At 50.2% G+C, this 52,975-nt stretch overlaps 5 protein-coding genes and 1 pseudogene across 6 annotated transcripts; 1 reads left to right on the top strand and 5 right to left on the bottom strand.

Annotated features, from left to right (window-relative positions):
• Positions 1 to 241: 241 nt before the first annotated feature.
• DDT (D-dopachrome tautomerase) lies at positions 242 to 1,616 on the bottom strand. Its single transcript, XM_016204247.2, has 3 exons — positions 1,437 to 1,616; positions 924 to 1,099; positions 242 to 503 (listed from the first exon to the last, which is right to left on the bottom strand). The coding sequence occupies exons 1-3, from the start codon at positions 1,542 to 1,544 to the stop codon at positions 431 to 433; spliced, it is 357 nt and encodes a 118-aa protein (XP_016059733.2). The 5' UTR covers positions 1,545 to 1,616; the 3' UTR covers positions 242 to 430.
• A 1,115-nt stretch (positions 1,617 to 2,731) lies between these two features.
• LOC107530526 (glutathione S-transferase theta-3-like) lies at positions 2,732 to 8,986 on the bottom strand. Of its 2 annotated transcripts, none has more exons than XM_087828596.1 (5): positions 8,815 to 8,986; positions 6,846 to 6,933; positions 6,136 to 6,325; positions 4,251 to 4,427; positions 2,732 to 3,919 (listed from the first exon to the last, which is right to left on the bottom strand). In XM_087828596.1, the coding sequence occupies exons 1-5, from the start codon at positions 8,924 to 8,926 to the stop codon at positions 3,725 to 3,727; spliced, it is 762 nt and encodes a 253-aa protein (XP_087684722.1). In that variant the 5' UTR covers positions 8,927 to 8,986; the 3' UTR covers positions 2,732 to 3,724. The 2 variants fall into 2 exon arrangements, with proteins under 2 accessions (XP_087684722.1, XP_087684721.1); XM_087828595.1 differs by having other exon boundaries at positions 6,136 to 6,286.
• Positions 8,987 to 9,814: 828 nt separating this feature from the next.
• Positions 9,815 to 16,595, bottom strand: LOC107530525 (glutathione S-transferase theta-1). Its single transcript, XM_016204302.2, has 5 exons — positions 16,397 to 16,595; positions 14,455 to 14,542; positions 12,754 to 12,904; positions 11,404 to 11,580; positions 9,815 to 11,215 (listed from the first exon to the last, which is right to left on the bottom strand). The coding sequence occupies exons 1-5, from the start codon at positions 16,506 to 16,508 to the stop codon at positions 11,021 to 11,023; spliced, it is 723 nt and encodes a 240-aa protein (XP_016059788.2). The 5' UTR covers positions 16,509 to 16,595; the 3' UTR covers positions 9,815 to 11,020.
• Positions 16,596 to 17,700: 1,105 nt separating this feature from the next.
• GSTT4 (glutathione S-transferase theta 4) lies at positions 17,701 to 22,059 on the bottom strand. The gene is made up of 5 exons (XM_016204223.2): positions 21,948 to 22,059; positions 20,838 to 20,925; positions 20,354 to 20,504; positions 19,028 to 19,204; positions 17,701 to 17,898 (listed from the first exon to the last, which is right to left on the bottom strand). Exons 1-5 carry the CDS (start codon positions 22,057 to 22,059, stop codon positions 17,701 to 17,703), a joined length of 726 nt encoding a protein of 241 aa, XP_016059709.2.
• Positions 22,060 to 26,442: 4,383 nt separating this feature from the next.
• LOC107530527 (glutathione S-transferase theta-2B-like) lies at positions 26,443 to 27,929 on the bottom strand (the record flags this gene model as incomplete). Its single annotated transcript, XM_087828783.1, has 3 exons — positions 26,443 to 27,150; positions 27,465 to 27,638; positions 27,729 to 27,929. Coding segments are annotated over 3 exons (585 nt in total), but the record flags the coding sequence as incomplete, so codon positions are not given.
• A 13,818-nt stretch (positions 27,930 to 41,747) lies between these two features.
• On the top strand, positions 41,748 to 44,220 carry LOC148090792 (pancreatic progenitor cell differentiation and proliferation factor pseudogene; annotated as a pseudogene).
• Positions 44,221 to 52,975: the final 8,755 nt, after the last annotated feature.

The raw sequence follows: 52,975 nt of genomic DNA, 5'->3' as shown, positions 1-52,975 counted from the left end.
AGAGTCTGCAGGAAGGCCCAGACTGTCAGCCCCTCCCCAGGAACCTGCACATGGGCATGGAGAATAAGGCCTCCAGGCTGAGCCCTCCATCTTCCAATTTAAGCAGCCTACATACAATACATGAAACAGCAGCCCTGAAGATAGGAACCATCCCCCTCTCCCAGGTTCCCTAAGGTTCCCCACCTCATAAACCCACCCCACTGCCCAGGGTGGACCAGAATGCCTTGGACAGGTAAAGAAGTCATGTTTGAAAGATGAAGCTCTCTTCATTTATTTGGCATGAGGATGGGGAAGAAGAAGATTGTGAGGTCACAGGCATGTCTGCATGTGGGGGTGCCAGAAGCTGGTATCCACCAGGCCCTCACTCTGCCAGGAGACCCTCTGGAAGAGGTGACCAGGTCACAGATGCCCTGGATGTACTCCGTGCCAGTTACAAAAAAGTCATGACCGTCCCCTTCTTGCCAATCTGCCAGGGCTCCAGGGGGAAAAAGCGGATAATTATCCTTTAGGGGACAGAGAAAAAGATGTCATCAGCTACTTAGCCAATGCCTCATATTCTAAGACCTCTAGCCAAGCATTCCCACCATGGGCTCCCCAGCCAGCCTGCCTTAGCCCACCAGGTATGTGGCAAGCTTGCCTCACCCCATTAATGTTCTCCAACAGGGCAGTGGGCATGTCAGGGGCAGGATGGTGGCTGTACATCAGCGTGGCCCACCCAGAACTACACGCACAGCCAGAACTTCAACTCCCCTAGCACTCTAAAGGTGAACCCACCACCACCAGGGTGCCCCAGACACTAGACCTTTCCTGGGCAAGGTGAGGAGTTTAATTTTTCCCCCACCTTTAGGTGGGGCCCTGACATGGGATTACAGCCCCTGGTGGCGCAGCAGTCCCTAGAGTGTCCTCTCCCTGCCCCTACGCACCGGTCCTGGCCCAGTTGCAGCTCCTTCATGAGGAACTCAAAGAAACGGGAGCTGTGGCCGCGGTTCTCCTCCGCCGTGCCCACCACACCGATGGAGGAGACTATCAGCTGCGCGCCGGGCTCGGCCGAACCACTCACCGCCATGGGCAGGCCGGGCCGAATCGTTACGCTCACGCGCTGCGGGGGACACGAAAGTTTCACCTGAAGCCGGTGCAAGCCAGGCTCGCGCCGAGGACGCGGAAGCGCGGGATCGGAGACGCACGGGCCCCGCGGGCAGGGCCAGGGGTACGGGCCGAGGTCCCTGGAGGTCACGTCGGTGTCATGGCTGGGGAAGGCGATACTGAGCAGACGTGGGGGGTGGGACCGCGAGGTCATGGAGAGCAAGAAGCCAGAGCTTGGTGGGGGTCGCTGGGAGGAGGAGTCGGGGTCCCCGTGGGGAAGTTGGGACGTGGACGGAGCCCGATCCCCGGTCCATCAGCCTCTCCCAGCCCCGCCCTCCCCAGCCCACGCTCACGTCCTCGGGTTTGCCCAGGATGGCGGCCGTGGCTGCGCAGAGCCGCTTCTCCAGCCCCGTGGGCACGCGGCCAGCGGGCAAATTCGTGTCCAGTTCCACAAATGGCATGTCGGGCGGGAAAGGGCGCGAGCTGCAGTGGCGGAGAAAGACACTGCGGCGTCCGAGGAGTGTTCCCAGCACCCCAAACTGGAAAGCAGAGGCGGGGCGCCACGGAAACCGGGCTCCTCATTGGCTCTGCGGGCACACAGCGCCTCCCGATTGGCTGCCGAGGCCGCACCTCCTGCCGCAGCTGCACCGCCTTGGTGGGCTGGGCGCAGATTTCCGGAAGTCTATTGCCCCGCGGCCCAGAATTAACTCCGCGCCCGGCGGGACTTTGGCAGAGCCACTGCCCGGCCCACCGCGCCCAGCCCCCCCCCCCCCCCCCCCCCCCCCGCTCCAGCCACGGCGGCCGCTGTCTTCCGTCCCCTGTGGCTTTCCAGAGCCGCGGTCTTCTGCTGCCTATCTCATTTAAAAGGTCTGAACACCCCCAAATACACACATGCCTGTAAGGGCCTTCCCCAGGATGGACCCTGATAACATTACAACGTCATAGAGAATTTATAAAATTTTTGAATGCGTTGCCACCTCTTCGAAGTTGGGCAACTTCACCTTCAGTTTGAGAATCTGCACTTCTCTTGGCCAGGAGATCTGGTGACACGTGTGGGTGACACGTGGGGCTGGGCAGCGATGCTTGGATTCACTGACTCCCTGCCTTTGTGTCCTCTTGTGCCTGTAACAACTTTGCCTCACAGCGAGGAACAGTCCACAGGGGATGGGAGCCAGCCAGAATTACCAGCAATGCTTACGGTACCTTTTTTTTTTTTTTAATCCTCACCCGAGGACACGCTTTTTTAAAGAGAAACATCAAACATTGATTGGCTGCCCCCTGAACACGCCTCTACCAGGGATGGAACTCAAAACCTGGCTATGTACCCTGACCAAGAATTGAACCCTCGACCTTTCCCTGTCTCCTAGGAGGCTCCAAAGGACTAAGCCACACTGGCCAGGGCTATGGTACCTTATATTTTTATAGGCAAAACAAAAGGTGTTATTTAAAACATGGAAATCTGTTGGTGTGACTAACCACGCATGATACTATCATCAGTTTTTTCGAAGTTGTTTCAATTGCAAATGAAAATATAATTGAAACTGTGTGGGTGTATATGAACAATTTCAATTACACATCTAAAATTCTATGTGTGCATATTAAAGGAGCCTCCATGGAAAGGCAGGTGGACTGAAAGGCTGGCTGCCTGTTCATGACTCTGTCCCAATAGCAATTTATTGGATGACTCGGAGGTTCTGGGACACAAAACAGGTAGGGTGTGACAGACTTGAAGGCAAAGGGCAAGGACAGGTGGCAAGTCTGGAACCCAGAGTGGGGCATGGAGATGGCTGTGGTCGGGATTACAAGTAGACCTGGGAAAGCGAGGCCTCTGAGCACTTGCAGGCCAGAAAATAACCTGGGACTTCCCTCCCTGCAAGGAGGTTCATGCATTAGCAGGTACTCCACTATGGGAGAGAGCATCACTCCAGAGACCCAGGAGAGAGGCCATTCCCGACTCAGACATTTCTTCACAGGGTCAGCCCCCATCTGACACGTGCTCAGTCCAGGGCGGGCATGGAACCAACTTCCTGCAGGGACAGAAGAAAGCAAGCACTGGGGCTGAAGAGCCCAGAGGCATACCTGACCCAGCCTGGGGCTGGAGAGGTCAATGATGTCTCCCTGTAAAAGTGACATGGTGACAAATGCCAAAAGAAAGGAGGGGGAGAGTACTAGGGAAAGAGGTGAGGAGGGGTCCTACAAGCAGAGAAATCCTCTTGAGCCATGGCCAGGAGGCTGAGGCGGGAGCTGGGAGATGGAGGAAGGCTGGAAAATGATGGGATACTGTGTGCAACCAGAAGGGGGCAGCCTAGAGGAGTGGGGGCAAAACTCGAATGCAAAGTTCAATGACCTGACCTGTACTGTGACCTCAGGGCAGTGAGGCACCACGGAAAGTTTCAAACAGAGGAAGGACAGGGTCAAATATCTATTTACTAAAGCTCTTTCCAGAGGTCACATGAAAGTTGGAGTGGAAGGGGCAAGAGTGGAATACGGAGATAGACAGAAGAAGCGCAGGCCTGATATATGGAGGGATCTGAGGACCAGAGACTGTGCAGGATATCTTGCTCATGACCAAGGAGGGGAGCAGTTTCATCTCTTTATTTTGACAACCGTCTCCATCATCGGCTGCAAGCCCTGTCCCTTCTCACTGCAACAAAACCTGCACCAAGGGCTTCAGCTTCTCTTTCACAGCAGTGTCTGCTGGAGGCAGGTCCTTGGCCTTCATGACAACTTCGTGAGCCTCCTGGAAGAGGTCCTCCCCCACCGCCGCCTCCACACGCTGGCGCCAGGCAGCCAGCTTGGGTCGGCTTTTGAAGATATAGCAGCCAGCGCTGACGGGCTATGGGAAGAAAGAGCCTGGTGGAGGGGGCTGGGCGTGGCCAAGGACAAGATGGCATAACCTGGTTTAGAGATCCACCAGGTGGATTTTCCCTCCTCCACCCCATATATGATAGGCTGGGGGTCTCTCCTAGGAGACACTGAAAAGCTCCTCAATATCCCTGCAGGGTGGGGTTTTAAAGTCCCATTTTACAGATGAGGACACTGAGGCACAGAGAAGGAAGTGACTCACCCAGGGTCCCACAGCCAGAAAGGGCAACATGAATTAGTACATTGGCTCTCTCCCAGGACAACCCACTCCCCAGTGGGCCATGCCACCACATGGCACTCACATGCATCAGCTCTGTGATGGCCATCAAGTCAGCCACTGAGATGTGGGGCCCAGCAAGGAAGTCTTTATCCTTTAGGAATTTGTCCTCAAGCAGCTGCAGGCACCTGTCCAACTCGGCCAGAGTAGATGCCAACGTCTCAGGGGGCACCCGTTCACCCAGGAACACTGGTATCATCATCTGGTGGGTGGGCAGGGAGGAGAGGGCTGAGGTTCTGACCAAAGCCCAGCCTGGTTTCTCCTGGCTCCCGCCCACCCCTTTCCACCCATAGCCACCACCTGCCCAGGCCTCATCTCATACTCAGACAGGGACAACCTCCACTTCTCCCTCACACAGAGCAGCTAGGGAGATCCTTCTGCAAGCTCAGTCTGCTCATATATTTTCCCTGCATAAAGCCTTCCATGGCTCCCACTGCCCTCACCACAAAGGCCACATCACCAAGCCCTCACCAGTGCAGCCGCCATCCTCACCCCCACTCTCCACCTCCTACCCCACCCAGACTTCTCAAATGGGAATGTACCTGTGACTCCCTCTGCGATATGGTTCAAGTGTACATTCCTAATCAGTATGCTCGGGTGAGGCCTGAGACTCTGCATTTCCAACGAGCTCCCAGATGCTGCTGATGCTCCTGGTCTGTGGGCTACACTTTTGAGGAGCAAAGGTCTACACTCATGCTACTTGACTTCTCTCCATTCTGCACTCAAATGAACCAGGCTCTGCCCCCACCAGCTTGAAGGGGCTCCTCTCTCAGCGCCTAGAAGCTGAGACACTTTTAAGGCAATGGAAAGCTACTTTTTGCCAAATGGCCCTTTGGAACAGTGGCACCCTATCCGCAGCAGAGTATAAGCATGCCTGTCTCATATTGCCTCACATAGAGCACCCACTGTGTACTAAATAATTATTCGGAGTACACATTTAAAAAACACACATTTGACAAGTAAAAATGGTATGTATGTACTGTTTTAATATGCATTTGCTTGAGTTTTACAGAAGTTAAATATGTATTCATCCACTAATTGACCATTTCTCTCTGTCCTGCCATTAAATTCCTGCTGGCTTCCTTTACCCATTTTTCTCCTGTGTCTTTGTCTGGTGGATTTCTAGGAGCATCTGTCTTATATATTAAGAATGTTGCTTCTTTCTAATGTATCTTTGCCAAGATCTTTCCCAGTTTTTTGCTTGTTTTATTTTTATATTTTTTTAAAAAATATCTTCATTGATTTCAGAGAGAGGAAGGGAGAGGGATAGAGAGAGATAGAAACATCAATGATGAGAGAGTCGGCTGCCTCCTGCACGCCCCGGACCAGGGAATGAGCCCAAAACCCAGGCATGTGCCCTAACTGGAAATCGAACCACAATCTCCTGGATCCTAGATCAATGCTCAACTGTTGAGCCACGGGCAGTTTTTTGCTTGTTTTAAAATTATTCATCCTTTTTGTCCTTACACAAAATTTCATTGTATGTGCAAAATTAGACTTTAAGTCTTCCACTGTTTTCAGGCTTAGAAATCCTTGCAGTCCCAGAAACCAGGTCAACTTTATTGAAATGTTTCCTCGTTTCTTCCTAGTTTGACGTTTCCACTTAACACCTCTCTCTCTCTGGAAAGTGTGTATGTAGCAAAGTGAGGATTTAATCTTTTTTTCTCCCCCAAAAGGCAATATTCCCAGGCAGCCTGGAGTGTGCAAAGGGGCATAGGATTAATTTCCAGCAGCTCAGGAATTAAGGCACATTGGCTCTGCCTCAATTTCCCCTCTGAGAAACAAGTTGGTTGGAATCTCTGGCATTCTAGAATTTGGTATTCTAAGGTCTCAGGTCTGAACAGAACTTTTTAAACAGAAAGCATGTCACCTGAGGATCCTGGAAGGGGTCCCTGACTCCCAGGGCTCACCTTCTGCCACATGGCCCGGGTGCAGCTACTTCGCAGAGCCGTGTGCTGCCATGCCAAGTACTCATCCACACGAGCGCGGGCCTGCAGGTCCTGGGGGTACCAGTGGTCGGGAGTCTCATACTTTCGGCAAAGATACAGCAGGATGGCCACACTGGGAAGCACGGCAGGGGGGAGGGAGATATCCCAGTCGCTTTTCAGCTATTCCACAGAGGCCAGGTGCTGGGTGGGGCAGGCCCCTGCTCCTAGCATGTGTTTTCCCATGTGGGTGGCACATTTCACTATCTCCATGGTGCAGAGTAGGAATGTGAGGCATAGAGAAGTTAGGTGACTTCCCAGGGTCACAAAGCTCTACACTGAGTTATCCTATCATATGAACTAAGGGCACAAAGTAAAAAACAAATGTTACAGGATTTCAGAAGGGAGGGTGTGTGCTCAGAGAAAGCTTCCACAAAAATGAGCACCCAGCATGGGTCCTGAAGGATAAGAGCAACTCCAGTACCACTCCTCAACATATCCAAAGCATGAACACAACAGGAACAATGCCAAATGCCCCCCCAGCCCTGGCACCTCTACCCACTTCAAGCCACTCTCCACCCTGGGGCTGGCACAGTTGTTCAGGGCACATAAGCCATGATCCAAGCCATCAACAGTGGACGCACAGATGGCTGACTGGCCCCACATGGCCATGCAGCAGTTTAGGGACTCATTACCTCTCAGCCAAGGTGAAGTCCCCATCCTTCAAGGCTGGCACCTTCCTCAGGGGGTTCACCTGGGCAAAGGCATCACTGTGGTGCTGACCTGTGGGAGAGACCTGTGAGGCAGTGGGGAGAACCCTGAGCCCTCCAAGGTCTCTGCCCATCCCCAATCAGCATCCAGGACCTTTCTGAGGTCCCTATCCAGCTGGGGCACCAGAGAAGAGGCGGCCACTCTACTGGTCACCAAATCACAGACCCTGACCCTACCAGAGGGCCACCATTCCTGTGTCCATTTCCTTGGACCTGGGCCAAGCAGTATCTTGACTTTAGGCCTGGGAGGAAGAGATGATTTCCTAAGGCTATAACGCACATACATACAGCAAGCCAATTCCATCCATGTCAGACACTACAGCTTGCCCCCTGCACTCTATCTTCCTACACAGGTTGAGTGAACTGTCCATACCCCATAGCTCCAGCCATACCTGTTTCCAGCCCTCAGTCCATCCTTGGTCTCACCATTCAGTCACCCAGCCTCCAGCAGCTCAGCTCCTTTCTTTTCTGTACCAAATCCTCAAGGCTCCTTCACCAATGGGGGTCCCCAGGTCTGACTCAATTCTGCATACTTCCCCAGCCCCAGCCAGTATTGAAGTATACCAGTTAATGAGGGGGGAATCAGAGGGCCTCAGTAGAACTAGGCTCCAGCCTGCCCATAGGCCCCACTGTGGGCCTCTTTGCCCTTCTACTGGGTGGACAGAATCACCCCTACCCAGTTTCCCTCCAGAAACTGCCTGTGTGCCCAGTCCCCTTCCAGGGAGTGCTGGAAAGGCAGCGCAAGGTGGCAGTGTAGCAGCTGGTGGTCCAGGCTGGGGGCACCAAAGACAGAAGGTGCGCAGGCTCAGCCAAGCAGGGACCTCCCTACTGGCCTGTTCAAGGGGCTCTGGATCTGGAGTTTGCCCAATTGTCCAGTTACAGCCCTGCCTCCTCCACCAGATTCTGTAAATGTGGAGGGTACCTAAGCAGGGACAGGTAGGAGTAAAGAAGAGACCAGATCCAGATAGAACAACCTTCTCTTCCCAGCAGATGCAGAAACTCGGAGATGGGGAGTACTCCTACTTGTAAATGAGGAGACAGTTTGATTTCTCCAAGTCCCGGTGTAGAGGTATTGGGGCACTCACTCCACTTTCCCACCCCCAACCCCACCCCCAAACCTGCCCTGCTCCCTTTGATAGGGGCACTTATAATTTCCAAAGATTGAGCACTTGAATTAATCTGAAATGTAATTATATTACTTATAAAATTGTAGAACACATATACTTAAGTAAGCAGGTATTTAAGTTTTTTTTCCTTAGGCTTCTTTCTCCTAGGCCTTTGCACCCTACACTCCCCCTTGATCCTAGACTGAAGCAATTAAAGAGGTGGCACAGCTGTGAACGATGGGTTAAGATATCACCTTATCAAGACAGACATCTTATCGAGCCCGGCCAGGCATGGCTCAACCGTTGAGCACCGACCTAGGATCCAGGAGATCGAGGTTCGATTCTGGGTCAGGGCACAATTGAGCCCGGGCTGCAGGCTCAATTCCCAATGACTCTCTCATCATTGATGTTTCTGCTTGTCTCTCTCTCCCTCTGCTTTCCTCTCTCTGAAATCATTAAAGATATTAAAAAAAAAAAAAAAAAAAAAAGTGGGATCGAGCCTGCAAAGGAGGTAGTGCCTTTTACCAGAATGGAACCCGAGAGTCTTCAGTCCCCAGGCGGATGCATGTCCTGCTCCCTCTTAACCTATATTTTAAAGAATGTTTAGTTTTCACTCGGCAAAGGTCGAGGCTATTTAAAAATACACAACTGATAACTGATGCTACGTTTCTGCGCCGGGGAGTCCCGTCCGTCAGTCTGCACACGCAGCCCCGCTGAGCCGCGGCGCGGGCGGGCGGGGTCTGTCTGCCCGCCGCCCGCCCAGACCCCCAGGCCGGCCGCCCCCCCACCTTTGCTCAGCTCCACGGTGCGCAGCTCGAAGGGGATGCCGTTCTTCTTGGCGAAGATGTAGACGGCGCGGCAGGGCTGCGACATCAGGTCCAGGTAGAGCTCCAGGACCATGGCGGCAGGCAGGCCCAAGATGAGGAGGCCGACCCCGGGGACGGGACCGGGAACGGGAACGGGAACAGGAACGACGGGCAGGAACCGCCAGACCACTCGAGCCTCCCGAGGCTCGCAGCCCCGCGCCCGAGCCGTCACGCCCTCCGCGCCTATTGGACAGCTCCGGGGAACTTTGGACCAATCAGCTGCGCCCAGATCTCTCTCCTGCCAGCTCCCGGGATCTGCGCCGCGAGTCTCTTTCTTGGTGGGAGGCCCGGGGAGACTTAGACTCGGAGCTGGGGTCTTGCGGCCTTCTCTGGACCTCGATGTCTACCTCTGTCAAATGGGACTGGGGTAATGGTAGTGGGAAACGGGGCGCCAAGGACGGCCCAGCCCCGATCCTCCCAGGGAGGAGGCTGAGGGTGGAAGGAAATCCGAGACACTAGGGAGGAGCAGAAGGAGGGGCATCAATCTCCCCGAGGCCCTGTGCGCAGTGCCAAGGGCGGAGGCTGGGAAGGGTGTCTGGACTTGCTCTCTGCAGAGGCCTAACCCACATTCCAAGAAAGATTTAGCCGGTCCTTCCGAACCCCTGGAGTGTATTCATTACACTCCAGTTAATCCCTCCCAGGGAGCAGAAGCCCTGTGGAGCTCATCTAAAGGTTTGCAGGGGGGCCTAGAACTTCCCACTTGTTCAGCAGGACCAAGTCCCTCCAACAGGCCCTGGAGCTCCTCGGGCATGTGGCTATAATGCCCTATTCTCTAAGAGAGCCTCCTGGGTTAAGAAGACTGCCCCCAAGCAAAAGATAAAGAGAAAGCCACTTGGCAAGAGGATCAGTTACTGGAAATTTTGAGAATATCTTGGCTTCCTTGGTCCCCCGTGTTCCCCATTCCCCAGTTAAGGAAGCCCTATCCCCCCAGGAAAGTGCCTTCCTAGTCTAGTGCTGCAGCCCTCTCCAGGCTGGAAGGAACATGTTCTCCAGCCCCATTCAGTGGTCTGCCTTCCTCCACAAGTCACCTTTGACTGGATTACTGCAATATCCAATCTCCCTGCTTCCTCCCTGGCAACCCTCCAGTTCAACCAGCAGTCAGAATATTCTAAAATACAATTTAAGCACACCATTCCTGTTCATGGTTTACAGATCCTATGTGTGGCACTTAAGGCTCTGAGTGACCATTAACAGTGAAATGCTTGGTCTCTCTTTGACTCCATCTTGTTTAAACCTGCTTTGTTCCCTTGCCCTTCAGGCTAATAGTTTCTGCTGTCTTGCATATAGACATGCTAATCATTAGAGGAATTCTGCTTGAGGTTGAGTTTTACAAAGACAGCCCCTCCCATTTCCCCTTTTCTTGACATAAAAGCAGCCCGAAATATGTACTTTGGTAAGATGGACTTAAAGAACCACTAAGTCTCCCACCTTCTCAGTTGGCACCTTTCCTTACTCCGAACACTAACCAATTTTGAACTTTGGCCTTTTGAAGCATTAGGCACTTGAACTTTAGACAGGTAGCCACCAGGAGGGCTGCTGTTAGGATTTTCCCCTTCCCTGACCAATTCTTCAGGACAAATGCAGGACTCATGACTTAGAGTATTTGGTGCCAAAGGGCAATGTCCTGGGAGGCCGGCCCAGCCAACTGATCTACCACCATGCCTCCAGCCAACACACGGGGGATGCCTGCTGATCCCTATGCTTTCTGATAAATTACTTTCTTGAAGAATTAGAAGGCTAGAGGGCTGTTATTAATTTCACACTTGGCAACCAGCAGGGAGAAGCTGACCCACAGGGCCTAGGAAGGGGGGGTTGTCTTTTGGATAGAGACCAAGACCAGGGCCAGGGCAGAAGAAAGGTCAGATAAATCACACAACAGAGTTAGAAGTAGAGGCTCAGGCTAAGCCTATGTTTACTTACCAAACTGAAAACAAAATGTAGTGATTAAAGGACACAAGGTCTGAGTGTGCTATTCTCATCTAATGGTTTTCAAGCAGCAGTGGAAGATGGGGTGGGAGTAGGGACCTGGCCTCAGAAGCAATGGGACTCAGGCAAGTCACTCCTGCTTTCTAGGTCTGCCTCCCATGGGTGAACTGCCAAGGGCAGAGCAGGACTGAGGCTTCCTGGCTCATTGGATCATGGCTAGCACCCTAGGCATCAGCTTCTGCTTTAAGACAGGGTCTGGAAGTGGAAAGTTCTTGGCCTTCAAGATGACCTCATGGGCCTCCTGGAAGAGGACTGACCCCACTGCTGCCTCCACGCGCTGGCGCCATGCAGCCAGCTTGGGTCGGCCTTCAAAGATTTGGCAGCCAGCACCCACGGGCTGTAGGGAGATGGGATAGGACAGGGGTGGATGGGTGAGGTCAAGCAACATCTGCCTAGGGTGGGAAGCACACAGCTTCAGAAGAGGTAACCACAAACAAGCACAGTCCCATGGCCAGGTTGGGGTGGCATGAGGAGGACTTCAGCAACCCACCCTGCCTTTGGGCCCACACTGCCCACAACACTCACATGCATCAGCTCCGTGATGGCTACTAGGTCAGCCAGGGAAATGTGGGGCCCTGCGAGAAAGGCCTTGTTCTGGAGGAACTTGTCTTCAAGTATCTGCAGGGTCACATCCAACTCTGCCAGTGTGGCCGCCAGCGTCTTGGGAGATACCGGCTCACCCAGGAAATCAGGAAACATTGTCTGGTGGATGGACAGGCAAAATGGGGGGTTAGGTCCAGCTCAGCCTTGGGAGCAGGGCAAGCATCCCCTACCCCCAGCCTTGGAACTGCTTCCTGGTTCCATACCCCTTTCTTCCATGTCCTGGGAGGGCCTGCGGGGAAATTCCCAAAGGATCCCTCTTTCCTGAAGTATTCCTGCTTCCATGAGCTCTGATTGGCTGAACCTCGGAGGCTTCTGAAGGGCTCAAACCCCTTTAAGAATGACTCAAAGGGAACCTGAACGTTGGTGGAAGGGAGGGGGCTGACTTAGGAACTATCTATTTTATAACCTCCTAATATAAAATCAGTCCCTCAGTATAAGTAATTAGGAGGATGGGTTTTTAAGGTCTCCATTCTATCACTTATAAACTGCATGACCTAGAGCAAAATACACAATCCTCTGAGACTTAATTTCCTCATCTATGATATAGAAATAACACTATATGACTTACATTGTATATAAAAAAGTGAGGTCCAGCCTGGCCAGTGTGGCTCAGTGATTGAGTGTCAATCCATGCACCAAGAGGTTGCTGGTTCAATTCCCCATTAGGGCACATGCCCCATTGTGGGCTCCATCTCTGGTAGGGGCCGTGCAGGAGGCAGCTGATCCATGTTTCCCTCTCATCAATGTTTCTCTCTCTCTCTCAAAAAAAAAAAAAAAATCAATAAAAACATATTTTTTTAAAAAAGTGAGGCCCAGAAAGAGACAGTCAGTTTCCAGAGATGGCAGAGCCAAGAAGGTTGGTTCAAGCATAGAATCAACATCTTCTGACCCAGTGAGCTACCAGGGAATAAGGAGACTAGCCAGGGGAGAAAGGTATCCAGGATTTAGGGAGGAGGGCGTTTTAGGGCAAAGCCATCAAAAGCCTCAGGCTTGACAGCTCTCAGGGGGGACAGTGTGGATAGGGAGCTCAGGAGGGGGGCTTCATGCTGAGTTTCATTCTGAGAGCAGTAAAGTTGCTCGGGGGAGCCTGGGATTCAATACAGGTTAAGGGAACTAGGACTATCCTCAGACCCTGGCTCAAGGCTTCAGTTCTCACCCCCATATAACATGGTAGGATCATAGGTCAACACTCTACCACTGAGCCACACCAGCCAGGCAGTACCTGAGCCTTTCTGAGGCAATGTCCTCACTGCCCCACTCTGAGGGCCTCACCTTATGCCACAGGGTCCGGAGGCAGTTTCTCCGCAGGGTCGTGTGCTGCCATGCCAGATACTCATCCACACGGGCACGAGCCTGCAGGTCCTGAGGGTACCAGTGGTCTGGGACCTTATACTTGCGTGTCAGGTAGAGCAGGATGGCCACACTGCAGGGGAGGGGAGAACATGAGGGCGTTGAAAGGGCATTGTGCTAGAGGCTTTATACAGAGTCCCTTCTTTAATCTTCCTGACAACATGTCAAGGTATTTGCCTTGTTTTCCAGACAAGGAAGCCAGGCTTAGAACAGTGAAAAGACTTGCCCCAGGCACACAACTTTTGGTGGCAGCAGAGCTGACAGTCCTTCTGAGGTTAACACCCAGGCAAAATCCCACAGCAGAGTGTTCTGCCATGTGCTCAGAGACAGTTTCAGATGAAAGGGCCAGAGAGAGCTTCCTGGAGGAGATGGCATCAAAGCTGAGCCTTAAAGAAACTCGATTCTCTCCAGTCCGCATCTACTATCCTTATCTGGCATTCAGACCAGCCTCATAGGGCCTGATTATTCACAAGGCTTTCCTATCATCCATTTTGTTCTTTGTCACCCCTTTGTGCTCTTGTAGGAAACACTGGGGCTGCTGCAGGATCATGGAAGAGCAGAACAGACCAGGAGCTCTCTTCCTTCTCTGGGTTATCGGGGCTGTCATGGCACTGAGACAGGGATGTACTGGGAAGGGCAGAGAGGATGTGTGAATTTGGGGCTACAGGAAGGCTTTCAGGAACTTGGGGTACTCCAAGAGCTGGGCACCTTAGCCAAAATAGCAGAAAACCTCTGTATCTGCCACTGACCCATCTTCCTATTAGGAAGGAATCCTGCCCCCACACCCCAGCTTAACAACTCACCTCTCTGTGCAAGATACTCTGGAGCAACTTTTGCTCCCAGCTAATTGTTCATGCAGCCTCTGAGGAGGGTGGCAGGTCCCCAGGAGCCACAGATCTCCCGAGGAGAAGAGAAGAGACAGAGACATACTAATATTGCATGACGCCCGTGGCAGATACCCATGGGTGCTCAACACCAGGCAACGCAAGGTCTCAGGACAGGAGAGGCAACAGGAAGGAAAAATGGCACTGGCAGAAGGTCTGAAGAATTTTTTGAGGTTGCATCTGCCTCTATATTCCAGACATGAGTTCTAAAGCTCCTTCTTGTGGGAGGGGTGGCGTAGGTGGCAAAAGGGGCAGAACCAGGAAAATGTTTGGCCTTCCCTAAAGAGGTTTCCACTTCTTGGGATCTGTTGTGATGTAAAACGTCCACACTCTGGGAGTCCTCCCATAGTTGAGGCCCACCCAGGGAAGCTGCACCTGGGAGATGAAGCCACTGGGCAGACCAGACACCCCTGGGCCATCTCAATGCAAGTTTGGCCAGAGGGACTGCCTGTATGGGGGGTGATGCTACTAACCCCTGCCCTGCAGCCCTGCTCTGGGATACTCTTCCCAACAATCACAAGACTGGTACAAAAGTAAAACACATGCTTGCTTTTCCAACCATCTCTGTGGCTGGTCCAGCAAACAGGTGGGGGCCTGGGGGCCAGCCCTGGCTCTGTGGGATGACAGGCAAAGGGAGCCTTTACATCTGAGGACTTTAATTTTTTGTGTGTGTCTATAAAATAGAGGGTTAGGACAAGATCTGGTAGAAGGTCTGGTAGAAGCCAACAGCTCCAGTTACCTCTCTGTCAAGGTAAAGTCCCCATCCTTCAGGGTAGGGACCTTCTTCAAGGGGTTCACCTGGGCAAAGGCATCGCTGAGGTGCTGGCCTGCAAAGAGCACATCATTGTGAGTGGTAAGAGGAAGACGCTGAGCCCTGTATGGCCTGTGCCCAGTCCCTGCAATGCCCAGGTCCCAATTTCATGGCTCTTTGCTGGCCCCCAACTGCTTTCCTGTATGGCATAGGTTGGTAGGGGCCACTATGGGAAAAGTAGGAAGATGCTCTGCCAGGTGGATGGAGCAAAATAAGCCTGGACACCTCTTGGCAAGTCCCAGGGGGCATAACCTCCCCCCACAGCACACCCCTCCGCAACACAGCTCAAGGTACAGGGCATGATGCTATATCCAGGCCTTCATATACACCCTACCCATCTCCTTTGCATCATCAGCAACTTCATGAGCTCATATTTGGGGTGTCCCAAGATTCAGGTGCAGGGTGGCTGAGCTGTGACTTCCTACAGTGCCCTAAGTAAAGCCACCAAACACAGAGAAGTGGCCTTTTCCTGATATTGATTTAACTGCAACCAACTTCTACAGGCCCTTCTGTGTCCTCTTGCTCACCTTGCCCTAGGCACCGGGGACACTGAGCTGGTCCTGCCTTTAGGCTGTGCTGGAGCTTGAGCAGTAACATTCTGGTCCTACCCACAGTCCCCAAAAGTTTCAGCCCAGTGTCCCATCCCTCACTCCCCACAGGATCCTAGCCTCCGCTTGAGTTTATGTGAGAGGTTTCTGCTCCTACAGATGCACCCAGAGAGAAGCTTCTGAATGGCACGTAAGTCTCATCCCTGCCTGCTCAACAGCCTTCAGTGGCTCCCCCACACCCCAGGGTTGGGGAAAGCTTCTGAAAGCCAAACACAATTGCCTTAACCCTCCAGCCTAAACCACACCCACCACCCTCCCTTTTCCCTCCCTTTGAGTTGTTCCTTCACTAAGGATACCCTCCCTCCTCTCCTGGTGAAACACATCTCTGTCTGCACCCTGCCTCTGTTTGACAACCTGGCTGGGGCATCCCTTTGTCTTCATGCCCTCTCTCCTGCCCCACACTCTGCAGAGTTTACCCCTAGGCAGGACATGTGGCAGACAGTCCACAGAGGAGGCTGGGAAGAGATGATGAATCAGACAGAAAGTCAGGCCATCGCAAAGGTGAAAAGGCATGGTGGAGAAGTGTGGGGTGGAAGGCTCAGCCAAGAATCATCCTACTTTTCCCCCAAGCAATACGTGGATTCTACACCCAAATGCCAGGACTTGGTGTGCCAGTTGTGTCTTGGGGCCTTGGAGGCCTGCCAGAGAAACAAATCCTCCTACTCAGGGTTCACCGAGTCTCCCAAATGCCCCTGCCATTCCCAGTATACCCCATGGAGTGACCCCTCCCCGTCAGGAATAAGAGAAACACAGGGCAAGATGAATAAAGGCAAAGCTTGAGGAGGAGGAGGAAGGGATAGGAGGAGACTCCAGTGCACACTGGGCCAGTGCAGACAGCAGGGCTGGAAAGTGGGTGCAGTGCCTGCTGTTGCAAAGTTTCAGCAGTTGGAGACCACAGAGGGGGGACTGGACTCTGTCCCCGTCTCTAACTTGGCCGCCTTAACGCCTCTCCTCCTGTCCTTATCTCTTTTCCAAAGGTCCCAGGGGCACCCCTTTCTTGGCCAGCTCTCTCCATCTTTCCTCATGCCCCCGCCTCCCGCTCCCCGCCCCCCTTTATTTGGCCTCAGCTGAGCCCTGGCCTCTGTTCTGTGGGCCCAAGCGGAGTTTGGGGGATTACAAGAATCCCAGGCCTTCCCGGTGGCTCGCCTTTTTTCCGAGATCGCCCCAGGAAGGAGGTGGCGCAGGGAGGGGTCCCCCTAAGCGATGTCTGGCCTCCAGGGTCCTCCCCGACCTCTCCGGGGCCGAAACCCCGCCCGGCCCACCTTTGAGCAGCTCCACGGTGCGCAGCTCGAAGGGGATGCCGTTCTTCTTGGCGAAGATGTAGACGGCGCGGCAGGGCTGCGACAGCAGGTCCAGGTAGAGCTCCAGGCCCATGGCGGGGTCGGGGCACCAAACTCGCGACCCAAGGGGCACAGCAAACCGAACTCTGAGACGTGGAACAAGATTTGGCAACGTGGCCACGCCCCCTGGAGGCCGCTCCCCATTGGGCCGCTCCCGGCGCCTGGACACTTTGGTCCAATGGCTGGTGCCACTGGGGCGTGTGAGAGGGGCTGCGGCCAGGGGCTCAGGGCCCAGCCAGAGGGGTAGTGATGGGGTGGTCACCCCTCCAAGTGTCGCGCTAAGGGCTTCCGGTCCCAGTCTTTTGTGACAGGTTCACTGAATTTAGAATAATGGCTTCAAGTTTCATCTATTGGCATGAATGAGAATTTCCTATCATCCCCATTTCACAGATGAGGAAATTAAGGCACAGGAGTGAATACAAACCCAGAAAGTTTTCGGATATCCTGTTGTTTTTTTTCCTTTGGATATACACCAGAAGTGGGATTGCTGTATTTCTTCTTATCATTTTAATGATGGAGAAACGGAGCCCAGAGAAGGAAAACAACAAACCCAGGGAATGTGACGCCTGTGCTGACAAAAGCAGGAAGACCAAGGCTGTCAAATTCCAGGGTGTGCAACTGGAGTGAAATGAGCTGTCACGAAATGCTGACCATGAACCCCAAGGCTTTGACACTTGCTAGCACCAGGATCTATGGAGTGTGGGGCTAAGAGCATAGAGTCTGGAGCCAGACTTTCTGGTTTATTCCATTGTGTTCAGAGAACATACACTGCTATGATTTTGATTTGTTTAAACTTAGATTTTATGGCTGAGCATATGGTCTATCATGGAGAATATTCCACATGCACTTGAAAAGAATGTTTATTCTGCTGTTCTTGAGTGTCCTGTGTGTATATATAGTAGATTCGATTGATTTATAGTGTTGTTCAGGTCTTCTATTTCCCTGATGATCTTCTGATCATCCCCGATGTCTCATTATTCTATGCATTATTGATAGGGGAGTATTGAAGTCATCGACTATCACTATTGACAGTTTAACATATTTAACCGTTAATTTTTAGATTCTTTGGGAAGCTGGGAGGACCCACTCCCACCCACTTCCACATCAGACCCTATGCTCACACCAATTGTTGCAGGCTCAGCAGCCACGGTGGTTGTTCCAGTTCTTTATTAGGCAAAGAAACAGTTGTTTTCAGCATCTGTCCCAAGGAAGGAGGCTCAGAGAGCCTACGTGAACTTGCGCAGCATCTCACTGATCCTGTCTTTGACCATTGGATCCAATGTTGAACAGTCCCACTCTGCCAACTTCACCAGCCGGTTGTGGGCCTCCCAGAAGAGGTTAGAGCCAATGGTTAGCTCCACCCTCATGCGCCATTCGGCCAGCTTGGAGCTGGTAAGGAAGACATTGTAGTTGCCCCCCATCGGCTGTGGATGACAAGGTGGAAGGCATAGTAAATCTGGGGACCAGCCCCTCATGGCTTTCCTCCTACAGCCTCAGTTAGTCTGCTGATTCCCGAGGCCTGGACAAGGGCTCACAGGCTCTGTAATAGATGTGGTATGGGGATGGAAGATCCAGAATTCCCAGGGTTCTTGGTCACTGGTCTTGCTCCAAGGCTCCTAATTCCTCTCTGAGGTGAGCCCTGGCCCAAGTGGCTCTTACTTTTTCCAGTGTGAAGCCTCACATGGGTCCTGCCTTCTTTCAGAGAAACCTCTTGTCCCCAGATGAAGGTGGGAGGAATCACTCCCTCCCCCCCCCCCCAATTTGAACCTCCCTCTGTGGTCAAGCAAAGGGGCTGGAATGGGAGACCCAGCAGGCAGCCTAAGAAATGTGCACCCAAGATGTTCAGGAGGCCCATATGAGGATGGGGTGGGAGAAATGTAAGGGGTGGAGGTGACACGTAGGGGCTACACCACCTGGGACAGAAAACCTGCAATGGGTTTTCCTGGTGCTGATCTGCATTGCGCACTGACTGTGCACCAAAATGGCCACTTTACAACTGGCCAGAAATTATGCTGGCCTTGCAAGACACCAGCCAGGTTCTAAACTGGCCATCCTACACACCCTCCCCTGCATGAAGAAGCTACATAGATGCCCCACACCCAGGTATGCCCCCAAATGCACAGTGGATGCCCCTGAGATCCAGAGGCAGGGGAGCTGCTCTGCACAATTATCTGAAGCTCTGAAAAAGAAGCACATCAGCCAGAAGGACACTTTGGAGGCTTCTGGACACTACCTAGAGAGTCCATCAGGAGGTGGAGGCATCCAAGATCCTGGCTGACTGACCAAGAAATGCTGTGTTCTTCTCCCTGTCCCAGGCTCACCCTCTACCTCCTACCCACACTAAGGAATCTTTGTGAAGTGTGGATAGTGATCCTCCCCGGTTCAAAACTTTCTGTTTCCTATGGTCCCAGATCGAGTCCAGCCACCCAGACTTGGCTTCCACAGCCTCTAGGTCTCCCTCTTCACCAACCTATCCTTAGGTTATGGCCCCACTGATCACAGAGGAGTCCCTACCCCTGCCTACACTCATTTTCTCACCACCAAACTCCACACCTGCATCATCTCCACCAGGGCCACCAAGTCAGCCAGTGAGATGTTGTCCCCAGTGATGAACATCCTGTCCTGCAGAAACTTCTCCTCGAACAGCTTCAGGTTTCGATTCACCTCTGTTAATATCTCCTCTGTCTTCTCAGCTGAAACCTCTTCACCTGTGATCATTGGGATCAGCAGCTGGCCAGGGTTGGGGAGAGGAGGGGAGAGGAGGCTGCACCCTAGTGCCTCAGGCCTGACCCTCCAGGCCTCAGTACCTTTGTCTGCTAGAGAGGTGTTGGACGGAATCAAGGATTTAAAGTGGTTTCACCTCTTTCAGCAGTTCTGGTTGGTGGTAGCTACCTGGGGCCATTGTTCAGAAGACTTTTGAGATCCCAGTAAGAAAGAATCCTGTGATTGATTCATAATGTCTGTCACAAGTGTAGGATGAGCAGTATGGGCACATTTTTTTTACAGTCATGGACCATGATGGACCACATATACAACAGTGACCCCATAAGATTATAATGGAGTTGAAAAATTCCTATTGCCTAGTGATCTCATGGCTCTCATAATGTAGTGCAACCCATTACTCATGGGTTTGTGGTGATGCTGGTGTAAACAAACCTACCATGAGGCTAGCTGTATAAAAGTATATCATGTACAATTATATACAGTATATATGATAATAAATGACTATCTTTCTGTTTACGTATTTACTATACTATACTTTTATCATTTTTTTAGAGTGTATTCTTTCTACTTATTAAAAAAAAAGTTTTCTGTAAAACAGTATTCTGTGTTATGCCCGCAATAGCCTCAAACATCTTGTGTTTATCACATCTCCTGATGGCATCATTTTCTCTTGTCCTTGATCTAATCTCATGTTATTTCATACATTAACATGCTATACAGGCTTGCAGCCTTGAAGCAATAGGCTGTGCCATATAGCCTATAGGCTACACCATCTAGGTTTGTTTCAACACACTCTGTGATGTTTGCGCAACAATAAAATCACCTAACCACAAATTTCTCAGAACATATCCTTACCGCTAAGCATAACTGTTATTTGTCATCTTCAAATTGGTGGTATCTATGGGCCCTTCGACTCTGAAATAGTCTAGTTTAGAATGAAATTTCTTGAGTCCTATCCTGGTTTGAGTGAGATCAGCCCCTCCCGGGTGCCCTTCCCCATGCCTTTACAAGGTGCTTTCATAGCCGGTGGTTCACTCCACACTCCTAACAACTCTGTAAGGCAGGCGGGGAAGGGAGCTGAGGAAATGAGGCTCAGCAACGGAGGGACACTTGCTTAAGCTCACCAGCGGTCAGCCCCAGCTGTGACCCACGCACCTTGATCCAGAGTATCTTGCTCATGGGCAGCCGAATGGCCGTGTGCTGCCAGGCCATGAACTCATCCACGCGGGCGCGCGTGTGCAGGTCTGGCGGGTACCAGTAGGAGGGCGCGCTGTACTTGCGGCACAGGTAGAGGAGCATGGCCACGCTGCAGAAAGGGCAGGGCATTGCTCTTGCTCTCCCCAGCTCTGCTACGCTGACGACCGCCCCCCCATGTGGCCTGGACCCAATGTGGAGCTTCCAGCCACAGGTGGACTCTAGGCACTGACATTCTCCCAGGGGAAGAATGAGCCCAAAGGCCCCGGGAAAGGCCATCAGTCCACTAGTCAGCGAGGGCAGGAAGGGAGACCTGCGGGGTGAGTGGGAGTTGGTGGATGGCATTAGGAAAGGCCATCCAGAGAGGGAACAGCATGTGCAGAAATATGGGAGTAAAAAGGAGAGCGTGGTAATGTTGGAGAAAGGGCCCCAGGAAGATTGCTACCTTTCAGATAAGATAAATTTTCCGTCTTTGAGGCTGGGCAGCTTCCTCAGGGGGTTGATTTCAATGTACTCCTTGCTGTGGTGGTGACCTGAAAGGGGCAGGATGGGTCTGAGGCTGCTGACACCCCAGGAAAGAGAGAGCCAGGTGTCCCAGAGGCAGAAATGCCCTTCTCTCCATTTTCTCAAAAGGGGAAACTGAGGCCCAGAGGACATCGCGGCGCACCCCAGGTCAGAGGACAAGTCAGTGCAGTGCAGGATCAGGATCATGGCTCCTGCCCCCGTCCCAAGCTCTGTGACACCAGGACAACTCTTTGGCTCACAGAAGCTGAGGATGCCAGTCCCATCCCCAACTCCGGGGCCTAAAGCCACAGCTGGCAGCTGGTAGCCTCAGCCCTAGCACACAGCTGGAAACAGCTGGAATTCAAAAAAGAGCCTCTCACTTGTAGTCAACCCAGTGTGGGAGCAGAAGTTTTAACTCTTCCTTGACCAGCTGTCTCTGGTTAGAAACATTTCTGGGGCTCCACTCATAGCTCATTCTTTTCTGGAGCTCCTGTGTATCCGCCTCTATGTTCTAGAGGCTCCTGCGAGTTGAGCTTTTAGAGCCCCCTCTGTGCTTGGAGTGGGGGGGGGGGGCATTGGAGACCAGTGCCCTGAGCCTCACCAGGGTCTATGTCACCCTGAACAGGTTTAAATGCTGGGAGAGGGTGGGTGTAGACCAAGCAGCATCTGGACTCTTGGATATGGGATGACCAGACACTTCTGTGACCTTTGCCCACCTCATCAGCGGATGCTGCACCTAACAAGAGTCTAGACTCCCACAAGGAGAAGGTGAGGGCACTGGGTGGGAGCCCAGGGGCCCCTCGGCAGCTCTTTCTCCCACTTTACCCTCTAAAAGCCTGTTCATCACAGTGGGGCAGAATTAGTGGGGACTAGCGAAGGTAGGCTGGACAGGCGCACAGCCTACAATTCCCTTGGAAACCTTTTCTTCCCCTGTGGACTTTGGGAAGAGATAGTCTCCCTGGTCTCTGTCTCTACATTTCAGAAACACCCCAACCTTGTGCCCTGTCTACTCCTAGAACCAGGCATGCCCGGAGAAGCAGTGGGTGATCACCTTTCAGCAGGTCCACAAACTGGAAGTCAAAGGGGATGCAGTTCTTCCTGGCAAAGATATAAACGGCACGGCAGGGCGCTGACAGCAGGTCCATGTAGAGCTCCAGGCCCATGCTGAGATGTCTGTTGGGCCCCCTCCAGCCACAGCCAGCAGGTCCTGAACCTGAGCCTATAGGCAGCCTGAGCCCCTGGTCCTGTGCCCGCCAGCCTGTCCAACCCAGGCCCAGGAGCCCACATTCTGGAACTTCTGTTTCACTTGGTGTTCTCATGTGTCCATGAAACCTGGAATTCTCACAGCAGCAGGATTCTGAGGAGACCCAGGAGTATGCTGAGGGGAGGCCCCTGGCTCAGAAATGGGAGCGAGAGGGTACAGGACTAGGGAGTGGCTGCGACTCTGTCCTTCCCCTCCCTCAGGCTAATGTGTTCGTCCATGGCCAGAGTGTGACAAGGGCTTACTCAAGGGAATTCCCAGGGCCAGGCCTTCAATGTGAAACGTGACCAAAGGGGCTTTGCAGGGTCCAGAAGGAGGATGGGTAATGAGATCTAACCCTGGAAGTTTCCAGAAGCAGAGATTAGACATATTCATTGACCAATCTAGCCTAAACTGTGGCTAGAAAAGGACTGGGAGAAAGAGAAACAGGAGCTGTTAAAACATTGGGGACAGCCCTGGGTGGTGTGGCTCAGTTGGGTGGAGCATTGTCCCGTACACCAAAAGGTTGTAGGTTCGATTCTTGGTCAGGGCACATACCCAGGTTGCAGGTTAGATCCCCAGTCAGGACACATGGGGGAGGCAACCGATTGGTGTTTCTCTCTCTTTCTCTCTCCCCTTCTTTTCCTCTCTCTCTCAAATCAATAAAGACATATTTAATAAAAAATAAAAATAAAAAATAAACTGGGGACAATGCCACGGAGGAGTCAAGGGGTGGCTAACTAGGCTATGCTATGCAGAGGAGCCCAGAAACTTCCTGCTTGGGTTGGGACCAGCAGTGGCCAGGCCATGCACCTGGAACTTAGCACCTGGCGGCTGAAGAATGTAGACATTGTGTGGAGGACTGAGTGTTCCTCACTCTGCTGTGAGGTTTGGGAGATTCCCTGGCTGCTCAGAAATGGGAAGACCCATTTCCTGGGGCAGAGTGAAGCTAGAGACAGAGTGTTTATTGCAGATAGCAGGGTGCAGGAGAGTAGGCAGCATTTGTCTCAGCGGAGCCACTCCTGTAGCTGTTGCACCAGCTCCTGGCCAGCTGGGGGTCCTGGGGAAACTCTTGAGAAGGGTCCCGAGGCTGGAGCATAAGCCTGTGGGCCTCCTAGACAAGCTCAGGGCCCAGGGCAGCCTCCATGCAGGCGGCCACGTCTCGGAATAGGTCACAACCCACAACGGTGAGTTAAGAAGACAGGGTAGCTGGAGCTGAGGGCTCAACCCAGTCCAATGTAACCCCCAGAGGGTGAGCAAACTGGAGAAACTCACCTGCATCAGCTCTGTAAGGCCGCGTGGTCCACCAGGGAGACCTGCTCAGTTGCTAGGATGGATTTGGCCTCCAGGACCTTCCTGATCCAGGTGTTGCAGAACAGGAATCAGCCTCCCCAACAGCCGCTCCAGCTGTGTTGTGTCCACAAGCTGCCTGGAAAAGTGGGGCAGGAGAGACTGGGCCAGGAAGAGAAAGTGCAGCTTATCTTGTGCTCCTCCAAGCTCCCGGGCCTCCTCTCCCCTGCTCCCCAGCCAGCATTCATGAGTGATGCCCTCTGGGGTGCTGTATTCAGGATTCTGAGGTTTCATTCGGGCTCAGGGAGAAAAGTGCTGTGAAAGATTAGCAATGTTTGCCCAGGGCAGTGGAGGGGCAGCAGCATAAGGACCAATTGCTCTCTTCCAGCTCTGGGGGTCCTGGCTCCTGCCCAGTCCTGCACAGTAGGGCAGGTAGGCTCACCTTGCACAGGTAGATATTGGTGGCAGGCAGCTAGATAGCAGTGTGCTGCCCTGCCAGGTACTTGTGGACTTGGGCACAGGCCTGCAGCTCTGGTGTGCTTCCATCTGGTACTTTCATCTCGAGTATAAAAGGATGGCCATGCTGAGGACAGGGGTGTCAGAGATCACCCATCCTGCCAGGACTGGGATGCTCCATGTCCCACAAGCAGGGAGATTTGCGATTTAATGGGGTTTCTCTCTAACTCCACCTCCAGGGGAAGACCCCCCCATCTCCACACCCTCCTCAAGGTGGCATCTCCCCCCACCAAACTACTCCATTCTTCCACTTCCAAAGTGCTCCTCCCTAGGCCCCATTTCAACCTCCCCTCTTGGCTGCTACTCCAACCTGCCCTCTGCCTCCAGGCCCAGCTCTCTGGCATCAGGCTCCCCACTCAGAGGGAGGAAGGCAGACCTGCCAAGGACACCCTCCCCAAGGGGTATCCAAGTTCCTTTCCTGGGCCAGTTCTCCCTCAAGCCCAGGGTCTCAAGCAAGCCTCATTTTACAGAGGAGAAACCTGGGGCAGGAAGTTTTCTGACCTGCCCAGGGGCAGAGTGAGGTTTTGGGGAGCGGGATGCCACCCTGGGGCTGCCTGGCTCCTGTGACTCTGAAAGGACATGTTCGAGACATCTGGGGAGGGACTCACCTCAAGCCTCACTCCAGGTTGTCTGGGCCTGACTGGGTGGCCTCTGCCTACTCTCCACTCTGAAACTCCCAGCTTTAGCCCCAATGCAGTCCCCTGGTCCAGCCCCTGCCCTCCAAGCTGGGCAGGCTGAAAGGAAGAAGAGAAAGGTCTCCAAGCCAGGGGTATCAGCTTTCTCCCTTCTTCTCTCTGCCTCCCCCAACCATGGGCTCCAGACCCAGGTGAGCCTGGTTCTCAGCCCAGGCTATCCCAGATCACCATCACCTATCAGCCAGCAGGAAGTCCCCATCCCTGAGGGAAAGGCACCTTCCCCAGGGGGTTCACCTTCAGGAATTGAGGATTCAGGTGCTCCCCTGGGAGGCAGAGAGGGGAGGCTTAGTGCAGAGTCTGGCCCCAGGTGGCCCCTCCATGGGGCCTTCCTAGCTCCTGGGCTCATCCAGGGCCAGCTCCACAGGCTACAACTCAAAGGGGATATACCATTCTTCCTGGGGAAAATGTAAATGGCAGGGCAGGGGTGCCAGTATAGGTCCAGAAAGAGCTAAGGCCATCGCTGTGCCTGGGTCTGGCCTCACCTGGGCTCCCCTCAGCACTGCCTCCTGGGGCTTGCTAGGCCTCTCAATGGGCCTGTAGTCTGTGCCCTTCCCTACAGCCTACTTCTTCACAACTGGCTGGGTGCCTGCCAAGCTGCTATCCACCCTGGCCTCTAGGGAGTGGCAGCAGGTTGGGTGTACCCCTGCTGGGGTTTGGTCCTGGGTTTTGCAAAAGCAGGGTCCCCAGCCTGGCCCTCTTCCTCTTCCATAGGGCCCGTGGACACTCCCACCTCTTGCTCCCTCCCTCTAGATGGGGCCGAACACCTGCCCTCCTGCATTGTCCTGATCTTTGGTTGGGACAGCCAGGGTGGCTTTCACAATCTTCTTTCAAGTAGTGGAGACACAGGCAGGCAGGCTGGGAGGAGCTGGTGGGCACAACGTTCAGGTCTTTAAGGTCTTCTGTGTCTTCCCTCCCACTGTGTCTCACACACACATACACATATATACCACCCACCCCCAGCCCAGGCCTTGCCTCTGTCCACACTAACTGTCCTGCCCTCTCAACTGCCCTCCTTCAGAGCTCCTCACCTCAGGTGTGCACCCCCCACCCCCTGGGACTCAGGCCAGACACTTAGGAGTCTTTCCTCTTCTTCATCCCAACCCCACCCCTATATCGACAACTGCTGTCATGCTCTCGCTCTACATCCTGCATCTCTTACCCCCCAACCATGCCTCTGCATGACCTGGCCAACCTCACCAGCTTCCAGGCCAGCTGCTCTGCCTCCACTCTGGGCCCTTGGTCCTGGTCCACACAGCAAAAGAGGGGTTTTCTGTAGTCCAAGTCTGATCCCATGCTCCCTGTGCAGCACCGTCCCACAGCTAGAGTGCCCCCTCACCCAGGGTGCTGCACTCCCCAGCCCCGCTGGCTTGCCTCTCAGCCCTCACAGGCCTTCTTCTTGGGCTGCCCTATGTGCTTCTCTCTGTGAGGACCCAGGTTTGGGATGCTGAGGGTTGCACTATAGACAGGGCCACCATGGACCCAGAGGACAGCCATGGCTTGGCATCCACACTGGCCTATACTGGTTGATAGGTGGGTCATGGAGTGGGTAGCAAACTGAAGTGGCCCTGGCCCTCCTAGGGACCCAGCCAAGGCTTCTCAGGAAGATGCCCTGGCCCCATTCTGGGACCCAAGGAGATTGGAGCCATTCTCTTGCCTTCCTGACCTGTGCAAGGGGCCATGATGCTTTCCCACTCTTTTCACAGGAACTGAAGCCTGCCAGGGGACAGGGCTTTGGGGGACACCATCTGACACACACACAAACAAACACACATACTTGCAGGCCCTGTGGCTTGGTTCCCGGGACAGCACATAACCCAGCCTGGCTAGGGGCTGGGAGAAAAGGCCAAGCCACTGACACCATAGAAGCTGTCAGCATGACACAGTAAGTCACTTTGGTTAACTATGATGAAGTTTCCTGGTACACATTTTACTCCATACATATAATACAACAATGTAATAAAAGCAAGAATTCTTGGTTTCTTATCAAAGTGTTCAGAATCTTCATTATATTGAAAAGACCAATAACATTTGCTGATTTTTACTTTCTTTGTTTTTCTTCATGTTATTGAATTTTAGGAGCTCTTTCTATACATATGGTGGGTTTTAATCTTCTATTGATTATGTCTGCTACACCTGAGGAGAAACACTGCCAAGGACAGTCACTGTCCTCCCTGTGCAGAGCTCCTCCTGGAGTCAGAGACAAGAGACTGAAAAACACGATGAAAAAGATGAAAAGGGACAAGTAAGAAACAGAAGGGATATTGTTAATCTTCTGACCCCCAATCAGCCTTAACCCAGATCCCTCAGGGGATCCTGGAAATACGAAGCAGCATATTTGCATAGGCTTCAGGGGGAGGCTGCGGGAGTTTTTTGTTGGCCGCCAGTTCCAGGATGTTCAAGATGTACTCATGTGTCTCCTGCCACAGATCAGTACCCAGGAAAGCCTTCACGCGCTTATGCCATGCAGCCAGTCGTGGCCGTCCTGCAAACACATCATAGCCAACAGCCACGCACTGTGGGGACAAGGATGGGAAAGTTGGTAGGATATGGAGGTTCCAATGCCAGGAGCACTGGCACAGGTGTCAGGTCCCTTTCCCAACCTCCATGTGAGGCCCATGGCAGTATGCCAACTCAGGGCCCAAGAGCACCAGGATGAAATCCCACTCAGGAGGGAAGCAACAGGTAATGGCTCCAGCACCAGTTCAGCCAGAAACTTGCTCTGTGATGCTGGGCAAAGTCCTAACTTTCTGTAGGCCTCAGCCCTGCTGTCTAATGCAGGTGGCTATAGAGGGATGCTGCCCACAAATGCCACTCCACCAGCTAATACCTGCATCAGCTCCTCCAGTGCCATGAGGTCAGCCAGCGTCACCTGCTGACTAGTGAGGAAGGCCTTGTCCCCCAGGAACTTGTCCTCCAGGTGCTGCAGCGCCTGGTCCACAGCGGTCCTATTGCGCTTCAACTTCTCCTCGGGCAGCTGAACCCCAATGAGCGGTGCCAGCACCTGACAGAGGCAAAGTGTAGGCTCAGTCTATGGCCCCTGCCTCCTCCCAGGTCCCTGACAGTCAACCACTCCCCAGATGCCTCTCCTCACCTGGGCCCACAGGGACACACCAAAGGTGCCACGGATACGGTCAGCATGCCAGCCCAGGTACTCATGGATGCGCATGGGGGCCTGCAGGTCAGATGGGTACCAGTGGTCCGCCGTCTGGTACTTACAGCTCAGGTAAATCAGGATGGCCACGCTGGGGACAGAGGCAAGAGCAATGGCTGGGAAGACCCTGACCTGTGGCCTTTATCCCCAGCTGCTCCCATCCCCCAATGGGACCCTGGGGCTTTTCTGCACTTGATGGCCTCCCCTCCTATCCTCCTGCCCCTCCCTGGGCACTGCCTCCCCTCTCTCTCTCCTGACTGTACCCTCCTGAGTCTCCTTTCTTCTCTGTCTTGGGCACTGACTCTTGGTCCGACCATTTGTTTTGTACTTTAAGAACCTCATCTCTGTGATAGTCCAGCAGCTGCCCTATGAGGTGGAGACTTTTGTTAGCTCTTTTACGCATGAGGAAACTAAGGATCAGAATAGTTAAGTGATTTGTCCGAGGCTGCACAACTCAGAAAAGGCTCCCAGGACCTCTGGAACCCTGCATGGGGCTGGCACACGGTGAGTACTTGATCAAGCCCCTCACATGTTTGAGTGCATGGGTCAGGTACCAAGAAGGGAAGCATGTGCTCAGATCTGTTATAGGTCCCCCCTGACAGGCCTTTCAGCCATCATTCCTGTAGTACCTGTAGCTCATAAAGTGTAACAGATGTTGTATCTGCCTAAAATATAACCCTGGAAAATCACTCCACAGGTCTCAAGGACATTTCCCTCTTCCTTTAGATCCATTTGGGGTATGGAAATTGGATTTTATCAAAATACCATCATCTCAAGAATACAAATATGGGTTATGATTTAGATGACCTGAAGCATTTCCTTACATGAGAGCAACAGCCTTAATGGTAGGTAAATTATTATTAATGAAAAATTAATTCCAAATTGGAGAATTCCCTCTGAGTTGGGAAATGAGTCGAGGGACTCATTTTACTAGGCAAATAATGCGACCCATTTGTAGTATTTGGCCTATTCTACAGTATTTACATTGTGCCAATACCCCCAGTTCTCCAGATTGGTAGAGCATACAAATGGTACAATTAAAACTAAACTAGGTAATTTTTCAGAAGCTTTTAATCTCCCTTCGCCAAAACCTCTTCTCATAGTACTCCTCAACCCGAAATCTACTTCTTTTGGTAAACACAGCCTTTCTTTATGAAATAGTCACCAGCCACCCTATGCATCTATAATCTAGATGAAGGGACGTATGAATCAACCTTATGAAAAAGAGATAATCTGTATTATCATCAAAAGCATATTGCTTTTGGTTCAGTTGACTGGAGCATCGTCCCATACATCAAAGGGTCATGGGTTGGATTCCTGGTCAGGGCATATGTCTAGGTTTTGGATTCGATCCCCAGCCCTAGTTGGGGCATATGTGGGAGGTAACCAATATTTCTCTCTCACATCAATGTTTTTCTCTGTCTCTCTCTAGAAATCAATGAACACGTCCTTCGGTGAGGATTAAAAAAAGAAAAAGCTCATTAACCAGCTTATAGGTACTGGTAAATTAGTGACATTCATTTCACAATGTGCTCCCTCAAGACAAAGACTTTAAAGACTATGACTTACAACCAGGAGATTTTTGTCCTTTGGAAAAGGCATTAATTAAAGACTCTCTCCAACATTGTTAGGATGGACCTTATCAGATGCCTAACCTTGAGTGGACATCTACCCTAGTCTCTGACACTTGCCTCCATCTACAGTGGAGATCAAAGGCTCTGCAGAATGAGAAGCCGCCAACATCAGAGACAGACAGCTATCCCAAGACATCAACGAGGCCTGTGTACCTACAAATCGATGTTGAACATTGACTGTCTTTACCTGTCTGCTAATATTAATAATAGTTATACTTGTTCTTTAGGCTTTTCTCAAACCTTGTGTATATAAGCCCAACTGTTAATTATTGCTAAAGGTGCACAAGATAACTTTTGTATTACCAATAATATTCTTTTTTATAATTTCTCTTGAAATTTAATGCTATTACAAAAGGAAGGAAAGGGATGTGCATATTTTTAAGAGAAATTAAAAGGAAGTAGTTCATTCTAATAAGTTGGTTATTTCTAAATGAGTAAAAAGAGACAAAGATCAAGGGAAATTGTAGAAAGCTAGTGAAAATGAAATATTGAGAAAGGAATTTTATGTATAAATGCTAGAACTTAATTATGGGAATGTGCTTACTCCCTAACCCAACAAAGACTACTAACTATACTAATTCAGATGGAAGCTGAAATGGCTATCAAAAGATAGACCTTTATAACTGCTGCTGAGGCACAGGAAGTTTACTTATGAAACTCTTACTAACCTCTGGAATTATGTAATTATAATTTATGGCATTGTGCTCTTACAATCTTGTCCCCAAATAAACCTTAAAGTTATAGCTTCCAATCGCATGACTAGCAGGAATCAGATTAATAACGAATGGCACTGGAATGCTTCCAATGGGAAGTAGATAGGCCATAGTAAATAGGAATTCATCTCATAGTCAGATTATAAAAAACTGAAAAGATGTATGGTGTGCCCTCAAACTACTGTATACATAAATGTTACACTAGATGTAAAATGCATAGAAGTGAGACAGACAGTAAAACCTGGATCATGATAGTTTATAGGTTAGAAATGATCCAGTGTTTTTCTTAATAAAGGCCCATAAGACTTTACTGCCACCCATTTACCTGCCTTTCACTTTGAAGAAAAACTCGAACTTGATTCCAGCCATGATTACTGTCTTGCCCCATCCCCAGTGGTCCATCATTGAGCAAGACAGGAGCTGACTGAGACTTCCTAGGAATGAGCCTCCCTAGCACCATGGGGCCATGTTATTCAACCAAAGGTCGGTCATTAGTGCACTCTTCCAGATTAATTTATGACTGAAAGGGGAATGTGTGGACCAAAAAGGGGCCACATACTAAACCTGACAAGCTCAGGGGCCTTACAAACTCAGAGACTTAAAGTCACCACACAGTGATAGGGGCACTTATAATTTCCAAAGATTGAGCACCTGAATTAATCTGAAATATAATTATACAGTGGTACCTTGGTTTTCAAATGTAACCCGTTCTGGAAGACTGTTGGAGTTCTGAAACACTGGAAAGCTGAGGGATCAACAGCCAACAGCTAGGCCTCAGGATCTTACCCCCGGTGGAAGCCATATGCCATGTTCAACTTCCGAGACGTGTTCGAAAACCCAAGCATTGACTTCAGGTTTATGGTGTTCGTAATAAAATTGTAGAACACATATACTTATGTAAGGGATTTAAGTTTTTTTCCCTTAGGCTTCTTTCTCCTAGGCCTTTGGACCCTGCACTCCTCTTGATCCAGGACTGAAATCAGGACAAACAATTAAGCAGGTGGCGCAGCAGCTGTGAACAATGGGTTAAGCTATCACCTTATCGAGACCTCCCCAGGTGACCAAGATCAAAAGAATGACTTCCAGGACTGCACAGAGCTGCATTCCATTCCCAGCCTCAGTTTACCCCATATAACCCGGTCCCTCAGGCCACTCCTGAAGACAGGTTTTGGGTGCTTGTTGGTTCCCTTCAACAAGGCTGTTTTGCAGCTTATTTTATACGTTAAAATAAAAGGAGGAGGCATAGGAGGGTTACATGGAATTCACTGGTGATAAATTAGGGAAGCCGGAGAAAGTAAAGGGGGGCGGATTTCTGGGATTGGATAAAAAAGTAAAATGGAGAGACACATACTTCTTTTGCATTGGTGGGTACAGGACAGTTAACAATGAACTGTCTTGGTTGACTGGCCTTCTCAGTAAAGGCCTTATAAGATTCAACCCAGCCTCAGCTGAATTGGATACAGCAACAGGCAGCGCCGAGCCCCACCGAGCCCCATCAGGGTTTCCTAGTAACAACAGGATGGTCTGAAATTGAAACTTAACTAAAAGCAAGTCATGGTGGGTATTATTGTCCCAGCCTACTGTCTTTTTTGCATCTGAGATAACATACCTTTGGAAAGTCTGAGTATCCCCTTTTTTCCAGACCCTTCAGGGCACAATCTGCCACCAAAGCACAAAACCACCAGGAACCCCTCATTGTTATCTTGTCCCCCACCCCATACCATCTTTATGTGCTGTAAATGTTCATTGTTAACTGTCCTGTACCCACCAATGCAAAAGAAGTATGTGTCTCTCCATTTTACTTTTTTATCCAATCCCAGAAATCCGCCCCCCTTTACTTTCTCCGGCTTCCCTAATTTATCACCAGTGAATTCCATGTAACCCTCCTATGCCTCCTCCTTTTATTTTAACGTATAAAATAAGCTGCAAAACAGCCATTTTCTGCAGCATTTTCTCAATCCCTTGAGATTTCACTTCCTGGCAATTGTCCTCAGTTTGGCTCAAATAAACTCATAAAAATTCTCTACAGCTTTGAACATTTCTTACGTTGACAAATTGTGTAAGACTGAATGGACTGATGAAGATGATTTTTATTTTCATGATTTCACTTAAAACATTGCTGGTTCTTCAATGTTTTGTTTTCCAGATTTAAAGGACCCCTTTCCTTCTCTCTTTTAAGCTATCTAAAACTTACAGTAATTTAGTAAGATATATCTTTGCAACAAAGCTTCAAACATTTATCTTTTTCTCTCTACGTGATCCCTCCAGAATTCTGAAATTCTTATTAAATATATTCTTTTTTTAATGACAACACTTTTTCTTCTTCTTTGGCATAAGTTCATTAAGAATCTGTCTTCCTTATAATAGGATACAGTTAGACAAGTCCTTGGCTTGGCTTCTTAGCCAAACGGACTTTAAAGGTCTAATCTTAAATTTCTTATAAAAAATTCCAGCAAAGCAGATTTTAAAAAGCCTGTGTAGTTTGTCACTATTCTTGCTGTACTTATGTAAATACCCCTTTGCGTATATCAGATTCTAGTGCTATTACTTGCCTTTGAGGTTTTGTTTTGTACCTGTAAACTAGACTGGATCTGGAATTTTCTAATTTCCTCTGATATTTGGCTACAACTCTCCAAATGAACATTTTCCATTTTCTCCCACTCTTTTGACTTGAAATCACTATGAAACTGAAACTACCCTTTTCCCAAAGCCATGCAAGCTACAGCTAGACAACTTGATATAAACTTCAGAGAAATTACCAAAACAGCTTATGTGTATAGACAGTCTTCCTACCTGTTGTTATGTGACCTCTCAGAAAGATCACCAGAGACATTCAAACTGCAAACCAGGAAAATTTATTAGATTGCCATTGCTTGTCCTCACCCCATCTGAAGATTCTTCAAACTCAAATCTAGAAATCTTCTCAAATGCCGCTCACGGAACTCAGAGACTGAATTTATAATTTGCACAAACTATTTACCTTAGTTTTTCTTTTGTTTCCGTACAAATGCCTCTCATTAAATTATGTGATTGCTCATATCATATAGAGGCCTAATTTAAGTGGGAACACACCTGCAACACCACCTCCTGAAATAAAACATCTTTCCATTAATCCTGTCCTAAGTAATCATGGGGACGTGTGCTTGCTATTACAGTCTGTTGTGCCTATGTAAATAACTTTTAAAAAATTGAAACCCATTTAATTTATTTAATTGGTTAAATACTGGCTCCTGGGAATCTCTGCTCTGGGAGACTTTTTATTCCTTAAACCCTTTTTACCCTCCTTAAAATTATATTAACCTCTTCATTGCATTATATACTCTCAAATATTTTAAATGCCTATCACATGCCACTCACAAACCAAATGGTATCCATCAGGATCAGACAACTGGATGAAATCAACAATAACCACATAAACAATGAAGATGGTGACTGCATGGTTCTCCAGCCTGACAACTCAACTAGTGCAAACATCAATGGCGGTACTGAGAAAAACACTATACTGGTTGGTCATACTCACAGCATCAAGGACAATTCCCTGAGAAGACAAAATCAGCTTAGTCACACAAACAATGCTAATTTTGCAAGACTAATGGTGGGATTCAGGGAAGGCCACCCAAAAATATGCCACTTTGGCATATTGATTGTTTTGAATTAAAGTTAGTTAAGAAACAGCCAGTGCAAGAAGGACACTCTCTGGCACTCCTTGCCAGCCCCCCCCCCCCGCCTTCAAAGAAGGAATAAATTTCTCATGAAAGGTACCCTCCTTGTACCAAAGAAAGAGGCATTCTTATTGCCCGAGATAGGGAATTCAGGGTTGAGGTGTATAAACAAATTTTGTTACTTCTTTAGTAATTTGCTACCCCAAAAGTTAATCCCTTTGGGAATCCTTCACAAATAATTGTTTCTTTATTTAAAAGGTATCAAAGCTGCCTGCTTTAGTCACCTCTTTGAGCCTCAGTCCAAGTTTTGGTTTGAGTACTCCCATTTTGCAAACTTTTTGGTGCGTGCACTACAAATTTTTACTAATTACTAGTTTGTAGTAATTGGTTTTACTTTGGCTATTTATGAACCTTTGATAGAGGCAATTGTGAAAAGTAAAGAAGCTATGGGGGGAAGATAAAAGAAGATAATTATTTTAACAGTCTGTACAGAATTCTCTTGGTCTCAAAACTTTTCCCTCTTGATGATAAAAATGTTACTTTTCTTTTGGTGTGGGCAGGACATTTTCACATGGGAATTTGATCTCTTGCTTTTAAGAAAAAGAAGGAAAGTCGGAGTGTTTTTCTTGCATTTGCTGTTTTCTAGTGTCTTTAACTCAAAACAGTCAATATGCCAGAGCAGCCTATTTGTCGTGGCATGTTTTAAACTTCTCCTCCCACTGTAAACACATTCACAACTGTAAACCGCAGATTCTGGAGGGTGGTTCGCTCTGTGGAGTCTGAGGCCAAAGTGCCTGAAGGTTTCATTTCAGTCTGACCCAAGCGGCAATTCACAAGTACTTGGACTTTCTAAAAAAATGATTTTTTATTGATTTTTAGAGAGAGAAACATCAATGTGAGAGCTAACATCGATTGGCTGCCTTCTGCACAACCCCCACTAGGGATGGAGCCCAAACCCCAGCAAGTGCCCTGACCAGGAATCGAACAGGCAACGCTGTGGTGAACGGAATGCGGACCAACCCACGGAGCCACGGGGCCAGGGCTGTCCATTACTTTTTATAGTAACAAATTAAAACCACTATACTAACAAAAAGGTCATTGCAAAAAATAAAAATTAAGCCAGATAACCCTACTCTTGGATTAGGCCCCACTCGCGGCAGGCCCTGGCACGGCAGTTCGTCAGCTCTCGCTTTGCCCTCAGGCCTTTGGCAGCGCCGGCGCGCCACTCCCCGCCCGGCCGGCCCCCGGGCCCCGCCCCCCGCGGAGCATGCTGGGGCTGCACGGACTTGCCCACCTCAGCCTTCGTCCCGGGCGCGAAGCCGGAGCCCGTGGGCGGGAAGCCGGGTTAGGAGGCAGGTTGCCCTGGCAACAGACAGCGCGGGCAACGGGCGTCCGGGCGCGCGCTGGTCGGTTAAGCTCGCCCGGGTGACCACAGCGGCCACTGTGCCCGGGGCCTCTGAGGGCGCTGGGTGGCTCCATGGCCGAGGCTGAAGGGAAAGGGGTGGAAAAACCTCCCGGAGGCGGGGAGCGTAGATAGTGCCGGTGCCTCTGAGGCGACAAGGGAAGAGTCCGGGGACACCTCAGATCCTTTGGGATCCTGGGCGGGAGACTCTGGCTGTGCCCAGTGGGCGAGGGAAAGAAGCACCTCGGGGTCTTCAGCGGGAATCCAGAGTCTCAGGCCTTGTGGAGTGGAAGGAACTGTGCGGAGAACCAGGGGGAGGGGAGGGAAGGGGAGGGGAAGGGAGGACAGGGAGGCATGAGGAGAAAAGGGACAAACTCAGAAAGTGAAAGGGAACAAAATGGAGATGGAAGAGAGAAAACAAGGAGGCCTCCCCACAGAGCATCACTCCCCAGCCTTAGAAACCAGATCGCTGAGCAAATCATGATACACCCCTACCAATTTTTGGAAGGTCAATATTTTTTATGTACAGGATAGAATAGGGAAAGAAGAGTCATGGGAAAAGGGGGTGGGGGTGGCATATAGAAGGAAAAGGAACAAAAGCTCTTTTCACCCAAATCAAGAGCCCCGTTGTGCAGCAGGAAGGGGCCTTAGAGGTTGCTTTCACGCGGAGTTGGAAGTCTGGCTACAGCTCTTTCTGGTGCCTAAAGCTCCCTCTTAACCACACTGAGACTCTCCCTTACCTCTGGGGTAGTTACCTTCGGGTTAAGGAGGGGAAAGAGGGTCAGAGGGACAGTGGCAATGCAAGGAAGGAATGGCAGTGGGAGGTGAGGGAGAGAGCACCAGGGTGGGGGCCCCAGCCTGCTGAGAACTAGACACTAGTTTTAAGAGATGTGTCATGAACACACCAGTCCCACTTCAGGGCTTCTGGGTGTGGTGGACCAAGTGTGAGACTAGGGGGTGTGGAGAAGACCCCGCTCAGTAATCCTCGTCAATTGGGACACTTCATGTGGGACCCACTTCTTGGGGCTTGACGACGCCCACCCCACCCCCCGGCCTTCTTGTTCATGTTTTGTTCATCCTTTGCCCCAGGACACCTTAAGGTCGCCACCCACACCCATTCCGGGGGAAAGGCTTAGTAGTCTTCTCCCTATGATGTAAGGCAAATGGCCCCTGTCCCTTTAGGGAACATTACTGCTAATGGGGAGGTTACTAAGCTCCCAAAGTTTCCTGAGGCTGTTTTGTCATCTGTAAAATAATCACTGCTCTGCCCCCTTCTGAGGTTGCTACGGAGACCTAGTGAGGCACAACGTGCTTTTAAAGGGTATGGGGCCCTCAAATGCAAAGACGTGTTACCAGAAAGCCCAATCTATGTGGCTTGGGGAATCACTGGGGGAAAGAAGGGGGCTGGAGCCAACCTGCTCAGGCCATAGCCTACTGCTGCTATGTTCTCCTTGCTGCCCCATTTGCCAAGAGGGCCAGATCAGTTTAATTGGCTACAAACTGTTTGCCTTCATTCTCCTTGGCCCTACTCTGAGTTCAGAGACAGAGATTTGAAACCTGGGTCTGTCACTTACTAGCTGAGTGATCTTGGGCAAGTCATTTCAGCTTTCCTGCTTAAGTAGAACTAAGATAGCCTGTGAATGAAACCATATAAAAATCAAGGCATTTCTAGCTCCAGAGGAAGGCTGCTGTGGGGGGAGGAGCCCTGGCTGGGAATCTGTTAGAGACAGTTATTTAGTCACCAACTGGAATGGCCTTGGGACAAAGTACTGCAGCTATCCTGACCTCAATTGCCTTGATTTCATCCCTTATGCTATGCTGTCACCTTCAATACTTTTACCTCCTTCAGCCTTAGTATTGGCCTCAGCCTCAGTTTCCTCACCTGTGATTTGGGTATGACATAGGAATCAGTAAGCTTAGGATAAGGAAGCTGTTAGGTTATATTACAGTTTAAATGCATTAAGGGGGGGTGTTCTAGAGAGCAGCAGAATGGCTGGCAGGAGAACAGAGCCGTGGAGAATATTAGGACCTCCTTAATAGATAAGAGTCTGACACATAAGAACCAGCAGGCATGGAGTCTTGAGTGAAGAGTTGGTTGGGAAAGAAGGCTGAACAGAAGACCAGGTCATTGTCGACACACTCAAAATAAGCAATCCTTTTTCTCTTCCTTTTTAAGACATTGTTAGGATTAAGAACAGAAATTATGAATTTTACCAAAAAAATACACAAATGATAACAAGCTCAATAACAATATCCTGCCATTTTTTCTTTTTTAAAAATGTTTTACTGAACTGCTGTACACAACTTCAGACCTTTACAAATTACCTCTCCCCATATTTTTTTACTGAAGACTCTTTGATTACCTTTTTATGTGACCATGATTTTATAATATTTCCTACAGAAAGAATAGATATTTTTGTTGTCTTTCTTTTGGCAGTAAGCTTGTCCCCAGAAGCCACTTATACACCAAGATAGCTATAATTAAGTAGACACAGAGGTGATTTGAAAGCACATAAATACATCCCGCTCAAGTCATATGTTAATCTTCCAACTTTACCTTTCCCCTTAGCCACATCCAAAATGCCCACAGATACTCCCACAGATGTGTGACAGAGGGAACTTGCAATGGAAAGAGACAGTTGGTCTGGCCACCTTTATATCTTAGGCAAATTTTTCAAAAGCACCTGACAACTGAAAGCCTTGCTAGGGACTCTCCCAGGACAACCCATGCCCAGCCACTAAAGCTCCATTTACCTTGGTTGTAAATCCACCTCATTAATTGCAGCCATGCAGGGCTCAAGGTTAGCCCATGGAAAGTTCAAGGGAATAGATTCTTTGAACAATACGGAGGACTGGTTTACTCCTAATTTTAGCTAATTTTGTGTTGGCACACAAGCTCCCCAGCCCATCTGCCCCCCTTCACCCTGCCTCAAACATACAGAGCAGGGAGGTTCCTGAGATCTGTGCCCACCCCAAAAACAACTCCGCTAGACAGGAAGAGGGTCCCTGGCCCTGAACAGAGTTCTCCCTACTGAACCCACCCTGCCCTCTCTTGCACACACAGAGCTGGTCAAGCTGCCCTTTGAACCACAGGCTCATTTCCTAAAAGGACTAGGGGTGGAAGCTAGAAAAGCTGATTCAGGTCCCAGACACGTCTTTTAGAACCCTGTGCCAGCTCCCCTTTATCTGCCTGTCAGGTAATAGGACTGTCAAGAATTCATCCACAAGTGTAAGAATACATGCTATCAGGGAGGGGAGATGAGAGAAAAAGTGCAGAATTGGAAGAAAAAAGACCACAGTTTGGAAGGAGGGCAGTGGGGTGAGGGAGGCTCTCTTCCTGCTTCTGTACCTGAGACTGGTACTGCCGTTAACTTGACATGTGGCTGTGGGTGAAGCCTCCTACTTTACCTCTGTGGGCCTCAGCTTCCCCTTTAAATTAGAGCTGCTAATACCTACCTCACAGGGTTGTTGTGAGGATAACACAAGGTAACGTCTGGGGAAACTGCTTGAGAAATTGGGAAAGGTAACTCACACGGGACCCTCATAATCCTTTTGGCCAAAAGGGGAAAGTAGATTCAGAGGTCCTGGACTCAGGCCTGGCCTTGCCTGTTTGGGGAAGTCTCCCTAGCCTTTACTCAAAGCTGACCCTGCCTCAGGCGGAGCAGCCCTTCTCAAGAGAACCTCCCTTCCCCTGGTGCTATCAAAGAAAATTCGAGCTCAGTTTGGTGGGTGCCCTGGGGCACGGCCCTTTGGAAAAGCCTAGAAAACTGAGGAGTTGCTGTTCTGGTCCAGCAGGTCCCAGCTGCCAAAAGGGGACCTGGCCCTGATCTGTTCTGCCTAAGGCTGGCCAGTAGGGTGTAGGTTCTTGACTTCGTGCAGGGAAGATTTCATAACACACGTCTGGGTGATTTTGAGAGTATGTTTATTAAAGCTGGGGACAGTAAAACAAGGAAGGGCCTAGCTTATAAGCAACAGGAGGGGTTGCTGGTTCAATTCCAGGTCAGGGTACATGTCCAGGTGGCGGGCTTAATCCACAGTGGGGGGCATGCAGGAGGCAGCCAATTAATGATACCCTCTTACATCAATATTTCTCTCTTCTCCCTTCCTCTCTAAAAATCAACAAACTATTAAAAAAGAAGAAGCAACAGGAGAGCCAAGGCTGGGCTGTGTTGGCTCACTGGGAAGTCAGAGAAAAGGGGGCCTTGGAGACAGGTTCAGGGGGTTAGCCCAGGACAAGCTGCCACTGCCCATTGCTCCCCTGGTTGCAAGCCTCGTGGGGTCCCCTTGAGTTTAGGAGATGCAAGCCTGAGAGGGGAGAAGAGGGGGAAGGGAAAAGCAGGTGTGTGCTCCTGGGAGGGAGGGCACTTGCTGGGACTTTTGGTTTGAGGGTTTTTAAAGGCTGGGAGTTTAGGGAAGGTCTTTGGGGAGGTTCAATAGAATATTCATCAGTTTTATGCTGATGTGCCAAGAAGAGACTTATTCCCTTAACTTCATCTGTCCTTGGGTATGGTTGGCACAAATGACACTAATTGGATTTCTGTTGTCTGTCTCCCAGAGTAAGGTGATTTAAGCTATTTACTGTCTGGTTGGGGGGAAGTGCAAATCATTTACTCTTAAGTGTCTTTGGTTAGGGAAGATGGGATTTACTAGATGGCGGCAAACTGGTGGGCATTTAGATTTGCTAGATGGCTGCAAACTGCTTAACTATCTGTCTCAGTTTTCCTGTTCCACCTGCCAAAGAATTTCCCTAGCTTCTTACTATCCTGCCTCACAGGGAAGAGGACCAGAGATGACTCAGGACTGGGATAAGAGAGTATGAGTGGGAGGCCAATCAGCTGAGATGGAGACAAGGTGGCCCTGGAGACAGGGACAGGCAGCGAGGAGCAAGGGGTCCAACTGAGCAGGGGCTGCAAAGCCAAGGGTCCATTCGGTCTCTGGGCCCACGCCAGAGAGCTGGCTGGAGTGTTTGGGCCTTCTTGCTTCCCTGGTGATTTTCCTCCAGGTGGTACCTGGGGCCCACTCTTCTGGGCCTCCTGCTTCCCATTGCCTCCACTCTCTGAACGTATTCTGTCTCTTCAACATGTACAAAGTGAGCCCTTTAAAAAACAAAAAGCTTACCTGAAGTGATAGCTTGGGGTTCACTTTAAGAAGGGGAAACAGGTCTCGAGCTCTGGGGACAGGCAGGCTGAGGTGAAGGGGGAGAAGCCAAAGTTGACTGCAGCATTGAGGAGGAAGAGGAGGAGGGAGCCGGGGCGGGGGCGGACCCGTGCGGCTCTCTCTCTGAATTTCCTAAGGTAAAATTCAAAAAATTTAATTCCCTCACCCTTCTAGGTTAGAGCTCAACGAAATGAAAAACTTAAGATCACAATATTAAAATCTAAAGCATTCACAGAGAGCCCAGCCATCTGTCAAAGCCCAGTGGCGTTCACTTCCTCTCCAAAGCCCCATGCCCACCCACCCACCGGGGGGCAAGGCAGGGCTGGGTCGCTCCTGGAATGGGCTCCTCCTCCACATCTCAGCGTTTTAACCTGTCATGTGCTCCACTTTTCAAAGATCCAGAGTTAATAGGATGAGGCAAATGGTGACAGCCTCAGAGTCCAGCCTACTACAGGGAAATAAATTCCTGGGGCAGCCTGCAGGCTGCTGGGTGAACCCAGAATCCAGTGCTGAGCCCCATGTAGACCCTGCCTCCAGACCCTGGCAGAAAATACCTGGCAGCTGACGGTAGGAGAGTGGACAGGAAGAGTGTGATAGCCTAGACTGCATGCCCGGGGAGTCTGACCCAATGGAGGGTCAGCTTTAGCCCTGTTTGATCATGTTCCTTGGGGTGGGGAGCAACTTCTACATTCCTTCTCCTCTCTGAGCACGTCTGTGCCCCTCCTGCCTTCTCACAAATGGGCATCATCTGCCCTAGGGGCAGCTCAGTCGTTGGGCCTCACTTATGACACCTTTTAGTATGTTTGAAACTTCTTCATTTCCATTTTCCTCTGTGTGTCCAATGTTGAGCTCTGCCTAGTGACACAGCAACCAAGTTTGGGCTCTGCCCCATGCGCAGTGCTTGCCGACCTGTGCGACTCCTCACTTGTCAGCACGCCTTGCCCGAAGCAGGTTCCCTAACAGGAGGGCCAGGGGGCAGCAGCTGGGCCCCGTTGGTCCTCAGGACACAGGCTGACCTCCACTGGGGATGCTTCCGGCCTTGAGTGGCATTTGTTTCTGCAACATAGCTCTGGGTGGGGTGGGCCTGTCTTCCCAAGGTAATGTTCAGCCCCTGCTGGTTGTGTTGTACTGGTTCCTGACTGGCTTCATCCCTTTTCTTCACTGCACGGAGGGCTAGCCATTTTTCTTGGCTTCCAGCGCCTTCCCTCCTTGTATTTTCTCTTTGCTTTCTGGCCCAAACACTTACTTTTTCTGACTTATCCCTCTAGATTTTGTCTCTTGGGGTCTCTCATGGCAAGAGAAAGAAAAACCAGTCAATTCCGGGTTCATCACAAGTATCCACTGTTGAAACAGTCCCCATGGCTCCACCTCAGAGGAGCCAACAGTGGGCCATGGTAGTTGCAGCCAGCTCCCCCTGGCGCCTGGTCCTGGTCCTGCTCTTTCCCAGTGGGGCTCAGCTGAGCCTTCTTGAGACCTAATCCATACGTCTTAAAACATATGGCCTCAGGGCCCAAGCAATCCCTGGGTCCCCACCCATAGTAACTGTACTGCCCTAAAATGCACCCCCAAATCATCTCAGTATTTGATGCTGATCTTCCGTTCTTAAATATGCCCAGATTCCCTACAGCCTCTCAGAGCTGCCAAGCTCATGGGATGGCTTCTGGTTCTTACCGAGTCCCTGGTTGCAGCACTGAGGGGCCAGCCCCTCAAGAGTGTTCTGGGTCACCTGGCTCCCTGGGGAGTGGCCTTGCCTCTTCTTCAAACCTTACCCTCCCTCCCCAGAAGGAGCTTGCCTGTCCTTAGTTGTTCTGTGCAGTCTGGTCCCCTCCAAGCCTCAGCAACACCATTTCTGCCCAGCCTGTCTCCTGACACCTCACGTTCTCTTAAGGACATTCCCCTTCCGTAGCTGGTCCCTCTCAGTTCCACAGCTTCTCTTCTGAGAGTAAGACCATGGTCTGTTTTTCAAACCATTTCAGTTACTTCTGGATCTCCCAAGTAAACCTGACTCCCTGGGACAGACAGCTCCCAGCACTAGCCTTGCACACCCTTGCCAGTTCTGGGTGTGCAGAGATTTCATTGAGTTGTGTTTCTATTTCAACCCAAGAAAATGGCATATTCTCTAAAAGGTCCTGTGGATGAAAAGGGGCCACATGCTAACCTGACAAGCTCAGGTGAGGCCTGCATGGCGGCCTTACAAACTCAGAGGCCTAAAGTAACCACAAAGGATGGTCTTAAGACTTTTTAACTAAAAGCAGTTTATGGCAGGTAGTCAGGTCCTAGGCCAGCATCTTCCCTGACAAAGGTCAATCTTTACCTTAACTAAACCTGTCTATTGTCTTTTTGCATCTACAATAACATATCTTTGGAATGTCAAAGTAATTTTCCAGATCCCTCGAAGCATAGGCACCGCTCTGCGAGACCACAAATCCCCTCATTGTTATTGAGTTAATTGTTGACTGTTAGCTATCCTGTACCCACCTATGTAAAAAATGCACGTGTCTTATCAATTTACTTTTCATCCGATCCCAGAGGTTTCCCTGTTTTGCTTTCTCCCACCTCCCTACTCTATCACCAATGGATTTCATGTAACCTACCTGCATCTTCATTTTTTATTGTAATGTATAAAATAAGGTGCAAAACTGCCATTCTCCGGAGCATCATCTCAATGCGTTGAGATTTTGCTTTCTGGCAATTGTCAATAGTTTAGTTCAAATAAACTCACAAAAATTCTCTACAGGTTTGAATGTTTCTTACATTGACAGTCTTGATTCCTTTGAATACTATTGTCCATTAACAAACTGTCACTGTTCATGGAGCCAGGCTTCAGTGTCCCAACTCGGGACTAATTCTGGAGAGCCTAGGATATACTTCCAGGGTCAGGAGGGTCACTTCACAGCTCCTACCCTGGCAGGAACTCGTGGGTCACCACCTCCTTATGGTGGCCCAAGATCCCACCCAGGTGCACTCCAGCCCCTTGCTGCCTTTGCAGTTGAAAGTGCCTACATCCAACCCACCACCCCTACCCTGCCTCAGAAGACTCAAACCATCTGGAGCCACATTGGCCTCACTGTCCCCATCACAGGTCAAGGCCCACATCAGACCTCCCACTGCTCACCAAACCCCAGCAGCCAGTACTTGCTAAGGTGTCACCTATTAAAGAGCACAGCTGTGAGCTTGTAACCACCCCCAAAGCACTGGCCTGAGCTGCTGAGGTCGAACCCCTATGTGGACTCTGCTTAAGCAGCAGGATGGAGCCTATCATCTGAACCACTAGTTAAAAGCCAACCACATAACCATAGGCATCAGCTCACAGCACCAAAGAATTGTGGGGAACCCCCAAAGTTCCTAGGAAGTTCCTGTGCACACACCAGCCTCTCCAAAGCCTTCATAGGGCTTACTGGTGCAGACTCAAAACTCGAAGCCTGACCCCCATGTGTCTTGGGTCGTGAAGTGGCCTCCCATGGCCTCCTATGCAAATGGACTCTGTGGGTGATCACAGGTGGCAGGAATCAGGGCACTAAGGCACAAGCAAGAGCACGGCAGCCAAACCCTCCAGCGGCTCACTTGTGGCCACCTGGGTTCCACTTCCAGTAACAGCTCTTATAGAACTGCTGAGTATCTTGGGGAAGCCATCCCCCAACCACCCTGGTCTCCCTAAGTCCCACTCAGGTCACGGGTGGGAGAGCTTCTTTTTCGGGAAGTCCACTCTCCCACTCATGGCCACAATGTTGGAGTCCCTAGAGCACTTGGAATCTCCCCAGGCCTCCAGGAGTATGATCACCTGTGACCTGGCTCTGAGAGCCCCGAGGAAGCAGCAAGGCAGGCAACCAGCCTGTCAAAGCCAACTCTGGGCCCCCATCCTGAGTGGCCACCACCAGCCACCAGACTTCCAGAATTCCAGGTGCCAGGCTCCCTTCCTCCCCCAATACCCTTTCCCCTTTCTCCCCACCGCTCCACATCCCATAGGCTAGGCAAGCAGAAGCAAGCAGAAGCAGTTGGGTTCTTTTATATCAAAACAGCAAAACACCAAAAAGGAAATTGAGAGAGCCCCCCTCTTTACTACCCAAGCCACAACCCAGCCTTCCTGACACCCCACAACCATGCACCTTGAACCAAGTGGAAAACAAATGACAAGCAGCCCGGCCGGGCATGGCTCAGAAGTTGAGAGTCGACCTAGGATCCAGGCAATCAGGGTTCGATTCCCAGTCAGGGCACATGCCTGGGTTGTGGGCTCAATCAGTGATTCTCTCATCATTGATGTTTCTGTCTCTCTGTCTCCCTCTCCCTTCCTCTCTCTGAAATCAATAAAGATATAAAAAAATTTAAATGACAAGCAACCAGCTTGAAGGGGCCTAAATAGAACATTGTTTTTTTCCAGTTCCAGTTTTGGGGACTCTGTCACAGTGTTGGCACACGTAATAGCAATTGCGGGAGGCCAGGCAGGAGGGAGTGCATACAGTGGAGCAGGCTGGGGGTGGGGGACAAGCCAGGCAGTTCAGGGTGGGGTGGGGTGGGGTGCTAGAAGAGCTCCCCCCAGTGATGGAAGCACCTCATGGGCAAACATGAGGAAATGATGGGGAAGGGCCCTCTTGTTTACCAGACAGGGACTGGCCAGAGTGGATCTGCCTCAGGTCCACCTGTAGTGTGTGGGTCCTTGAATTTGTGTAGGAAGGATTTCACAACACGAGTCCAGGTGGGTGGGTTTGAGAGTATGTTTATTGATGTTGGGGACAGCAAAACGAAGAAATTGAGGTAGAAGAAACCACAGGGGAGAGCCTAGGCAGTGCTCTGCTCTGACTCCCTAAAACTGTTATAGGAAAGGAGTGTGGGCCAAGGCGGGGCTGCTTCAGCTCACTGGGAAGTCAGAAAAAAAGGGCCTTGGAGACAGGATCCAGGGTGTGAGTCTGGGTCGAGCTGCTGCTGCCCACTGCTCCCCTGTTGCAAATCTTGTGGGTACGCTTAGAAATAAAAAGTTCAAGCCTGGGATAGGGCCTGGTCGTGCTCTAGAGGAAGCCCACCCTGAGTCTTTGTCCTTAGGGCTTTCTAACCTTTTTTCCTGCTGGCCAGAATCTCCGGGGAGGGCTTCAGTAGAATATTCATCAGCTTTCCAGGTGCATTTTTGATATGCTGATGCATTAAAATGAGTACATAGGGAAATTTTTGGTTTTTCTTTGTTCTATTTTACTTTTAACTTAGGCCTGTCTGGTTTTAGTGGGATTTTTGTTTTGTTCCCCAACTTCATCTGTCCCAGGGTTTAGCTGGCACAAATGGCATTAATCAGGTCTTTGTTCTCTATTTCCCAGGCCAGGGTGATTTAAGCTATGTGTTTTCTGGTTAGGGAGGAGGGTATGAACCATTTGCTCTCAAGTGTCCTTGGTTAGGGAAGCTAAGGTCTTGCAGTTCACAAGCTGGCCATAAGTTGCCCAATCTGTTTGGCCTTGTTTAATTTTCTTGTCTCAGTTTCTCCATTCCATTTGCCCAGGGATTTTCCTACCTTCTTACTATCCTGCTACACCCTAACCCCAGCAGGAGCACCAGTGGCAGGAGACTCAGGCAAGCTGGGACTGGGGAGATGGCAACCAAATGAGGGCAGCTCTGCGCATTGGCTAAAGTGGGGTAATTTCTTAGAGGGATCAGGGAGTCAGGCAATACCTCAGTACAGTATGCTAGTGGTGGTCTTCCCTTGTCCTGTGTGTGTGTGTAATCACTTGTATTGTGAAGTACAACTCACAGAAAGTGCATACAGTTTAGCAAATATAACAGATACTTGTAAAAACAGAGGGCAAAAATAGCACTGGAGTACCCTACCAATTCCCATGTGTCCTGCCCCAGCCACAGGCCTCCCTCCTCGCAGTGGGACCACTGTCCTAAGAAAAATCATTTCCGGGCTTTCATCACAGTTTTATCACCTAGGCCTGGACTTCTGAACAATGTAGTTCGGGATTCTCTGTTTTTGAACTTTAAATAAATGAAATTATCAGTATGTTGCATTTTTGTTGTTGTTAATTATTCCTAGATTCCTCTGCTGGGGCTAAACTGCAGACACATGTGGTGGCCTTGGGTGGGGAACAATGTTTGGTCCAATGGTCTTGGGCATGTGGCTCGTTCACAGCGCAGGATGTGGTGCTCAGCGGTGTTGTTGGCAGATGCTGTGGCACTGTCTGCTGGAAGACAAGGTGCTATGGCTCATTTCCCTTGTGCTTGGGTTGTTTGGTGATCACCAGCCCGTCCACATGCTGTAAAAACTGCTCTCAGCATCAGATACTGGAGCAGAAGACGCAGTGACAGCTGAAGGAGGATTGGTTCTGTCTGAAACAAGACTTGGATACAAGGTTCCAACAGGGCAGTTCCTTGCATGGATCTTGAGTGCATGAAGGAGACATCTGTCTGCAGCTTGTCCACCTTTGCTTCCAACAGCTGGAACTTGCCATCAATAAGCTTGACCAGATCACTTGTCTCCTTGCTTGACTCACTGTCATGAAGTTCACTGCTCCTCTTCCGTTTTGTTCTTGCCACCCACCAGGTCAATTTCTCTGTAGAAACTTCTTCCACTGTTGCCTCTGCCCTTGGAACAACTAAGGATGATACTTGGTTCATTGGTCCCTGTACCAATTCTAGCAATAGTGCTGAGGCCTCTTGGCCACTGGAGCTGTTAGCTGTTGGGGTGTCTGCATGCTGCAGATCTGCTGGTCGGGGAGACTGGTTTGGGGATCGTTTGGGCTGCTCGGCATTGATTTGGGTATCTTGTGTTGTGCCTGCTGATTCCGGGATGTTACATCTTTTGCTCAACAGTTTACGTTCGTGAGATTCATCCATGGTGATGTGTGCACCTATAGCTTGTTCATTTCACTACAGTGTAGTATTCCATGATGTGGATGTACCACAATTTATTTATCCATTCTATTCTTGATGGACATTTTATTGTATCCAAATATGAGCTTCTTTAGGATACATGCCTAGGAGTGGTTTTGTGGACATGTTACTTATAGCCAACTCGATGGGCAATAGTGATATTTTATGGTGGCTTTAATTGCATTTCCCTGATTTCTACCGAGGTTGAACACCTTTTCCATTGGATCTTCCTTTTTGTGAAGTGGCTTCTAAAGTCCTTTCCTAATTTCTCATTGGGTTGTCTATTACCAGTTTGTAGGAGGTTATTTTATATAGGTTCTGGATATGAGTCCTTTACCGCATATGGCTTTAATTCATGAAGAACTGATTTTTGTGAGAGTGGAAATAAGAATCCAGCTTGCTCTTTCCCCCATATGGTAGCCAGCTGTTCAGCGCCCCTAAATGACTAGGGCTGGCTTCACATAGGCTTTGACACTGCCTCTGCTATACATTGTGTCCTACGTGTGCGGGGAAGCCTGTTTCTGGGATTTCCTTTCTTTCCATTGGTCTGTTGTCTGCCCCGGTCCTGATTTCACTTTGCCTTAATTGTGGAGCTTGATAACAAATCTTGACTTCGGAAAAGCAAGTCCTCTCACCTTGTCTCCTTCAAGAAAACGTTTTGGCTCTTCTTGGCCCTTCGGGTTCTCATGTAAATGTTGGAATTTGGTTGTCAAATTTCATCCAAAAAGCTGTTGGAATTTCTAATGGGACTTCAAATCATAAGCCAGATTGGGAAGAGGTGACACCATCACAGGATGGCCTCCAGTCTGTGATGTGTTCTCCAGGGCCCCTCGGGGGGTGTGCTGGCTCTTGGGGGGTCTGCATTATCTTGGATTTATTTCTAGGTACAGGGTGACTTACTCTGTAATTGTTTCCTTTACTCCTCGCCAGCCCCTATCTTCACTCCTTTGAATGTCTGAAGTCACATTCTGTATGGTATCTGTAGTCATATCCTATTCTGAAAAATGCCTGTTTCTGCACTGATGCTCACTGCATGTATTCCAAATATTTTGTTTTGCTTCTCTGGTAAACCCGTTACCTCAGCGATTCTACATGGGCATAGACTTTAAATTTGTGTAAGTCCACACCCTTCATGTCCTCCTTTGGCTGTTTGTACCCATTCATGATCACCAGCATCCTTAATGTCTACACTTGAAATGGCAAAGAGGCTCAGTAAAGGCTAAACTTTCTTTTCTGCTTTGTAGCTGTGTTTTATTTTGACTAACTGCAACTCATTCCCTGAGTAACTCATTCCTGGAAATAGGGCTTTTTAGCACACAGCTCTCATTCAGGTTTTGGTGTTAGAGGAGGGGCCCTTTGGATGGATGGGGTTCAAAAACGTAGAGTCACTCACCTCTTGTTATCAGGCGTGATTGCCTTGTCTGCCTGTTACCAGTTACACTGTCTGAATGAAGAGGGTGTAAGGAAAGCTTCTACCTCTCATCTGCTGCTTCCTCTTGTTTTTCCTTATCAGTTGGCTCCCCAAACAAAATGCTCCAGAGCCATGTCACCTGGGGGTCGCAGGCCCCCTGTTCTGACTGAGACTCATTCATATTCTTCTCCAAAGCCATGTGTTCATTGGAAGGGGTCAAGCCCTGGTACCCTTTCCCTCCAGATTTAATATTAGAACCAAAGTCTGGGTATGCAGAGAACAGTCAAAAGGAGTTAAATCCAGAGGGTCTTTTCACTCCTCTTTAAAAAAGAAAGGGGCTTATTTTATAAGCAAAATATTATTCTCTAAATTATCAGAAACCAAATGTGTGTGTGAGGAGACTCACCACCTGAGAGTCAAGTTTTCTCTCCTGTAGAAAAACTGAAATTCATACCATCTTTGAGGATCACGTGTTAAAGGAACAATTGCTGTGGGAATTGCCTCCGCCGCAAAGAGACTGGCGCGAGGGAACCAACTTCTCAGGGAGGAGGGTTCTGGAACCAAGAGGTCCTGATTCATAAGCCAAGTTGAAAACTGTGGAACTTGTTGCAGCTCCTTTTTCCCTGCTGACAGCCTTGATGTGGCATGTGAGCACATCACCTACATGATACTCGAGACATCTGAGGCCCCTGTGCTTGCAGGCTGCCTGGTGGACCCAGTGGGCAAGTCCCTTCAGGAGAGCAAGACCAAAAGGGTTGACATTTGGCAGGTGGGGAGGCAGGCAGCAGGGGAAACTGAGGGCAGTAGGGAGCATCTGGAGGAGGGGAGAGCCTGGGATGGGGCCAGGGCAAAGCCTGAGAGGGAAGGTCCCCAAATGGGGTGTGGGGAAAGGTTCCCCAGTGCTGGGGCCACCTGCAAACAAGCTTGTCCACTACAAATAAAATCTAGTGAACCCATAGGGGGAAAGAATCAAGAGCTCAGAAACAGACCCAAGTACAAAAGGGGGTTTAATCTGAAATAAAAGTGGCATTTTATCTGTGGGGTAAGATGGATGAGGGGACAGGTAGGTGGCATCTACAATAAAAAATGGAGCCACAACTCAGACCTGACACAAGGAATTCCAGACAGAGCAAAAATGTAAATGTCAAAACAAAATCACATGAAGTCCTAGAAGAAACCATGGAAACTAGTTTGATAATCGTGGAGTAAGGAAAACCCAAGAATGACACAAATATTGAAGAAAAGTGTGATGGGTGTGTCTCCAGAGCCTGCCCACAAAATCAAAAGCCAGAAAACAATTTGGGAAAAATATCTGAAATTCTTGGCAAAGCGTTAATTTCTCTAATATATTAAAGAGCTTTAAAACAAAAATTCCACTGGGAAAATAAATGGGCTTGAGGATTTGACTTAGTTCTGGAAACAAGAAAAGGGACTTGCTGTTCACCAGATGAAAAGAGAAATATACATTTCTACATTTTGCCTTGAGAGAAAAGCGTTTTCCCCATCAGATAACCAAAAGTCAAAACTTGGGTTGAAAGGGCCTCCAAAGCCCAACTGCATGGTACCATAGATGCCCCCCACCAAACACACACACACTAAGAAGGACACCTGGCCATATTAAAACAGCACCTTTGACCAAGCAATTCTACTTCTAGGAACATATCCTACGCATATACTTCCGCATGGGTAAATTCAGTATAGTTGATTTAAGCCCTGAAAGCTGGAAACAGCCTAAATATCCATGACGGGGGTGGTTAAATGGAATCGTGGCCTCTCCCAGCAAGGGAATAGTGGAGACTCTTCAGGTACTGAGACTTTAAAGTAAAAAAGCAAAATGCAGAACATGTATAGAATATGCTACTACGGAGGGAGGTTGTGGAGTGGGGTGTGGGGTTATACATATTTGCTTGTATATCCATAAAATGCCTCTAGAGGGATTTGAGTTACCATGTGGAGAGAGGTGGCAGGAAAGGATCCTTAGAATGCTTTGAATTGACCCATGTAAATATATTGCCCACTAAAATGAGAATAAAATTAGGTGTTGTAAGAAACCAGATCTCAGGGGGACATGGTTGCGAGGGACACAAGGGATGAGATTTCTCATTTGTAATTTTTGGATTCAGAGCCCTGTCTGGATGCTTTAGGGTCTAGACCCATGAGAATATGGAGTCCAGACCCTACTGACCCCAGATCGGGGATGAGGCTCCAGGAGGGGACAGAGCCAATTTCTGAAAACTGGCCATTTTTGTCTTTTATGTGGGCTTCAAACACAGAAATGAGGCCATGTGCTCACTTAACCAGGAGGGGAAATCTGGGCAAGTGGCTGGTGGGTTTGCAATTACATTCCTTCACACGCACCCTCACCCCTACCCTGGTTCTAGAATTCTCACTGGGAGACTCAGAGGGCTGGGACCTGGCCTTGCAACTGCTCAGCTGGGAAGGGAAGCTGGGCTGGCAGTCAAGGGCTTTACAGAAACACAGTTGGGGGGGGGGGGGCAACACTTAGTTGACCGGTGAGGCGAGGAGTCAAGGAAGACTTTGGCAGCCTAGAAACTTCCTAAGCTCCTGGGATGGGCTGACATCCCCCAGATAACTGAGGGTCGCCCTGTACTATATCTACTGCTTTAGAGAGCAGGGTAGCTAGCCCTAAGGCCTGACCCACCAGCTACTGTGATTGGTGGGCCCCTTGGTGTGGGCCACGGTCCACATTGAAGGTTTCAGCTGCAATCCCACAAGGACCTAGGCCCTCTTCAGGCCCTCCTCCCTCATCCACCTCCAGCATCACAACTATAGATGGAACCAGCCTCCAAGATACCCGCCCACACTCCATTGCCCCAGGAAGGGGTTTCACAATTTATCAAGACCTGAGTACAGGCACAGGCCCCTTACTGGATCCTGCCCCGCCCTCTATGTCCCTGAGACTGTGAGATGTTCTGTCATGCTCCACAATTGAGACAATATGTAGGAAGGCCATCTGGTGAATCCGTTCATTTCACAGATGGGGAAAACTGAGGCCCAGAGTGGGAACAGAACAGGCAGACTCCAATTTCTCAAGGGAAGCAGGCAGAAGAATGAGAGGAGTTGGGTGGAGGTAGGGGTCTCAGCTAAGGCTGAGGTTAGGGGCAGTGGGATCTGTGCAAAGAAAGCATGCCTGGGGAGGTGGGAGGCCCAGGGGAGAACCTGCACTGCTGGGGTCACTGGCCCAAAGACGACAGAGCTGGGCGTAGCCTCCTTTCAATGCCCACAGGGTGCTAGAGGATACAGGAAGAGAAACCCCAGCTCACAAAACCTAGGCCAAAGCTAAGAGGCTTTGGTGCCGTCGTGTACTGGGTGGCCTCAGGAAAGGCTCCCTAGAAGGGCATAGCATGGGCCTCAGTAGGCAGATGGAGGGACAGGCATTCCATGCAGAAGGAACAGCCCTGCAAGGCAAGGTGTGAGGTTGCCAGGGCCTGTAAACAGTGGCTGTGAGGACTGTCATTATCTAGCAGTCTTCATCAGCAGATGTACCACTGGAGCGATGAAGAGGTGGTGGCACTCTGTGCCCCTACCCCTATCTGTTCCACACTTTACTTTGAGATGTTTGGAAATGAGTTCCTGCTGCCATTCTGAAGATTGACCAAATTCCTATGGGCCCTGAGGCAGCCACTGGGGTTTGAGGGACAGGCTGCCAGGTGGGCAGTGGAGCCCCAAGCTTTGGAGAAAATGGGGCCGGCCAGGGGGTGACTGGAGTGAGGTACTGGACCGGCTATTAGCTGCAGGGAACTTGGGAGCATGGTGGGTAAAGGTCAAGACTGTGGGTCCCTTTTTCCTTTCCAAGGAGCCACTGCCTTCCAGATACCTAGGCTGGCTACAGAGCCTGACACTTCCAGGTTCATGGTGGGCAGGGTACCAAGCTTCACTCCCGACTCCTGTGAGCCCCTCCAGCCTTCAGCACAGCAGGTGCCCAGCCTGCCCAAACTGCCTCCTTGGTCCTCAGAGGCTCCTAACTCTAGCTGTGGAGGCACCCATTGCTTACATATGGCAACAAGCAAAAACCCTAGCTGGGGATAGTGGGGGTGAATGTATGGCCAAGCTCTGGGAGGTGGCCAGCCCAGCAGTGCCACACCCAGGGAACCCAGGGTCAGTGTCCTCATCTGTGAAATGAGGGAGTTGGACTAGATACTCAGAGACCTGCACACCTGCTCCCTCATGACCATCACAGGTGGCACAGGCTGAGAGGTAAAGGTTAAGCTAAGGGCCAAGTGGAACGGGGCCTGAAGAAATGTGATAAAGGCCGGGGCTGAAGCATAGATAGAAGCCTAGTAAGTGGCAGGTGCTTAGATCCATGAGGGAGGCCCCAGCCTACAAGCTGGGCTG

The sequence above is a fragment of the Miniopterus natalensis genome, chromosome 20 (assembly GCF_054644295.1).
Source record: "Miniopterus natalensis isolate mMinNat1 chromosome 20, mMinNat1.hap1, whole genome shotgun sequence".
In the NCBI taxonomy this organism is placed as follows: domain Eukaryota; kingdom Metazoa; phylum Chordata; class Mammalia; order Chiroptera; family Miniopteridae; genus Miniopterus; species Miniopterus natalensis.
This window is presented reverse-complemented; position numbering and strand designations above follow the sequence as displayed.

Excerpts from the sequence above, each read along its gene's own strand:
- DDT (XM_016204247.2), bottom strand. The coding sequence starts at position 1,544 with ATGCCATTTGTGGAACTGGACACGAATTTGCCCGCTGGCCGCGTGCCC. Across the intron at positions 1,100-1,436 it reads TCCTGGGCAAACCCGAGGAC|CGCGTGAGCGTAACGATTCG; the intron begins GTGAGCGTGGGC and ends TGTCCCCCGCAG. Across the intron at positions 504-923 it reads CTGCAACTGGGCCAGGACCG|GATAATTATCCGCTTTTTCC; the intron begins GTGCGTAGGGGC and ends TGTCCCCTAAAG.
- LOC107530526 (XM_087828596.1), bottom strand. The coding sequence starts at position 8,926 with ATGGTCCTGGAGCTCTACCTGGACCTGATGTCGCAGCCCTGCCGCGCC. Across the intron at positions 4,428-6,135 it reads CCCGGGCCATGTGGCAGAAG|ATGATGATACCAGTGTTCCT; the intron begins GTGAGCCCTGGG and ends CCCACCCACCAG. Across the intron at positions 3,920-4,250 it reads CCATCACAGAGCTGATGCAT|CCCGTCAGCGCTGGCTGCTA; the intron begins GTGAGTGCCATG and ends TTCTTCCCATAG.
- LOC107530525 (XM_016204302.2), bottom strand. The coding sequence starts at position 16,508 with ATGGGCCTGGAGCTCTACCTGGACCTGCTGTCGCAGCCCTGCCGCGCC. Across the intron at positions 14,543-16,396 it reads CACCGTGGAGCTGCTCAAAG|GCCAGCACCTCAGCGATGCC; the intron begins GTGGGCCGGGCG and ends TGCTCTTTGCAG. Across the intron at positions 12,905-14,454 it reads GACTTTACCTTGACAGAGAG|TGTGGCCATCCTGCTCTACC; the intron begins GTAACTGGAGCT and ends CCTCCCCTGCAG.
- GSTT4 (XM_016204223.2), bottom strand. The coding sequence starts at position 22,059 with ATGGGCCTGGAGCTCTACATGGACCTGCTGTCAGCGCCCTGCCGTGCC. Across the intron at positions 19,205-20,353 it reads GCAAGATACTCTGGATCAAG|CTGCTGATCCCAATGATCAC; the intron begins GTGCGTGGGTCA and ends AACCCTGGCCAG. Across the intron at positions 17,899-19,027 it reads CCCTGGTGGAGATGATGCAG|CCGATGGGGGGCAACTACAA; the intron begins GTGTGGAGTTTG and ends TGTCATCCACAG.